This window comes from Salmo salar, chromosome 02 (assembly GCF_965601325.2).
Source record: "Salmo salar chromosome 02, fSalSal1, whole genome shotgun sequence".
NCBI classification, from domain to species: Eukaryota; Metazoa; Chordata; class Actinopteri; order Salmoniformes; family Salmonidae; genus Salmo; species Salmo salar.
The window spans coordinates 69,998,864-70,070,952 of NC_138292.1; the positions used below are offsets into that span (position 1 = coordinate 69,998,864).

General features: G+C 41.0%; 1 protein-coding gene and 1 long non-coding RNA gene across 2 annotated transcripts; one reads left to right on the forward strand and one right to left on the reverse strand.

The window, feature by feature from the left end:
- Window positions 1-20,374: 20,374 nt before the first annotated feature.
- On the reverse strand, window positions 20,375-30,037 carry LOC123733197 (uncharacterized). The gene is made up of 2 exons (XM_082966406.1): window positions 29,471-30,037; window positions 20,375-22,475 (listed from the first exon to the last, which is right to left on the reverse strand). The coding sequence occupies exons 1-2, from the start codon at window positions 29,793-29,795 to the stop codon at window positions 21,346-21,348; spliced, it is 1,455 nt and encodes a 484-aa protein (XP_082822532.1). The 5' UTR covers window positions 29,796-30,037; the 3' UTR covers window positions 20,375-21,345.
- Window positions 30,038-35,813: 5,776 nt separating this feature from the next.
- LOC106592146 (uncharacterized) lies at window positions 35,814-53,870 on the forward strand. Its single transcript, XR_014381848.1, has 2 exons — window positions 35,814-36,359; window positions 51,327-53,870. It is a non-coding gene; the product is annotated as an uncharacterized LOC106592146 (long non-coding RNA).
- Window positions 53,871-72,089: the final 18,219 nt, after the last annotated feature.

A 72,089-nucleotide genomic window follows, 5' to 3' on the forward strand; every position in this document is an offset into this window, starting at 1 on the left:
ATCTTTACTCATCATTTTTGTTCCAGGCAGATATACATCATCCATAAATACCGGTATCCTCATTAGCAGGGAGGAGTTTCTTCAATCAAATTACGTGTGCATCGCGCTCGTGCTGCAATTTTAGCAAACACAGAAAGGGGCCTATATTGGAGACCAAAAGTCGTCTGGCACACTGATTAGAGTTTCAACAACTTGAATAACTTATTTCTAGTTACTACTAATGTGAAAACAAGACAAAATATGACTTTTGTAGCAAACTTGACTGTCTTAATTGTCAAATTTAACAGACGTCAATTGTTGTACAACTTCATGGGTACGCTCTGGGCATCACCTTTTACCTGAAATAAACAGTGGATTTCTGCTGTTGTGGGACTTCAACCATCTGTCTGACTTTGTTGTTCACACAGGAGAGAGACGGGACTATCGTGGATCTTCTGGGGAGCCTCAACAACATCATGATGCTGACGAGGCAGAGAAGAGTCTCTTCAGATCAGAACACCTCAAGAAACACCAGCAGAGACCCACAGGAAAGAAATCTCACTGCTGCTCTGACTGTGGGATAAGTTGCAAATATTCATCAGAACTTAAAATACACCAGAGAATACACACAGGAGAGAAACCTTATAGCTGTGATCAATGTGGGAAGAGTTTTAATCGGCTACACACCCTGAAATCACACCAGAGAATACACACAGGAGAGAAACCATGTAGCTGTAATCAATGTGGGAAGAGTTTTACTCATCTAAATAACCTGATAGTACATCAGCGGACACACACAGGAGAGAAACCTTGTAGCTGTGATCAGTGTGGGAAGAGTTTTATTACATATAGCCAGCTGATGTTACACCAGAGAACACACACAGGAGAGAAACCTTATAGCTGTGATCAATGTGGGAAGAGGGCCAGCCAGCCTGAAATCACACCAGAGAATACACACACGAGAGAAATCTTATTGCTGTGATCAATGTGGGAAAAGTTTTATTTGGCTACAAACCCTGAAATCACACTAGAGAATACACACTGGAGAGAAATCTTATAGCTGTAATCAATGTGGGAAGAGTTTTAGTCAGCAAAACAACCTGATAGTTCACCAGAGAACACACACAGGAGAGAAATCTTATAGCTGTGATCAATGTGGGAAGAGATACTCTGATAAAATATCTCTGATTAAACATCAGAAAATACATGAAGGAGTTGTTTCATGATTCAATGTAGAAAGTTTTAACATTGTAGAAGGAGTATTTTAATGATGTCACAATATCGAATGTTTTAACATTGTAGTAGGAGTATTTTAATGAATGTCAGAATATAGAACCCTTAACGTTTGCCCCCTGTTCTATTGATTTCAGCATGATATGGATATTAACCTCAGGGGAACGATCCAAGCTCTGAACTGAAAGAGTACTATTTATGAGATTTAACAAAAAGTGACTAACAAAAAAAGAGTTGTGTTACACTTACCACGTTGGTGACCCACTTGAATCAAAATGCAACACTTCAAAATGTAGCTAGCTGTTTTCTACAAATTGTCCTCTAACCAGTGTTCACATTATTCCCAGATTCCGTGTGGTTTTTGAGCTGTTAGTTTTAACAGGACGTGCAACCTCATCTTCCTCCTCTCGGCACAATTGATTTCAACATGATATCAATGAGTGATGACAAATAAGTGTTGCGTTCCTTTGTTTAGTGACCCCTACATTTAAATGCATCACTCCAAAATGTAGCTAACTGTCTTCTGCAGGTTGTCTTCTAACCAGTGAGGTAAAAGATATCTCCCATTTCCATGTGTTTTTTTAGTTGTGTTCATTTCAACAGCATGTAGAACTGATTTCCCCCCCTAATCAATATCAGTGATTTATTGCTACTTGTCAAAACAACAGCGTTTTTGGTGCTTGTGCAGTTTATAAGGTGCTTGTTTAAAAAAAAATACAAGTAATATGATTATTGTGGCAGATATTTGTGTATATTGTACATTTTATGTTTAGGTTTTCAATATATCACAAACTGTTTCTGCATGTTGGTTATTGATTTGAACACGTTAAAACTGTGTTTTGACATTGGGGCTATCCCACCTAGCAAAATGTCATTGAAAATAATAATATGTTTCCTCTTGAAATCAGACATGTCTGTGGTAAGGACAACTTGGTTGCTGATTGTCTCATGGGTTGGCAGTCAAAAAGATTCGTGTTTTGCGTTTAGCCAGTGCGTTGCCATGGATCACAATTTATTTTGACTGCACGTTTTTCCATATTGTAGATCAGTTTTGTTTGAGATCTAGTAGCTAGTGAGTTTTAGGAAGGAGTTCTAGAGGCTAGTGAGTTTTATTATTTTTTTATTTTTTATTTAGAAATGTGTGTTTTCTTGTTTTTAATTGTTGACAGCCAGTAGACACCATGTTTATATTGTAGAAGGTGAAGCATTGTAGTTGATTATAATGTGAAGTGGAAGTTGTTTTCTGTTGGTGGTGAGCAAACTCGTCCAACAAAAATTAGGATATATTTGTTGTCTTAAGGGGGAAGGTGTTACAGGCTTTGGTTTTTCCATTTATGTTTTGAGGTTGGACTTTAGCACGTATAGCTCGTTAGCACGTAGGGCGCACTGATTGGTGTCACCTCGTTAGTCAATGTGTTACACCTGTGCTGGCTTGTCCATCTCGTTAGTGGGAAGGCGTTTCACCTGAGCTGGTCCAGGTTCTATTTAAGAGTGTCTGGCCCAGTGCTCCAGTTGTCTTGATAGATGTGGAGAGTCAACACCTTTAGTTGTGCTACCTTTTTTGGTTTGCTTCCTGTCTTTAAGTTTGGTGTGGGTTTTTCTTTTGTTTGCCTCTTCTTGGGCAGATTTAGTGGGTCTCATGGTGGTTGTCTTTTAGGTCCCAGTTGTTGTTACTAGTCAACTTTCAGTGGACACCCCCATAGTGTCTATCAGAACCCCTCCTAAAACCCCACCTGTTTAGTTGTGGTTGTTGTCAGTGACTCTTTGTTAGTTCCCTCTTTCCTGCTGGGGAACGTAACAACAAACAATGGAGTAAAACAAGCTTATATTTTGGGTTGGGTGTTGCATCCAATTGTTAGTATTTTAGTTTTTATAGCATCCAGTTCTTGTTGATTTCCTTAATGTTCATTAGTCTTTCAGTTAATATTCTGTTTGCTGTGTGTGTTTTTATTAGTTTTTTTTCTTCTGTGAAACGCACTGAAATGTGCTGTTTAATTAAAGCTTGCTTTGATTTGAACATATTGCAAAATAAATGAACCCAATGACCGACCAATCAACAGACTCTTGGTCAATCTTAGTATGAAAAACAGTATAAATTCAGTGTATCTTCCACTATGTCAGAATAGTGCATGGTATGTAAATTTAGTATCACTTTTCAACCAACAGTGCATTTGTTGAAAATGAAAAAGTTGAATTCAACAATACGTCAAAGGATTCAACTACTGAACTGAAACTAACAAATGAATCAAACAGATCAATCCCACTTTTCCAGCCTGCCAAAGGCGTGGTGGAGTGGTAAACACCACCCCCGGCTCTACCAGGGGCTTGAGGTGGTCTCCCATTGCTCTGCTTATGTCATGTTCTGTGGCCTTGCTGTTCCATTTCTTGACTGCCCCTGCAACACAGAAACACATTTAGTCATATAAACCACTCAGGGCCGGTTTCACATAAGGCTTAAGCTTACTCTGACTAAAATGCTTGTTTGAGCTGTCTTAACTCAAAGCGACTAGCACAGACTTATCTTAAAATAGTCGCAGATTTAGCCTGTTCGGGACTAAACAAAGCCGATTGCAAGAGGGAGGATTAGAGCTACTCCAGGACTAAATGGAAGCTTAAATTAATTTTTCAAAGAGGCAGGTTTAACTTCTGCTTAGTGCTGTTTGTGAGGGAGCCTGTGTCACGTCCTGACCAGTAAAGGGGTTATTTGTTATTGTAGTTTGGTCAGGACGTGGCAGGAGGTGTTTGTTTTATGTGTTTCGGGGTTTTTGGTTAATGTTCTATGTTAGTATATTTCTATGTTCGTTCTAGTCATTCTATTTCTATGTTTAGTTTATTGGGTTGACCTTCAATTGGAGGCAGCTGTTCCTCGTTGCCTCTAATTGAAGGTCTTATTTAATAGGGGTGTTTTTTCATGGGTTTTTGTGGGTAGTTGTTCCGTGTGTAGCTGTGTGCATCACAGGACTGGTTTTCGTCGTTGTGTTTGTATTAAGTGTTTATTTTGGTTTTCATCTGAATAAAGAAGATGAGCATACACATTCCCGCTGCGCCTTGGTCCCATCTTTACGACGAACGTGACAGAACTACCCACCACCAACAGACCAAGCAGCGGGCCCAGGAGGAGCAAGGATCCTGGGCCAGGGAAAGAAGGGAGTGGAGGACATCATGGACATGGGAGGAGGTAATGGCAGGGGACAAGACCCTGCCATGGAAACGGGTGGATATAGCGAGGGAGGAACGGCGACAGTATGAAGCACGAGAGGCACCCCCAATAAAACATTTTGGGGGGGCACATGGGTAGTTTGGCTGGGCCAAGGGTGAGCCCTAAGCCAATTCCCCATGCTTATTATGGGGAGCAGCAGATCATGAGAGCGCTGGTCTATGCGGAAGTGCGCACGATCTCGCCCATGCGCACGCACAGTCCGGTGCGAGCGATTCCAGCCCCTCGCAAGTGCCGTGCTAGAGTGGGCATCCAGCCAGGTAGGAGTATGCCTGCGCAGTACATCTGGCCACCAGTACGTCTCCTAGGCCCAGGCTACCCTGCGCCTGCTCTACGCACGGCAGCCATCAGGCCTCAGCACAGCCCAGTTCGCCCTGTGCCAGCACTCCGCCCGTGCAGGGCTACTGTGACTACCCAGCCAGGACGGGTGGTGCAGGCTGTGCGCTCCAGACCTCCAGTGCTTGTTCATGGCCCTGTGTATCCAGTTCCTGCTCCTCGCACTAGCCCTGAGGTGCGTGTCTCCAGTCTGGTAGCTCCAGTACCAGCCCCACGCACTAGGCCTCCAGTGCGTCAGCCCAGTCCAGTTCGTCCTGCTCCTCGCACTGGCCTTGAGGTGCGTGTTACCAGTCTGGCGCCTTCAAAGCCAGCCCCACGCACCAGGCCTGTAGTGCGCCTGTCCAGTCCAGAGCTTCCGGCGACAGTTCCCCGTCCAGAGCTTCCGGCGACAGTTCCCCGTCCAGAGCTTCCGGCGACAGTTCCCCGTCCAGTGCTTCCGGCGACAGTTCCCCGTCCAGTGCTTCCGGCGACAGTTCCCCGTCCAGTGCTTCCGGCGACAGTTCCCCGTCCAGTGCTTCCGGCGACAGTTCCCCGTCCAGTGCTTCCGGCGACAGTTCCCCGTCCAGTGCTTCCGGCGACAGTTCCCCGTCCAGTGCTTCCGGCGACAGTTCCCCGTCCAGTGCTTCCGGCGACAGTTCCCCGTCCAGTGCTTCCGGCGACGTCCTACAGTCCGGAGTTTACAGAGACAGCCCTACAGTCCGGAACCGGCGCAGCCAGAGTCGCCCTACAGTCCGTAACCGGCGCAGCCAGAATCGCCCTTCAGTCCGAGGTCTCCAGCGACGCGCCTTAGCCTTCAGCGGGGGTGGACAGGTTAGGTTGGGGACTAAGGCCGGAGCCTGAGCCACCTCCATAGTAGGAGGATTGGGGAAGGGGGGGGGGGGGGTGTAGCACAAGAACCGTCGGTGACGGTGGTCACCCTCCCTTCCCTCCCTTTAGTTTGGGATTATTTTTGTTTTGGGGTTTATTTTTTTGTTTGAGGTGCATCTGGGGTCTGCACCTTTGGGGGGGGGGTACTGTCACGTCCTGACCAGTAAAGGGGTTATTTGTTATTGTAGTTTGGTCAGGACGTGGCAGGGGGTGTTTGTTTAGTGTGTTTCGGGGTTTATTGGGCAATGTTCTATGTTAGTCTATTTCTATGTCTGTGTCTAGTTAGTCTATTTCTATGCTTAGTTTATTGGTTTGACCTTCAATTGGAAGCAGCTGTTTCTCATTGCCTCTAATTGAAGGTCCTATTTAATAGGGGTGTTTTGTCTATGGGATTTGTGGGTAGTTGTTCCATATGTAAGCTGTGTGCCTTACAGGACTGTTTTTGTTTAAGTGTTTGTTTTGGTTTTCTTCGTAAATAAAGATGAGCATACACTTTCCCGCTGCGTTTTGGTCTACTCCATACGACGAGCGTGACAGCCTGGACTTGTAATATCTAAATAAAGACCAACATGCACTACAGAGGCCAACCAGACCAGTACTTGTGGATGGGAGTAATCCATTAAATTACTTTGAGACCGCTTTCGTATGTACAAAGAAAATGCATTGGAGATAATATCTTTGCTTGAGCCTAGACTTTCCTCTCTGTCTCAAAGAGGAAGGCTTTCACCCAATTCTCTCCAAGTTCTGATCACTTTGAGGTTTTTGGCATCTGGAATCTTTCATTGTGAAACTGGTGATTTGTGTGGTGCCAGGGAAGCAACTGTGTCTAGAATAGTTCAAAGTCTGCAGGGCCATTTGTGAACTGAGGAGTCTTTACATCAAGTTTCCTGATGCTGCTGGCCAAGCCAACTATGAAGTGCAATTCTCTGAATATGGGCACTTCCCAGGAGTGATTGGCTGGTTAGATGGATGTCATGTTCCTATCAAGTGTCCATCTCCTGATGCTGAGGAGTACCGTAACCATAACAACTGCTTTTACATCTATGTTCAGGGTGGATGCACTCCTAATTTATAGTTCTCAAACATTGTTGCCCATTGGAAAGGTGCAACTCAGGATTGAAGGATTTCCCTCAACTCTTCATTGGTCTCAGTTTCATAGAGGACAACATAGTGGACAACTACTTGGTGACAGTGGATATTAGGGTGAGAAACATGGTCTACTAAGAGTTACTACATAGTAATATGGTCTACTAGTGGTTACTACATAGTAATATGGTCAGTAACTTTTTATTCACTCCAGACATAAATCCCACAACAGCTGAGCAGCAAAGATACAACAGAGCTCATATCCACACGAGAGGGATGGTCGAGCGTATGTTTGGAGTATGGAAAAATAGATTCTAGTGTTTTCACTATACACTTTGTTTCAAGACAAGAAGATGCTGCAAGGTGATCATTGCTACAGCTGTGCTGCACAACTACCTGAAGCAGCATGGCTGTCCTGATCCTCCCATGGAAGATCAGCATCAAATAGATGTACCCATGGCTGTTCTGATCCTCCCATGGAAGATCAGCATCAAGCAGATGTACCCATGGCTGTTCTGATCCTCCCATGGAAGATCAGCATCAAGCAGATGTACCCATGGCTGTTCTGATCCTCCCATGGAAGATCAGCATCAAGCAGATGTACCCATGGCTGTTCTGATCCTCCCATGAAAGATCAGCATCAAGCAGATGTACCCATGGCTGTTCTGATCCTCCCATGGAAGATCAGCATCAAGCAGATGTACCCATGGCTGTTCTGATCCTCCCATGGAAGATCAGCATCAAGCAGATGTACCCATGGCTGTTCTGATCCTCCCATGAAAGATCAGCATCAAGCAGATGTACCCATGGCTGTTCTGATCCTCCCATAGAAGATCAGCATCAAATAGATGTACCCATGGCTGTTCTAATCCTGCCATGATCAGCATCAAATAGATGTACCCATGGCTGTTCTGATCCTCCCATGATCAGCATCAAATAGATGTACCCATGGCTGTTCTGATCCTCCCATGATCAGCATCAAATAGATGTACCCATGACCGAAACAGATGTACCCGTGACTGAGGCAGATGTGGCTGAGGTAGTTGTGTGCATGGCTGTGGTAGATGTGTCCGTGGCTGAGGTAGATGTGTCCATGACTGAGGCAGGCAATGACCAACGACGACTTGCACACGGAGTTGCTTCACATTTCAGCACTTCAACTAGATGAGATGCATTTAAATATGGAATGTGTTCATTATGGCTTATTTTTGCTTTGATAATGTTTGTTCTGTACAAAATTCAAATAGTGTGCAGCAAAATGAAATGAGTGACTAAACCAAGGTTGGTTTAAAATGTAGTTTGTGGTGATTAAAATACTCTCTCTCATGAATATCCAAATGACAAAACAATTATTTTTTACATATCATATTGTTCACCATGGCTGGTAATCACAATTGTCTCATTACTGTCTATTGTTTGGATCATACTTCTCTCTTCCAACTTCATATCCAATTCAACCTGTAGAATTCTCATTTCATGTTCTTCCTTCAGATATTTCATTTTATGCTCATGAAATTCTCTGGTTAACGTTTCATGCATGGTCATCTTCTTTGTTCTCTGCTGAAAGGTGGTGGCAGCATCTTCTCTCAGGGATGTTATAGCAGATGTGGAGGGTTCACACTCACTGTGTACTGGCTCTTCCAACCTGTTCACATTACACCCTCACTGTGTACTGGCTCTTCCAACCTGTTCACATTACACCCTCACTGTGAACTGGCTCTTCCAACCTGTTTACATTACACCCTCACTGTGTACTGGCTCTTCCAACCTGTTTACATTACACACTCACTGTGTACTGGCTCTTCCAACCTGTTCACATTCCACCCTCACTGTGTACTGGCTCTTCCAACCTGTTCACATTACACCCTCACTGTCTATTGGCTCTTCCAACCTGTTCACATTACACACTCACTGTCTACTGGCTCTTCCAACCTGTTCACATTCCACCCTCACTGTGTACTGGCTCTTCCAACCTGTTCACATTCCACCCTCACTGTGTACTGGCTCTTCCAACCTGTTCACATTACACCCTCACTGTGTACTGGCTCTTCCAACCTGTTCACATTACACCCTCACTGTCTACTGGCTCTTACAACCTGTTCACATTCCTTTCCTCTGGAAAAAGAACACGGTTAGTGTTAAAGGAATTTTATATCTTGATGATAATAATCAATAATCAATTCGCCTTGACTAATGCCCAAGGTTTGTAAGACAATGGGTTAAAATAATTAGGAACTAATCAGACTAATCGATCCCTACATTGATCATTACATTGATTATTCATTAAACCTGCTGTATGACTAATAATTCATCATGGTTTATTGATTCATTTACATTTATTAGATAATTCTCTTATCAATTCCACCCTTAAATGATTCAATAATTCACCATGATATGATCAGATGCTATCTGAGAACCCTACTAATCACACGCTATATGGAAATACATCACACGCTATATGGAAATACATCACACGCTATATGGAAATACATCACACGCTATATGGAAATACATCACACGCTATATGGAAATACATCACACGCTATATGGGATCACATAATGATTATCACATACTATGAGTATTCACTAACAATCACAGGCTATATGGAAATTCATTGTGATACCGGGATTTAAACAAGTCCAATACATGAATATTCCTCCTATTCTTCCATTACTGTCCTAGGCCTATTTCCAATTATGACACTTCTGTTCAGGATTTTCAACATAATTTTCATTAAAGGAACAGTCTATCAAAACATTGAAAATTCTATCTAAACGTTGAAAATTGTTTCATCAAACATTGGCTCCTCGTTATTGAAAGAAACGGAGCCATCTTCCTGGCCTGGAGGCCCGCATTCGCCATCCCACTGATCGGAGCTCGGAATTGGTCCATATCTCACCATCTGCTGCGTCATCGATCTCTCTAGAGTCCTGGTGATTAAACCTCTCACACATGGGACGAGACAACATCCACACAACACAAACACACTCATACAGGTGAAAGCAGCCCATAATACAGTTCTTACAACACTTTTCCATTTCCCAAACATGGGATGTGTTATCAGGAATGTACGTGCAGCAATGAACCTAATCATTCTACCTACACTGCCCTCTTCTGCCAGTAACATATCGAGAGTCAGTCTATTTTACCAGGTCATGAGGGAGGTGGCGGATAATTGGTCAGAGAACCTCTTTACTGCATCCCCGTTTTCATTCATGAATCTCTGTTGATTATAAAAAAATGTCATTAATCCAATCCACATTTCTATTTATTGTCAACCACCAAAATAATGTAGTGTTAAAGCCTTCACATATTTGATTCATAGCTTTGTATTCATCTGGAACTTCCCTGAAGATGCCAATAGCATCCATCTAGACAAAGCTACTCCCATCCTGGTCAAAACTCCTCCTGTGCCTACTTTAGCCTCCTATAACTGGCCTCTGATGACTAATTCGAACTGGTTGGACCAATAACCCCAGGGCGCAAGTTTCTAACCACCCTTTGTGGTAATTTCTGTCATATGCGTCCTTTACTGGTACTAGCCCACCCTTCATCAGTTATAGGTGCTGTGAGGTTAAGAATGTTCTATTCATCTCTCAAACCTAAGTCAGTCACATTACCAATTACCTTTCAGTCATTAAAATCATCTTAGTTCTCGGTGCCATTCTTGTATCTATAACACTGGTGCTCATCAGGAATTTAGGTGAACCGAGGTGGGTTGGCTGAATACTTCAATCTGGCCAACCCCAATTCCTGTACAGTTGTCTGCTTCCCCAGGAACTTGTTTAATGTTTACCTAAAATTCGACATCTTTTTCTTCTTTGACTCCTTATTCTGTAAGTCACTCATCAGTGTATTATATAGTTTATCTTCTACTTCTTCTCAATGACAACGGTATCCTATGATTAGTACCGGAAGGTGGTGGATCTGAATGTATCAGAAAGGTTACCAAACTATGATGCAGCTCAGAGTCTCTACTCTTCCCAAAAACCGCCAACCCTCTCCTGCCCTTAGTCTCTCTGCTTGGTACCACCCCATACTCACACCTCTAGGAGCACACACAGTGATGAACGGTTGGGATAGGAAATCTTCGTTAACCTCTATGGGCTAGGTGTCCAAAAATCTCTGTCTTGTTAGCACATGATCTAAGCCAGCCGGACTTCTCGTCATGAACGAGGGGAAAAAATATATTTACGTTCGTTCAAACATGTCAAACGTTGTATAGCATAAATCATTAGGGCCTTTTTTAACCAGAACATGAATAATATTCAAGGTGGACGAATGCATACTCTTTTATAACGTATTGGAACGAGGGTAAACAACATGAACTCGCGCGCCAGGTGTCTAATGGGCCATCATCGTTCCATGGCTCTTGTTCGGTCAGATCTCCCTCCAGAAGACTCAAAACACTTTGTAAAGGCTGGTGACATCTAGTGGAAGCAATAGGAAGTGCCAAAATATTCCTCAGCCCCTGTGTTTTTCAATGGGATAGGTTTAAAGGTAATACAACACATCAGGTATCCACTTCCTGTCAGAAAATGTCTCAGGGTTTTGCCTGCCAAATGAGTTCTGTTATACTCACAGACACCATTCAAACAGTTTTAGAAAATGTAGGGTGTTTTCTATCCATATGTAATAAGTATATGCATATTCTAGTTACTGGGTAGGAGTGGTAACCAGATTAAATCGGGTATGTTTTTTTATCCAGCCGTGTCAATACTGCCCCCTAGCCCTAACAGGTTAAGGAGGTAACCCCCGGACCCTGTTGGTATCGGTTCTTCTCCTAACTCTGTGTGTGATCAGCAGTGGATATGTGTACATACCTCCTTGCAGTGGGTAACGTGGACCCAAGTGACTCTTTCAGCTTTTCTAATGACAAAGGCAGTGGTTTAACAGAACCTGGTATGGGCCTTCCCAACGGGGCTGCTTCCTGTCTTTTCTCCTCAGGGACTGGATCCACACCCAGTCTCCTGGTTGGATTGAGTGAATCACCTTCTCCTATAATTCACCTGTTGGACACAAAATCTTGGACATACGGGTTTGGTTAACAAACAGTCTTCTCATGTGCTCTGCTAGTATTTCTTCAACTTCTATGTCTACCTGTTCTGGTATCTCTAACTCTGGCATTCTATAGGCTCTACCTGATTAGCTAAACTGTCATCCATCATTTAAAGAGATGGCTCCTAGTAAACCAACATTAGGGATAATATCTTTACCTAATATTTTAGCTACCATAATCATGTCCACCAAGTAAGTTGGGAACGCTTCTACCCATTTGCTATACTTATCTATTCTTGTTAAACACCCCTTCTTCCCCTCAATTCGGAATAGTTCAATAAGTCCAATTCCAAATGTTGGAATGGATCTTCTTACAATTTTTTTTATTTTTTATTTAAGTAATTATCTTCTAGGCCATCACTCTTTCCTAACTACTCTACTATACTTCCCTCCCCTTGATACATTGCTTAGCCTATGTATCAATATTGCTGCGTATCCATACAATGTCTTTGGTAGGATAAGTAAATTATCCTTCTGTCAGACCTTCTCTTATAGAATGCCCCCTTTCATTTTCCACATGTCCAATTCTCCCTGGGGCATTCATCCTCGGCTATTCTGTAACAATTCTCTGTCAAGTGTTTTATCTTCTTTAAGATGTATCTATGCTGCTTTGTATGGTTTTAAATGTCTATGTGCTTGTCTGTGTAAATAGTAACTTTTCTCTCCTTTCTTATTTCACCGGTTCTAGTCAATGCTACTATTTCGGCCTACTGTGCAGAATAGTGTCTGGGCAATGGTTCAGTGTCTAACACCTGAAACCAACTACGCCCTTTTAGTTAAGGTAACAATTACTTTCAACAAAATTATCATATCTCCTCCTAGCGAATTTACCAAACATAAAATTAAAATCAAAACTAAAATACATGCCTATGGAGCCGATAGTCTCTCCATGAATTAATATCCTAAAGCTAAGTGAACCAAATTCTCTTCCTATCTACTCCTGCTGGCCCCCTCCTTTCTTCCTGCTACTCCCCAACCCTCAAGGTTTCAGCAGTGCAGGGGAGGATCTCTCTGTCTGCCCTTCTATCTGTCTCCAGCTTTTTTTTTTGTTCTAACAGAAAGTATCAAATATGGGTTGTTTCCAAATATTGACTAAATGTCTCATTGTCTCCTTGGTTGCACTCCTGAACTTTAGAAAAATCAACATGTCTAGATATTGCATATCTACTTAAATTTATCTCAATACCCTCAATAATCCTGGATCGCCTACAGATGTCATATATCCCTGTCCTGTTGACATGTCTACCATTATTAAACCTATTCACCACAAAATATAGTAATACTAGTATATCAATTCCACAGCCTTGTTGTGTTAAATCTCTTACACTGAATTCAACAACAGCTGACTTCCTAAGGAAAAATAAACTTATCTAGATAATGTAAAAAATACCCCTGCTACTGGTCAAAATATTTTCAAATAACATAATCAGATCAAAATGACTAATCTGATTTACTCCACCAAGAAAAATTATTTTACCCTTAATGTTCTAGGAAAATAGACTTAAGGAAGCCTACCCTTAGTCTAAGGCTTTGCCCTTTTAGTCCTATCATTGGTTCAAATTATCAATTGTGTCTAAGAGCTTTAACTCCATCATAATTATCAGTTCTACAAATTCCCTTAAAATCAATATCACCAATGACCTTAAATTCACCATCCAAATGGCTTTTCAATGTGGCTGATCAGACCACACAGGGAAGCCACTAGAGGGGTCAAAAAGTCATACCACCCTTTCAGAACCGTGTTTCTTACTACATTAAACAAATTAAGGCTTAGAACTTCATCTACATTTTGTATCCCAGGTTCCCAGAACATTCCCTATCAAAAGAATTTCATGTGTTTATTAAAACTTCAGAAAACAACATTTCCAAAATGCCGTGTGTATACCCCTTTAAGATATCATGTCCCTAGGAATTTTTTATTTATTTATTTTTTCCAAAGAGAGCTAAGCGCTTCTTTTTCCATAAAATAACCACTTGGTCAGCGTTTCATCCTACCACCCTGATTCAGAAACCCCAAAGTTGACTATAAACAAAACCTAATAATACTTATAATTCCATTGTACTCCCCCCCATCATTAGTTTTAAACTTCCTCAATGGTTTATGTGATTGAACATGCCTTTCTGTGGGTGCCTGACCTCTCTGTATTTGTCTCGACCCCCTCTCTGGCCTCTCTTACTTCCCTCAGATCCCGAGGTTCTGTTTGGTGGCACGATTTATCTCGGGACGCATTCCACTGAGGAAAGCAATTTTTAATTGCTGATAATACGGGGCATCAAATCCATCCACTACCGGGGGTTCTATTAACCCACTATTAGCGTTGGACACGTCCTTTAATCTCTCTAGGTATTGGTTTATAGTCTTATGAAATGTCCAAGGGTTTAAAAAATATATAATGTATATCGCCACAATTCTGTCGCAATTATTAATTTCCGCTCCTTATAATTCATTAGATTTAAGTAACTGCCTTTTCCTTGATTCCGTCATTCAAATACAACTCCCATTCTCTATAAATCCTTTAAGCAGGCCATTTAGACCACAAACAACGTACTTCATCGAATTCGCCTCGCTATTATTTTGAAAGAATCTGTCTTCCTATTTAAACTAAACAAGCTATCAAAACATTCGGTTTCTATCTTAAACAAACACTAACAACCGTATCGTTCCAGCCAAAACATAACAAGAATTACATTTAATTTTAGTCCCATGGGCTGGGATCCAAACACGGGTCCCCCGCATGGCAGGCAAGAATTCTACCACTGAACCACAATGCTATTGTTCATGTTTACAATTTCGGTAGTTGTGTCCTACTCGGTCACAATGTGCACAGGGTGTTTTACAGTCTCTGGCGAAATGTCCTGTTCTATCGCAATTAAAACACATCTCTCCGTCTTTGTCAGCGCGTCTCCCTGTTTTTCCCCTTCTGTCTACAGAGTCTCTTCTCCTCCCCGCTATTTCCCCTAGGGTTGCTATCAGGTACTCTGCTTTTTTCTGTTCTTTTTTAATTCTGTTGTTTTTACCATGCTGCTCATAGTGAACGGCATATCTCTTCACCTCTGTCAGAGTTGCTATTCCCCATCCTACTAGAGTCCTTTTTATGGCACGACTTATCTCTGGGCGCATTCCACTGAGGAAAGCTATTTTCAGTTGCTGGTGATATGCTGTATCGTTCCCCTGGGCTACCGGTGGCTCTATTAACCCACTGTTGGCATTGAATACCTCCTTTAATCTCTCTAGGTATTGACTTATAGTCTCATTGTCTTCTTGTTTACATTCGTGGACCTTATAGAAATCTGCAAGTCGGTGATAGTGGTCCCTCAGATTATTACACAGCTGTGTGATTTTCTCGACATACTGTCCATCTATCGCCCAGGGCAATACCACCAAATCATTATGTCCAGGTACCCACTGTCCCCGGACCGCTGCCCAGTCCTTCCCCACCAGCTGTCTTACTGCTCTCTCAATTTCCCCTGTGTCTAGCTTAAAGCTGGCTGCTAGACCTTCCAGATCTCTTCTGAACCCTTCTATACCTGTCTTAGGATGCACTACACCCTCTACGGCTCGAACCACATCTCTCTGTGTCCATGCCCTGTATACATCCAGAGTGGCCTGTGCCCCATCATCCCCAGCCCGTGGGTTTAGCAATGCTATCATAGGGTACTGGCCACTCTCTCCATCCTCTCTCAACTTCAGTAGCTCCTCTCTCTCCTTACCCTGTTCTTCCAGCAGCCTTCTCAGGGCTTTGACTGCCCTGTCCTCTTCACTATCTACATGTCTATGTTCTACCATTAACTCTAGCTTTTCTACATCTAAACGTCCATCAAATTCATACTTATTTCTCCATTTTGGGTCAAAATAAATGTTCCTTTTATCCTTGGATTGAATATATCTCTCATATATCTCTCTTAATTCCGGGACCTCCTTTGAGGATTTACCACCCATATTATTCAATTGCTTTCCTTGTTATTATGCTTATTCTCACAATCTATGGGTGTGCTTTTATTCTATATTTTTAATAGTCCCTGACTACTTCCCATATACCCCTAATAGTCCCAGACTATTTCCCATATATTTTGAATAGACCCAGACTACTTCCCATATATTTTTAGTAGTCCCAGACTACATCCCATATCTTTTGAATAGTCCCAGACTATATCGATACGGGGTAGTTTTTTTTTTAGTAATGGCCTCAACTACTACGAGTCATTACGGACCCGTCCGTTTCCGAATAGTCCCAGACTACTTCCTATATTTAAAATCCTCCCTCACCTTTATCTTGACCAATGCTTTATAGGAATTTTTAGTAAGTTTAGAATTTAACCCCAAAATAATGAATAAAGATTACTGACCTTATCTTGCAGCTGAGAATTCAATGTTCGTTGAATCTCGTCACCACCTCTGTCGCGTACCAGTTTGCCACCGGCCTGTAAAGAACCCACAGAAAAGGGCCAGGTCTTTGATTTACGGATATTTCATCCGCCCGTGCACGGTTTCAGTGTCTCCTTGGAACGACAGCGGCAGTTTTTGAGATCCCGGTCGAAAGGACCAATTGTTAAAGGAATTTTATATCTTGATGATAATAATCAATTCGCCTTGACTAATGCCCAAGGTTTGTAAGACAATGGGTTAAAATAATTAGGCAAGGACTCAGCTTTCTGCAAAAGGTTTCCGTAGCTTTATTCATGAGAACGTTCTGAGGTCAGGATAACAAAACAGTCATTATATAGTTCTTGCTTACTTACGCACATGCATTTACACACAAACTGTTGGTGACCTGCATCCCCCATAAACTTCTCACACTGTTTATCACTATCCAGAGCTCAGCCTGTTCTTTTCCCTCAAGGTTAGGAACTCTTTGAAGCTTTTACTCCCTTGACCATCTGCCCCTCTATCTCTCTATACTAATTGCATACACACATTTCTTTCCCTCTCCAGTGCTTCCTGGACTTTCCGGAACTAATCAGACTAATCGATCCCTACATTGATCATTACATTGATTATTCATTAAACCTGCTGTATGACTAATAATTCATCATGGTTTATTGATTCATTTACATTTATTAGATAATTCTCTTATCAGTTAGAAGCACAAATAAACTCATATGGTCCTTAGAATGAAGAAGAATAAAGATTGACACAGACAGTGGAATATAGTTACCAAAGGAAGTAACCAATTTACTGTCTTTGGTATATGTACCATTTGTGCTCAGTTCTTCATCTGAACTGGCCAAATGGTCATCGTCTGGTATACCATCCAGAGGTTGGTCATCTTCTGGTATACCATCCAGAGGTTGGTCATCTTCTGGTATACCATCCAGAGGTTGGTCATCTTCTGGTATACCATCCAGAGGTTGGTCTTCATCCGGTATACCATCCAGAGGTTGGTCATCATCCCGGTATACCATCCAGAGGTTGCTGCTGCTCTATTATTCCAGACAGGAAGTCACTCAATTCATCAGTCTTGTTTTGGTGGTCCACCACCAGTAGTAAATTGCTCTCTTCTGATCTCTGCTTTCTCTCTTTTTAAAGCCGTTTTAAGGTTCTTCCACAGAGTCTATAAAAGGCAGATATAATTTAATAATAGAAGTGATGTCACAAAAATATGAATATGAGAAATATGAAATACTGATAATAATGCAGATATCTCACCTGAAGTTGTTTCTTCTTGTAATCCTGATAATAATGCAGATATCTCACCTCTAGTTGTTGTACTCTTCTTGTGGTTACATTTCCATTGAATTCACTGCAAATTGCAGCCCAACCCTCTTGTTCTACTGCTCAGTAGCAGCGGTGTGGTTTTTATCTTTAACAACTGGATGGTTTGACAACATTTGTTTTGGAGCGTTTTTTCATACACAGTAAAGTTTTTTGGAACAAATTATTTTTGCCTCTGCCGTTGTTTCGTCTCAAGATTCACACCAGTATTGGTGTTTTCTATTCTAGGTTTTAATGAGCACCACTAGACCAACAGCATGTGTTCATGCTGAACCTAATCAGGGTTAACCCAGGTGTTCATACTGAACCTAATCAGGATTAACCCAGGTGTTCATACTGAACCTAATCAGGCTTAACCCAGGTGTTCTCATTTAGGCTTACTTACCTGACTCCAGGACTAACTTTGCCAAATTTAAAACACGTTCACTAAAGCTACTTAAATGTCCTAGTTTAACTAGTTCTGGCTTAATCTAAGCCCTGCACCGTCTGAATCAAACCCAATGTCCAGTGGGATTGATCTGTTTGATCCAATTGTTTGTTTCAGTTTTCAGTTGTTGAATCCTTTGACGTATTGTTGATTTCAAAACTTTTCAGTTTCAACAAATGCATTGCGTTGGTTGAAAAGTGATACTAAACTTACATACCATGCACTATTTTGACATAGTATGAAAAACAGTATATTTTCCACTAAGATATGTGTTCATTGGTTTTGCAAGAGGGCGGCAGGTAGCCTAGTGGTTAGAGCTGACAAGGTAAAAATCTGTTGTTCTGCCCCTGAACAAGGCAGTTAACCCACTGTTCCCTGGTAGGAAATCATTGTAAATAAGAATTTGTTCTTAATTGACTAGCCTAGTTAAATAAAAATTAAGTATGTTTTGTTTTGCAATATGTTCAAATCAAGCTTTATTTATACAGCACATTTCAGACATGGATGATACGCAATGGCTTCACAGGAAAAAACAAACATAAGAGGATAAAAAACACAAGATTAACAACTGAAAGACTAATGAGCATCCTAAGGAAAATCCATTGATTAAAATATTCACAATTGGATGCAATATCCAACCCTAATGAGATGGACAAGCCAGCACAGGTAACACATTGACTAACGAGGTGACACCAATCGGTGTGCCCTACGTGCTAAAGTCCAACCGCAAAACATAAATGGAAAAACCAAAGCCTGTAACACCTTCCCCTTTAAGACAAGAAATATATCCTATATTTTTGTTGGACACGTTTGCTCACCACCAACAGAAAACAACTTCCACGCTTCACCTTCTACAATATAAACATGGTGTCTACTGGCTGTCAACAATTAAAAACAAGAAAAAAACACGTATTTCTAAATAATAATATACAATTGTATAATTTCTATAGAATCCTAAAACTCACTAGCTTCTAGAACTCTCGTCTTTCTAAAACTCACTAGCTTCTAGAACTCGTCCCCTTGGAACGAGCCCAAATAAAACTCATCTCCAATACGGAAAAATGTGCAGTCAAAATAAATTGTGATCCATGGCAACGCACTGGCTAAACGCAAAACACAAATCTTTTTGACTGCCCCACCCTTCAGCAACCTTACCACGGACATGTCTGATTTCAAGAGGAAACTCCTGCAATATCCGTAGTAACTTTCCACCTCACTTCGGAGCTTCTCTCTCTTTTCAGGGTTCACTCGATAGGCATGTTGTTGGCCCAGTCCCCAATGTCATTCTCTAGTACATTTGGGTTGGCACATCTGAGAATGAACCCTGATATTCTAAAAGCAGGGCAACAATGTCAATATAATTGTACCCCAAAATTGTCAGTTGGTTGCATAAATAATCATGATTACTAAATATTACATGAAATGTAAATAGAAAATATCAACAGCAAATGTACACCCCTTTGTTCATATGTATTGGCAATAATTCACTTTAAAGGATATGCCCTTTTTTCAATTTTCACCTAAAATGACAGACCCAAATCTAACTGCCTTAAGCTCAGGCCCTGAAGCAATGATATGCATATTCGTGGTACTATTTGAAAGGAAACACGTTGAACTTTGTGGAATTGTGAAAGGAATGTAGGAGAATATAACAGAATAGATCTGGTAAAAGATAATATGAAGAAAAAACCAACCATTCTATTGTATTTTTTTGTACCATCATCTTTGAAATGCAAGAGAAAGGCCATAATGTATTATTCCAGCCCAGGTACAATTTAGATTTTGTCCACTAGATGGCAGCAGTGTATGTGCAAAGTTTTAGACTGATCCAATGAACCATTGCATTTCTGTTAAAATGTTGTTAAAATGCCCAAATGTGCCTAATATGTTTAGTAAGAATTTTTCATGTTCAAAATTATGCACTCTCCTCAAACAATAGCATGGTATTCTTTCACTGTAATAGCTACTGTAAATTGGACAATGCAGTTAGATTAACAAGAATTTAAGCTTTCTGCCAATATCAGACATGTCTATGTCCTGGGAAATGTTCTTGTTACTTACAACCTCATGCTAATCGCATTAGCCTATGTTAGCTAAACCATCCCGTGGTATGGTGAGGCATGGAATAATAAAAAATGTATCTTTTGTCAGGTTGGATGTTTGAAATATGAGGTAATTTGAGTCGTGCTTCTTCAGTAGGCAGGTAGCCTAGTGGTTAGAGCGTTGGGCCAGTATCCGAAAGGTTGCTGGATCGAATCGCGGAGCTGACAAGGTAAAAATCTGTCGTTCTGAGCAAGGCAGTTAACTCGCCGTGGACGTTGATTAAAGCAACCCCCTGCACCTCTCTGATTCAGAGGGGTTGGGTTAAATGTGGAAGACACATTCAGTTGTACAACTGACTTCCCTGAAAACAATTAGCGTTTGAATTTTGTCAAGAAATACTGGAGTGACATAAAATTGATTATTGGCCAATTTATTATTCTGCGTCCATGCTGCAAGTACATTGAAATTAAGTTGTTTTCAAGTCACTGACAAAACGACATCTTTTCAACTAAAACCGAACGTATATTGGACGTCTTGTCAACAACATTTTGCTATTTTGGTGGGATAGCCCCAATCTCCAAACACAGTTTTAACATGTACATTTCAATAACCAATATGCAGAAACAGTTTGTGATATATAGAAAACCTAAATATAAAATGTACTATCTACTACACAAACATCTGCCACAATAGTAATCATATTACAAGCACCTTATAAACTGCACAAGCACCAGAAACGCTGTTGTTTTGACAAGTAGCAATAAATCACTGATATCGATTAGGGGGGAAATCACGTTGTACGTGCTGTTGAAACTAACACAAAAAAAAAAACACATGGAAATGGGAGATATCTTTGGTTAGAAGACAACCTGCAGAACACAGTCAGCTACATTTTGGAGTGACGCATTTAAATTTAGGGGTCGCTAAACAAAGGAACACAACACTTACTTGTCATCACTCATTGATATCATGTTGAAATCAATTGTGCGAGAGGAGGGAGACGTGATTGCATGTCCTGTTAAAACTAACAGCTCAAAAACCACACGGAATCTGGGAATGTGTACATCACTAGTTAGAGGACAACTTGTAGAAACAGCTAGCTACATTTTGAAGTGTTACATTTTGATTCAAGTGAGTCACCAACGTGGTAAGTGTAACACAACTCTTTTTTTGTTAGTCACTTTTTGCTGAATCACATAAATAGTACTCTTTCAATTCAGAGCCTGGATTTTCCCCGGGGCTAATATCCATATCATGTTGAAATCAATAGAACAGGGGGCAAACGTTTAGGGATCTACATTGTGAAATTATTACAATACTCCTTCTACAATGTTTAAACATTCTACATTGTGACATCATTTCATTGATGTCATGAAACAACTACTTCATGTATGTATTTTATGATGTTTGATTAGAGATCTTTTATCAGAGTATCTCTTGTCACATTGATCACAGCTATGAGGTTTCTCTCCTGTGTGTGTTCTCTGGTGTACAATAAGACGGCTAGATGTAACAAAACTCTTCCCACATTGATCACAGCTATGAGGTTTCTCTCCTGTGTGTGTTCTCTGGTGTACAATAAGACAGCTAGATTTAGTAAAACTCTTCCCACATTGATCACAGCTATAAGGTTTCTCTCCTGTGTGTGTTCTCTGGTGTGATGCCAGGTTGCTTGACTGAGTAAAACTCTTCCCACATTGATTACAGCTATAAAATTTCTCTCCTGTGTGTTTTCTCTGGTGTGATAACAGGCTGCCTAAGTGAGTAAAACTCTTCCCACATTGAGTACAGCTATAAGATTTCTTTCCTGTGTGTGTTCTCTGGTGTACAATCCGATGGCTAGATGTAGTGAAACTCTTCCCACATTGATCACAGCTATAAGGTTTCTCTCCTCTGTGTGTTCTCTGGTGTGATACCAGTGTGCTTGACTGAGTAAAACTCTTCCCACATTGATTACAGCTATATGATTTCTCTCCAGTGTGTTTTCTCTGGTGTGATAACAGGTTGCTTGACTGAGTAAAACTCTTCCCACATTGAGTACAGCTATACGGTTTCTCTCCTGTATGTGTTCTCTGATGTATAGTCAGATAGCTAGATATAGTAAAACTCTTCCCACATTGATCACAGCTATAAGGTTTCTCTCCAGTGTGAATTCTCATGTGTAGTTTTAGTGATTTTAATCTTAAGTAACTCTTCCCACAATCAAAACAGTGGTGAGATTTCTCTCCAGTGTGAATTCTCAGGTGTACTTTTAGTGAATTTGATCTTGAGAAACGTTTCCCGCAGTCAGAGCAGCAGTATGATTTCTCTCCTGTGTGTACTTGCTGGTGTATTTCAAGTTCTGATGAAGATTTGAAACCTTTCCCACAGTCAGAGCAGCAAATAGATTTCTTCCCAGTGGGTCTCTGCTGGTGTTTCTTGAGGTGTTCTGATGTGGAGAGACTCTGCTCTGCCTCGTCAGCATCATGATGTTGTTGAGGCTCCCCAGAGGATCCACGATAGTCACATCTCTCTCCTGTGTGAACAAGAAGTCAGACAGATGGTTAAAGGCCCACGACAGCAGAAATCCACTGTAAAAGGTGATGCCAACAGCGTAGCCATGATGTTGTACAAACATTTGAGGTCTGTAATGAATGTTAAAATTATGACAAATTGTCTTAAGACAGTCAAGTCAGAAACTATAGTGTTATTTTGTCTTGTTTTCACATTAGCAGAAACATCGATGATTGTAGGCTAGAAATAAGTTATTAAAGTTGTTGGAATCCTAAGCAGTGTGCCAGTCAACTTTTGGTCTCCAATTTGGCCCCTTTCTGTGTTTGCTAAAATTGCCGCACGAGGGCGATGCACATGCAATTTGGTTGCAAAAACTCCTCCATGCTAATGCGGAAACTGCTAGTGATACCAATACCATAGACCTACTGTAGGACCCATAACTTCACCTAACAACAACATAGACCAAGGACTATAAATCATTTAATATTTCAGGTGAAACATGGAAACTAAAATATCTTTGTCATGACATTTCATAACCTGATCACCAGATAATTTTGTCAATAATCCCACTAGGCTACTCTTTAATGTGTTTTCATTCTAAATGTCCTGAATAAAGGAAAATAGCTCTGTGTGTTGTACAATAGCCTATCCATCAAGGAACAGTTCTCTACACATTATGAGGTAAGTATCTCTGTGTGCAAACTGACTAACGAGACGGTACTGTAAATCAAGCAGATAATAACACATTATAAACATCAATTTGTTAGGGATGTTGGATCCAACGTGGAGCACGGCATAACTGTCTTTACCAGAGTAATGAATGAAGAAGCACTTTGGTTGTTGTTGTATGTCGTGATGTTTGTTATGTGACTGTCATTCAGAAAATGATTTCCTGGATCAGCTGATGATAGTTGAACATGTGACTAACTAAATTGCTACAGTATTAAGAATGATGTGTAATTATTGAAGAACCGCATAAATTACAGTATCCATTTGGGTGTTGTCAATAAAGTTAAGGTGACTCGGTTTGAACCATTGGATTTAGCAAACTCTGAAATGCTTTAGGATTTCTGTGCCCATGAAAACTGTTTTCCCATTACGTAGTTAGAGTGCATTTCAGAGATCTGAATACAAAAAACTGTCCCACAACAAGACCCAGTATTTAAGTTGAAGTTCATCATATGACAAGCTTAACGTTATGACAATAACTACTGTTCCCTGAAGGAGGGAAACTAGGTACAACATACTATTAAATCCACACGTTATGACTATAACTACTGTTCCCTGAAGGAGGGAAACTAGGTACAACATACTATTAAATCCGCGCCTCGCTGGAGGCCCCGCCTTCCACAGGTGATGAGCGTGAGGCTTGGATTTATTCCTTCAATTTAATACTGCTCTTCACTGACCCAGGATAGGGGCGGGGACAAACAGGTGTTGTACCTTGTTTCCTTCCTTCAGGGAACAGTAATTATAGTCATAAAGTTACACTCCCTTTCAGTCGGTCAACTTCGGTACAACATACTATGGAGAAATACAATCATTCCCCATGCCGACCCAAACGGATACTAAATGAAACGGCCCATGGCAGACCACCCAGGCCTGACCCCGCAAGATGCGTTAGTTCTGTCAATTTATTTATTGTCTTTTGTTTGAAACACTCTTGTTAATGTTGAGTAAGGACGCACACCTGATTACGCATATAGAAGTAGGACTAGTCTACCTGTCCTGCGCGCAAATGTAGGCCTATAAATGTGCCCATTTGGGGATGTCTGATAGTATTTCTGATTGTCTTAACGCACCACCACTAATGAGTTGTGGAGCTTCTCAAATACATTTTTTCTTCACCTTAAACAGCAAGTAAACAAAGTCTAATCAAACTCAATTGCGAATAACAATAGTTCCTCAAAGTATTTTAGAAAAAGATTCCCAGCTCTCACTCTTTCGATAACGACTCAGCGGAAAAACGTAACACTCTGATCTAGTGGAAATGTCATAAGATACCTGATTACTTATTCTTTGCAAAAATAGCCGACCGCTGTGTCTGTCCCAAACTCACTGGCACGGGAAACTGAGGGCCGAGAATATTTTATACAATGTTGCAAGCTTGCTATCACAAGTTTTGGGCCGACCCAGTTGATACAATGTTTCAAGTTCGTTGTAGACAGGCCATGTGCAGCCAATGTGATTTATAGGATATTTTCTACCTGCGGGCAGCAATGTTTTTATTTGTTTGCTTTATGGAGGCTATTTTTACATAGTTGGCAATGGCAATAAAAGTTACTTTTAGATTTGTATTATTTTCATTTAGATTTAGATAGAATGTATATTAATCACAGACAATGATCTTGAGATACTATTATAAATTAAATGAAACTGTTCCAGTAAAATGTGAATATGAAAACCATAACTAGCACCAGATCAGTAGAAACGGTCAGATAAATTGGCAACAAATGGAAAAGGTTGCTGACTGCTGGTGTAGCCTATTACCAGAAACTATAGGAGCATAACGACTGCTGGTGTAGTCTATTACCAGAAACTATAGGAGCATAATGACTGCTAGTGTAGCCTATTACCAGAAACTATAGGAGCATAACGACTGCTGGTGTAGCCTATTACCAGAAACTATAGGAGCATAATGACTGCTGGTGTAGACTATTACAAGAAACTATAGGAGCATAACGTCAGAATTTACAAAGGCCTGCAGCAGCGGGAGGAGTAAGCTAAGGAATAGTTTTTTTCTGATGGTTAAGCTATCTTATTTCAGAGGGGTGTCATGAATAGCCCATAATGACAAAGTGAAAACTGGTAAAAAAACAGAAATACCTTATTTACATAAGTATTCAGACCATTTGCTATGAGACTCGAAATTGCTTTCAGGTGCATCTTGTTTCCATTAATCATGCTTGAGATGTATCTACAACTTGTTTGGAGTCCACCTGTGGTAAAATCAATTGATTGGATATGATTTGGAAGGCACGCACCTGTCTATATATGGTCCCACAGTTGACAGTGCATGTCAGAGCAAAAACCAAGCCATGAGGTCGAAGGAACTGTCCGTAGAGCTCCAAGACAAGATTGTGTTGACGCAAAGATCTGGAGAAGGGTACCAAAAAAATGTCTGTAGCATTGAAGGTCCCCAAGAACACAGTGGCCTCCATCATTCTTAAATGGAATACTCTTCCTAGAGCTGGTCACCTGGCCAAACTTAGCGATTGGGGGAGAAGGGCCTTGGTCAGGGAGGTGACCAAAAACCAGAGCTCCAGAGTTCCTCTGTGGAGATGGGAGAACCTTCCAGAAGGACAACCATCTCTGCAGTACTCCACCAATCAGACATTTATGGTAGAGTGGCCAGATGGAAACCACTCCTCAGTAAAAGGCACATGACAGCCTACTTGGAGTTTGACAAAAGGCACCTTAAGGACTCTAAGACCATGAGAAACAAGATTCTCTGGCTTGATGAAACCAAGATTTAACTCTGGCCTGAATGCCAAGAGTCACGTCTGGAGGAAACCTGGCACCATCCCTACGGTGAAGCATGGTGGTGCAGTATCATGCTGTGGGGATGTTTTTCAGCAGCAGGGACTGGGAGACTAGTCGGGATCGAGGGAAATATTAACGGAGCAAAGTGCAGAGAGATCCTTGATGAAAGACCAGCTCCAGAGCGCTCAGGACCTCAGACTGGGGCAAAGGTTCACCGTCCAACAGGACAATGACCTCAAGCACACAGCCAAGACAACACAGGAGTGGCTTCGGGACAAGTCTCTGAATGTCCTTGAGTGGCCCAGCCAGAGCCCGGACTTGAGTCCGATCTAACGTCTGTGGAGAGACTTGAAAATAGCTGTGCAGTAATGTTCCCCATCCAACCTGACAGAGCTTGAGAGGATCTGCAGAGAAGGATGGGAGAAACTCCCCAAATGCAAGTGTGCCAAATAAATTAGCTAAATGAAAGGGGGAAAAAAGAATTTAATCCAATTTAGAATAAGGCTATAACGTAACAAAATGTGGAAAAAGTCAAGGGGTCTGAATACTTTCCTGAATGCACTGTATACAGCAACAGCTCCCCCATAAGCATTCCTGTCTTTTCTGTAGATGTTATATCCCTGTATTGCTACAGCTGTATCAAAGTAATTATCTCAGTGAGTTTCAGAGATGAACAGTACAGTGCATTCAAAATTCAATGGGCAAGCAAGTAAACAAAAACATTTTCAAATAAAATCTATTCCAGAAAATGTCAACGCGTATATAACGCCCGTCCAAGAGACTGTTGACCAATCGCGTTCACATTGTCAAGAAAATCCCTTTTTAAAGTCAGGGAATGAGTCGAGAAACATGCCTATTTTCCTTGAAAGTACGTAATGTCACGATTGCAAAGCTATACGATATTACAGAGAACAAGTTCATTATCTCACATCTCTGAAAATATTTGTAATGTTTTGTTTCTTGTTCACAGAGGGTAATTCATGCCAATGTTCTTTTCTTTAATATGTTAATACGAATCTAAAGGAGTTTCCAATATCCTAATTTCTTAATGTATTTCTGGTGATAGCAAGCGATAGTGATACACAAGCTAGGTCTATTTGAAACATTGCCATCCCATGGCAGCATTTACCAGCCACCAGGTTCAGAAGCTTTCAAACCACATACATTTTTTTTTTAAACTAATTCTATTTTTGCCCAAAGTTAAGATATAAATTATTCAAACTGAACATAATTCATGCTGGTTATTATTTTAGGCAATTTTAGTTTTGGAGTCAAAGATAGTTTTGGAATAGTTTTCATTTTTCAAACAGGTTTGTTATTTTATTTCAGTTTACTAAGTAGTTTTCCCCTAATTACTTTTTCTATAATAAGCATGGAGGTTTCCCCTATCATCCAGGCATAGGTACTGGCGACAAAGCGCCTCGTAGCCTAGCTGGGAATGGGACAGACGGAACCCTTCTGTGGTAACAGACAGGGGTGATTTGTAATCAAATCTAATTCCCAGGAATGGGGTTCATACAAACCACAGAGACTGTGTGTGGGATAATAACATGGCGGTGTCCAACCCTGCTTGTTCCCTCGACTCCGCTACCAACCACCAATCTCCAACAGGGCCCTTAACCTGTATCACTAGACACATCATAGTGAGCTACAGGTAGGAATCAGCAATGAATCCCAATAATGAGACACCTCTGGGGAGGGGTGTCAGCAACATAAAAAAAATATATATATATATATATATATATATATATATATATATATATAGTGTTTTATGACAAACCGTTTTTACAAATCCGTCAAGACACCAACTTAGACTTTACCGTGAAATGCTTACTTACAAGCCCTTAACCAACAGTGCAGTTCAAGAAGAAGAAAACGTTAACCAAGTAGACTAAAATAAAAAGTAATAATAAAAAGTAACACAATGAGAATAACAATAACGAGGCTATATACAGGGGGCACCGGTACCGAGTCAATGTGCGGGGGTACAGGCTAGTTGAGGTAATTGGACCATGTAGGAGGGGGCGTAGTGACTATGCATAGGTAACAAACAACCAGCGAGTAGCAGAAGTGCACAAAAGGGAGGGGGGTGGGGGGGGTCAATGTAAATTGTCTGGTGGCGATTTTATGAATTGTTCAGCAGTGTTATGGCTTGGGGGTAGAAGCTGTTGAGGAGGCTTTTGGTCCTAGACTTGGCTCTCCGGTACCGCTTGCCGTGCGGTAGCAGAGAAAACAGTTTAAAACTTGGGTGACTGGAGTCTCTGACAATTTTGGGCTTTCCTCTGACACCGCCTATTATATAGGTCCAGGATGGCAGGAAGCTTGGCCACAGTGATGTACTAGACCGTTCGCACTACCCTCTGTAGCGCCTTACGTTCAGATGCCAAGCAGTTGCCATACCAGGCAGTGATGCAACCGGTCAGGATGCTCTCGATGGGGCAGCTGTATTACCTTTTGAGGATCTGGGGACCCATGCCAAATCCTTTCAGTCTCCTGAGGGGGAAAAGGTTTTGTTGTGCCCTCTTCAGATGGTCTTGGTATATACCCACGTGGGTGATTGAAAGATGAACTGAGGTCCACACTCCAGTGCAGTTGATGGTGGTAATGCACCTTAAAGTTGGTTGCCAACCGCCATATAAAGTCCAAAGAAGAAAAAGAAGCCTGAAGGAAGGAGAAATGATGAGAAACGAATTTGGTTTACTGTTTGGGGCGTCGCGACTGGTTACCTATTTTGATGTGATGTGAAAATATTATTTTAAATTATGTTGATGTGATATGAAAGTATTGTGTGAAATTATTTTGATGTGGTTTGAAAGTATTGTGTGAAATTATGCTGATGTGATAGGAAAGTAGAGCGATTTATGTTTCTAGAAATGTATCGCAATTGAGAATCAATTCTCATTTAGATGGAATATTTCACTATTTTAGCTGCCAGAGCCAGTCTACCTCTGAAAATAACATACAGTCCTTGGACCTTGAAGAGTAACGGGGGCAGCAATCAGCAGTAGAAACAATAACAAAGCATTCTCCCTGCCCGTTTCGGTAAAAAGCTGAGGGATGGGGCTGGAGAAATGCAACCATCCATGATATCAACATTATAGTTTTAACCATGTTTTGAGGATATACAGTGTTTGTTTATATTTACTGACAAACATTGGAGTACAACAAAAAGCTTATATTTTGGGTTCTGATGGGGTACGACAGATGAACTAAGCTCATGAGGCATTTATAAGTGAATTCTTAAAGAAACAATGAGTACATATCATTAATGAATGAGTCCCAAAATGGATGTAACAACTGCTGATTGCCCCTTTAAGAGTACATCTTGGGCTAAGCTAATAGGAGATATTGAGGACTACAGTATTTCAGGCATTGTCATTGGATGCATTTGATCAATTCTTAACGTTTTGTTGATGGTCCACTCCTGATGTTCTACACGTTACAGTGTAGCTTCAGCCATTCCTACAGAACAACATTAAAGTGTAGAATCCCTTTACTGCGTATTGGTTCAACGACTGCAGAGACGGTACTTACTGGTGTTAAACAGATCTCCAACCTCCTCCTCCAATGTGACAGTAATCTCCCCCTCCTCCTCTTTCACTCCGAAAACTGCATCCTCCTCTTTCACTGCCTCCTCTTCTTTTACTGTAACACCCTCCTCCTCTTTCACTCTGAACGCGTCTTCCTCTTCTTTCACTGAAACAGCTTTCTCTTCTTCTTTCACGGTAACAGCCTCACCCTCTACTTGTTTTTGTATTGTAACATCCTTCTCTTCTTCCTCCTCTTTCACGAGAGCTTCTTTCTCCGTCCAGCAGACCTCCTCTTCTTTAGCAAGAGGAGAGTAGCTTAGTGAACTCATGGTCTGGGATGTACGCTAGATAGCATTAGCGACTAGCCTAGTTCTAAGCTAATTTAGCAAACCAGCTAGCTGACAAACAACGTAAATATATAATTAATTGGGCCAACAAATACATACGACAGACGTGTGTTTAATACACAGCGACTAATATACACCAAAACAGTGTAAATAGCGTGAATGTTGTTGCTATGTTTGCTAGAAAGCTACCGAGGTGTCTTACTAGCTGTTGTTGTTGAAGGAGGGTCCCGTCCACTAGGTTATACGTCACACTGGCAGCATCGCCTGAACCTAAAATACACACATCGCCATCTGCTGACTGGAGTGGCCAACGCAGTTGAGGAACCAAAGTTGTATTATTCATTTATTTCATAAAAGGTTAATATTATATTAAGTCGTTCAAAGAGAAGCATGTGTTGATTGATTCGTGTTTTATGAGTGAGCATTTAAAACAAACGTTACACCTACAACACATTTTAATTGAACCATACTTCTGACATGGTTAATTTTGACCCCAGAGGAATATCTTTTATCATAGCCAAAATGTGGTTTATTCAATTCTTCCAATTTTTCATGACTTTGTCAATCAACTTGTTTTTAATAAATGTAAACAATGGTTTAGTGTTTCTGTATCAATATGAACTTTTAACAAATTCAAATCCTTTGGAGTCATTTTGACTCCTGCCAAAAGCACGTTTGATAAATAAGATGTTTATTTCAAATCAAAATCAAAATCACATTTTATTGGTCACATACACGTGTTAAGCAGATGTTATTGTGGGTATAGCGAAATGCTTGTGGTTCTAGCTCAGACAGTGCAGTAATATCTAACAAGTAATATCTAACAATTTCACAACATATATCCAATACACACAAATCTAAGTATTTGAATCTAGGTTTCTCTGTAGACATGATCCATCCCACCAGAGGGTGGAGGGGCACCTGTATCAGTGGTTTTGATCAGATAGACACCTGCAGATTCACAGTATCGTGCCTCCCATGTACTCTCCTAAGATTGGACTTTTCTATACCACGTATCACATGACTGTGTACAAAACTGCCAATGGTAGAAAACTCTGCCAGCGGTAGAAAACTCTCCCAGCAGTTGAAAACTCTGCCAGCAATATACAGTGCATTCGTAAAGTATTCAGACCCCTTCACCTTTTCCACATTATGTTACGTTACAGCCTTATTCTAAAATTGAATAATTTTTTGCCCTAATCAATCTCCACCCAATACCCCATAATGACATCACAATACCCCACAATGACATCACAATACCCCACACTGACAAACCCAAAACAGGTTTTTTGTAATGTTACATTTACATTTATATTTAAGTCATTTAGCAGACGCTCTTATCCAGAGCGACTTACAAATTGGTGCATTCACCTTATGATATCCAGTGGAACAACCACTTTACAATAGTGCATCTAAATCTTTTAAGGGGGGGGGGGGGGGGGGGGGTTAGAAGGATTACTTTATCCTATCCTAGGTATTCCTTAAAGAGGTGGGGTTTCAGGTGTCTCCGGAAGGTGGTAGAGCAGCGAACAGTTTTGACTGGGCTGAGCGGGAACTGTGCTTCCTCAGAGGTAGGGGGGCCAGCAGGCCAGAGGTGGATGAACGCAGTGCCCTTGTTTGGGTGTAGGGCCTGATCAGAGCCTGAAGGTACGGATGTGCCGTTCCCTTCACAGCTCCGTAGGCAATCACCATGGTCTTGTAGCGGATGCGAGCTTCAACTGGAAGCCAGTGGAGAGAGCGGAGGAGCGGGGTTTACAAATGTATTTACTTAAATATTCAGAACCTTTGCTATGAGTCTCGAAATTGAGCTCAGATGCATCCTGATTCCATTAATCATCCTTGAGATGTTTCTACAACTTGATTGGAGTCCACCTGTGGTAAATTCAATTGATTGGACATGATTTGGAAAGGCACACACTTCTCTTTTTAAGGTCCCACAGTTCACAGTGCATGTCAGAGCTAAAACCAAGCCATGAGGTCAACGCGATTGTCCATAGAGCTCTGAGGCAGGATTGTGTCGAGGCACAGATCTGGGGAAGGTTTCCAAAAAATGTCTGCAGCATTGAAGGTCCCCAAGAACACATCATTCTGAAATGGAAAAAGTTTGGAACTACCAAGACTCTTCCAAGAGCTGGCCACCCAGCCAAACAGCAATTGGGGGAAAAGGGCCTTGGTCAGGGAGGTGACCAAGAACCCGATGGTCACTCTGACAGAGCTCCAGAGTTCCTCTGTGGAGATGGGAGAACCTTCCAGAAGGACCATCATCTCTGCAGCACTCCACCAATCAGGTCTTTATGGTAGAGAGGCCAGATGGAAGCAACTCCTCAGTAAAAGGCACATGACAGCCTGCTTAGAGTTTTCCAAAAGGTATCTAAAGGACTCTCAGACCATGAGAAACAAGATTCTCTGGTCTGATTAAACCAAGATTTAACTCTTTGGTCTGAATGCCAAGTGTCGCGTCTGGAGGAAAATTGGCACCATCCCTATGGTGAAGCATGGTGGTGACTGCATCATGCTGTGGGGATGTTTTTCAGCAGCAGCGCAATTTGTCCACTGATATTGGTGTAACTTCTCACCCCTTTTGGCTGTATGAAAGTTAATTTCCCCTCAGGCACACACATTTGTTCTTTGATATAATGAAGGTCATTTGTGTAGAATGTACTTTTCCCCACCTCTTTATTTTTTTCAAGAGAAAAACTGCTGATGAACAACCACATTTCGAAATGACACCTTGTCTATTCTTCTATTCTAACTCCCAACAGTAAGTTTAGACCCCGACTGATTAAAAAAATATATATTATTATTTATTACAAAAAACACAAGGAAGTGGTAACATTAAAGTATTAGAACATGAAGGACAAACAATACAGCATCAAGACACTATCAAACATGTATCAGTCTTTCCGCAACAGAGCCATCCTTATGTGTGAGGGTGCGTGTGCATGATAGTGATATAAAATATATGTCGTAGTTTCCTTTTTCATGATCACAATCTTGTGAAACCCAAACCCTCCAAGATCCCCCCCACAGTTCCCCAATAGCTGTCCTCCAACCATTTGAGACCCCTCCCACAGCCCCCCGCCCCCGGAAGAAAAAAAATACAATTAATTCCATTCCCCACCCCCCAAGAACCCCCCAGTGCACCAACAACCAAGAAAATGAACTGAAGAGAAAAAAGGAAAAGACAGAAGAAAACAGCAAAAAACTCAAACAAAATAATAAATTTAAAACAAAGGACATCAAGGACAACTGAAATCATAACAGCAATGCCTACTTTATATGTTTGTGTGCATGTCTGGCACTATAACATGTATGTGTGTGTTCTTGTATGTGTTTATTTGAATGAGAGTGTGTGTATATGCATATGTTCCAACACCTGCATGGCATCAGCCTCAGGCAAACCGGCATTAGTTGTAAAAACACTACTACTTAGTGTCATCCAAATGTACTTTTTATTATGTTTTATTTAGACTTTTTTTAAACTTTTACTTTTATCTTCATGATCTCCTATCATGAATCGGATCGCAGAGTGAAGGAAATGCAGCCAACAAGTGCTCAGCATATGTGGGAACTCCTTCAAGACTGTTGGAAAAGCATTCCAGGTGAAGCTGGTTGAGGGAATGCAAAGAGTGTGAAAAGCTGTCATCAAGGCAAAGGGTGGCTACTTTGAAGGATTTCAAATATAAAATATATTTTGATTTGTTTACCACTTTTTTGGTTACTACATGATTCCATATGAGTTATTTCATAGTTGTGTTGTTTTCACTATTATTCTACAATGTAGACAATAGTTAAAATAAAGAAAAAACATAGAATTTGTAGGTGTGCCCAAACAATTGACCGGTATTGTGTATGCATTGTGGAGGAGAATTGATCCTAGATCTGTACAAAGGCATAACATCTACAGCAGGAACAACTGTCTGTTAAAAAGGCCCAGCTGGATTGAATTGAGCTATTTAAAATGACATATTTGAATGTCAAATGATTTGTTCTGTTTGTCAATACAAGACAGGGTCTGTGGAGGCTTGGCCTATTAGTGGTGGACTTGGGGGAGAATTTGAGTTGGAATAGTGATCGATTTTTGGAGGGACCCTTGTCACTACAGCCAATCAGTGAGCAGCGTCCCTTCCGCCACATCGTAGGCAGTTCTGTTACTCACAACACTTCTTACAATTAGGAAATAATATCTCATGTTTTACTCGTACCTCAGCCAGCATTGTGAATGGTGTCTGAGGCAGTGACATACTAGACCAGGGCAGTAAATCTAATACTTAGGTGTTTTTAGTCATGCATGAAAGGTCTGGGGTGGTTCAGTGGTTATAAGTTACTGACCTTGGAATACATTTCTGGCCATGCTGGCAGGGTCTGAATCAAACCCAATGTCCACCTGGTACACTGGCAGGGTCTGAATCAAACCCAATGTCCACCTGGCACACTGGCAGGGTCTGAATCAAACCCAATGATAACCTGGCATACTGACGGGGTCTGAATTAAACCCAATGATAACCTGGCATACTGACAGGGTCTGAATCAAACCCAATGATAACCTGGCATACTGACAGGGTCTGAATTAAACCCAATGATAACCTGGCATACTGACGGGGTCTGAATTAAACCCAATGATAACCTAGCACACTGACAGTGTCTGAATTAAACCCAATGATAACCTGGCATACTATTGGTCAAGAGGATGATGATTATTGTTGTTCTACTGCCTGATTGTTATGCAAAACACTGTTTACAAAAGCTTTGTTAAAGAACAAGGCCCACACACTGTTTACAAAAGCTTTGTTAAATCAGCACAACAGTTTTCAGCTGTGCTAACATAATTGCAAATGGGTTTTCTAATGATCAATTAGCCTTTTATAATGATAAACTTGGATTAGCTAACACAACGTGCCATTGGAACACAGGAGTGATGATTGCTGATAATGGGTCTCTATACGCCTATGTAGATATTCCATAAGAAATCAGCCGTTTCCAGCTACAATAGTCATTTACAACATTAACAATGTCTACACTCTCTTTCTGATCAATTTGATGTTACTTTAATGGACAAAAAATGTGATTGTCTTTCAAAAACAAGGACATTTCTAAATGACCCCAAACTTTTGTTACACCATGTAGGAGCAGTATAGACATTTTACATTTACATTTAAGTCATTTAGCAGACGCTCTTATCCAGAGCGACTTACAAATAGGTGCATTCACCTTATGATATCCAGTGGAACAACCACTTTACAATAGTACATCTATATCTTTTTATTTTTTTTGGGGGGGGGGGGGGTTAGAAGGATTACTTTATCCTATCCTAGGTATTCCTTAAAGAGGTGGGGTTTCAGGTGTCTCCGGAAGGTGGTGATTGACTCCACTGTCCTGGCGTCGTGAGGGAGCTAATTCCACCATAGACCTAGTCTGTTCATTATATACATCTATGAGGTATTGTTACACCTTGTAGGAGCAGTATAGACCTAGTCTGTTCATTATATACATCTACATGATGTATTGTTACACCATGCAGGAGCCTGTATAGACCTAGTCTGTTCCTTATGTACATCTATATGTGGTATTGTTACACCTTGTAGGAGCAGTATAGACCTAGTCTGTTCATTATATACATCTACATGATGTATTGTTATACCATGCAGGAGCCTGTATAGACCTAGTCTGTTCCTTATGTACATCTATATGAGGTATTGTTACACATTGTAGGAGATAGACCTACAGTAGCTAGCTGCCAATTTAGATGTAGTATGACTTAATGAAACTACCTTAAATATGCTGTGGTAAACATTTTTTATTCGCACTAATCAATCAACACATTCCTGTCTTTGTATGTCTCAATATAATGGTATTATTTCATTAAATTCATTAAAAATAATCTTTGTCTGAAAATAAAATATTTTCCTCAACTGCGTTTCCCACTCCAGTCAGCAGACGGCGATGTCCGTCTTTCAGGCGATGCTGCTAGCGTGACGTATAATCTAGTGGACGGTTGTTCAAAAACAGCTAGTCAACCACCTCGGTAGCTTGCTAGCCAACATAGCCGAAAGATTCAAGCTATTTATACGCTTTCGGTGTATATTAGCTGCTGTGTTTTAGACACACTTCTGTCGTATCTTCTTGTTAACCTATTTAATTGAATATCACGTTATTTTGTATTAGTCAGCTATAGTAGCTGGCTGGTTAAGTTAGCGCTAGCCTAGTCGCGAATGATGGCTAGCTAGCTAACATCCCCGAACATAAGCTCCATAAACTACTCTCCTCCTGTTAAAGAGGAGGAGGTCGGCTGGACGGGGAAAGAAGCTCTGGGGCTGAACATTGTCGTGAAAGAGGAGAAGGAAGAGGAGGATGTCACAGTTAAAAAGAAGTAGAGAGTGAGGCTGTTACAGTGAAAGAAGAAGAGAAAGACGTTACAGTGGAAGAAGAGGAAGACGCGTTCAGAGTGAAAGAGGAGGATGTAGTTTTTGGAGTGAAGAAGGAAGGGGAGATTACTGTCACATTGAAAGATGAAGAGGTGGAGATAGGAGATCTGATTAAACACCAGTAAGTGCCGCCTTAAATTTGTTTTTAACTTTGGATATCCGGAGTTGGCTCGTCAATACCTCTTCAATGGAGGGCCCTAGGATGATGACTGATATGTCTAGAATCAGACGACGTAGAGAGCAAGCTACCCCTTGTTTTCTCCGTTCCGTTTTCAAAAAGTCAGTTAACATAGACCCTTCTCAAATATATATCTGGGGGGCACGGCATGTTGTGATTTTCGTGTAGTGATGTTTTACTACACACCGTGCCTCCCAATAGTGCCATGCGAGAGTTGGGTTGGTTACACCAAATATTATGGATATACTGACAAGATGTCTCTCCGCCCTAACAAGGGGAGTCGTTGTCCACAAAGTGTCACTGCTGGTTCTCTAGCTCCCGCCTACCCTTTCTTTGGATTGGTGGATACTTCTTATTATTGTAATCTATTTTTTTATATATTCTATGAGGGTTGTTGACATCAACCGCCTGTATTCAATGGAGAGAAATGCAAAGCTACTACTCATGGCATGAATATGCATCGCCATCTCGAGACAACTCCTATAGTGTTTTTATTAGAACACACCGTTCTATACAGTCCACCTGGTAGAGGTTCATATCTGACAGAGATGAACACACTGTTCTATACAGTCCACCTGGTAGAGGTTCATATCTGACAGAGATGAACACACTGTTCTATACAGTCCACCTGGTAGAGGTTCATATCTGACAGAGATGAACACACCGTTCTATACAGTCCACCTGATAGAGGTTCATATCTGACAGAGATGAAAATCTCTGTTAGAAACTTAGAAAGAGGGGGAGTCTAAAGCTGCAACAACTAAGATTGTACCTTTTGGCTTCTGGACAACGAAATAAAGTTGATATGAAAACCAATAGAACAAGAGAGAAATGCCATAGTGGTGGGTCTAATAGAACAGGAGAGAAATGACAGAGTGGTGGGTCTAATAGAACAGGAGAGAAATGACATAGTGGTGGGTCCAATAGAACAGGAGAGAAATGACATAGTGGTGGGTCTAATAGAACAGGAGAGAAATGACATAGTGGTGGGTCCAATAGAACAGGAGAGAAATGACATAGTGGTGGGTCCAATAGAACAGGAGAGAAATGACATAGTGGTGGGTCTAATAGAACAGGAGAGAAATGACATAGTGGTGGGTCCAATAGAACAGGAGAGAAATGACATAGTGGCGGGTCTAATAGAACAGGAGAGAAATGACATAGTGGTGGGTCCAACAGGTAAATAATTTGAAATACATTTGCCCAAATGATATAATTACTCCTGTCTATACAGAAATAAATAAAATACTTCACCAGAAAGCATGACGTTGCCACAGAGGAATCGCTGATCATTAGCTTCTTTAAAAAAATAGCTGTGTATGGTTTCAAATCACAAGCTTGTAGGCTTATGCCTAGTTGGGCAGCGCGTGTGGTAATAGGCTTCGCTGATTATTGAGTTGTGGCTGTCAGTGAAAAGCATCTCAAATAGGTGTGAAGATAATGTCTCTTGAGTATAATTGAAAATGTTGAGACAAGGAGAAGGGGAGGGTTGTGTGGTGAAGATATAGATGAGTCGCTCTTCAGAATGTCCTCCGCTGGCTTCTACCAATTCTTGCTCCTTCGTTGTTTCATTGTGTGAATTGATTGCCCTTAGATTGAGTTTATTATATCAATTCCCCATTACAAATGTCACCAGTAGTAAATGTACTGTTACTTCCTGTCATTTGGTTACATTCATTTCTGTTAATGCATGTATTAATTACAGTCATTTACCGTTGTCATTCTCGGAGTGGAAACGTTGTCTGTTCAAAACCTGCTACACTTGTGAGAAACCAGTTTTGGTTTATTTCAGAACCATCATTTACAAGATTTGTCCATTTTTTTCAATGTCTTTTTGTTTGGAGTGCTCCATGTGAGCAATGAGCATGTCTGGTTTCTCTGTCCTGATCATGTTGAGGTAGCGCCCACCTGAGCATAGAACTACTAGGCCTGCTGCGCGGAAATGTAGGAAAGTGTTTTTTTTAAAACATCCATTGTGACGTTCCCTGGCAAGAAAGCCAAAAATGTCTCTCAACCAGAAGAGTACACTCAACCAGTAATACATATGAACTACTAGATCATGTCTGCATTATTAATAGTCTATCACTACTTAACTGAAATACTTACCACTCTTGGCTTTGGGCAAAGGACCAAGACAGTCCACCACAACCCTGCTGAAAGGTTTGTCAAAAGCAGGAATAGGCTGCAAAGGTGCAACCGGTACAGCTTGGTTCGGTTTACCTGTCCGCTGGCAAACGCCACAGGATTTAAAGTGAGCTACAACATCCTGTTTCAGACGTCTTGTTGACCCCAAGATGGCCTGCCGTACTACCATCGTGAGCCAACCTCAGTATTTCTTGTCGAAGCGTAGCTGGAACAACAATTTGATATAAACGGCCTTCTCTGTGGCTCAGTTGGTAGAGCATGGTGTTTGCAACGCCAGCATGATGTGTGCAACACCAGGGTTGTGGGTTCGATTCCCACGGGGGGCCAGTACAAAAATAAAATACAAAAAAAATGTATGAAATTAAATGAAATGTATGCATTCACTACTGTAAGTCGCTCTGGATAAGAGCGTCTGCTAAATGACTAAAATGTAAATGTATAATGATATAAACTGGGCCAATCGTCTTGCCCAGAAGTGCCGGGACAACACCATTTCCTCATTAGAGCGCCATTTCCTCATTAGAACGCCATTTCCTCATTAGAACGCCATTTCCTCATTAATACGCCATTTCCTCATTAGAACGCCATTTCCTCATTAATACGCCATTTCCTCATTAATACGCCATTTCCTCGTTAGAACGCCATTTCCTCGTTAGAGCGCCATTTCCTCTTTAGAACGCCATTTCCTCGTTAGAACACAATTTCTGTCAAAATTACCAACACCACAAACCCCTTCATCAAACTCCTCTTCTGGATGCATCTCAGCAAAAAGAGGGGAGAGGGAAACATCTTTACTCTGTTCAGCAATCTGCTGCTTCCTAGACATCCAAGTGTCAACTGTAGGGATCCTCTCTTTATTCAGAGGTTCTATGAACTCTCACCTTTGGGGTTTTCAAAGGAGAGGTCAACTCAGGAGGTTTACTGAAATCAGGATCACCCATAAATGTCTGACAGATTGACCATGGTGGGATCGCTGACATCCTCAACACTAGACTTGCTCCCGGCGAATTTCTTAGACAGAGCACGTGTAACGGCACATGCTGGGAACACTTTAGGGTACTTTTCTGATAACCCATCAGGTTCCTCAATTCTGGGTTCCTTACAAACCACAGGATTTGGCACAACCTTCCCTCCAGCCAAATAATTTCCCAATATGAATGGGACCCCCTTCACCAGTAGGCTAGGCCTCACTCCAACGACAACGGAATGAGAAATGTTTTAAGGTTATACCAAGGATAATTTTGCTATTTAATTTTGAATTGTAAGACCAATGGAAGTATCAACAAAAAATATTTAAATTATTTCATGTCAAAAAACGTATTAGGCCATACTGCTATTACCCATAGTAACACATTGGATAACATTCACAACATGGAACAACAGTAACCATAGTAACACATTGGATAACATTCACAACATGGAACAACAGTAACCATAGTAACACATTGGATAACATTCACAACATGGAACAGTAACCAGAGTAACACATTGGATAACATTCACACCACGGAACAACAGTAACCATAGTAACATTGTTTTCCCCAAAAAATCTAAAGGAAGTTTGTTCTGAGGTGTCTGTCCTCATTCTGAGATATATATATATATATAGGTGTGTGTGTGTGTGTGTGTGTGTGTGTGTGTGTGTGTGTGTTTTTTCGGATGTCTTTAATCCCTTATTTATTTCAAAGTCTTAACACATATTGTTATGTTACAGCCTTATTATACAATAAATAAAAATCCTCATCAATCTACACACAATACCCCATAAGGAAAAAACAAAAATAGGTTTTTAGAAAAAATGCAACAATTATTATTGTTTTATTTATTATTATTATGTACATAAGTATTCAGACCCTTTACTATGAGACTTGAAATTGAGCTCAGGTGCATACTGTTTCCATTGATCATCGTTGAGATGTTTCTATAACTTGATTGGAGTCCACCTGTGGTAAATTCAATTGATTGGACATGATTTGGAAAGGCAGACACCTGTCTGGCTACCACAGCATTCTGAAGCAATACGCCATCCCATCTGGTTTGCGCTTAGTGGGACTATAATTTGTTTTTCAGCAGGACAATGACCCAACACACCTCCAGGCTGTGTAAGGGCTATTTGACCAAAAAGGAGAGTGATGGAGTGCCGCATCAGATGACCTGGCCTCCACAATCACCCGACCTCAACCCAATTGAGATGGTTTGGGATGAGTTAGACCGCAGTGAAGGAAAAGCAGCCAACAAGTGCTCAGCATATATGGGAACTCCTTCAAGACTGTTAGAAAAGCATTCCAGGTGAAGCTGGTTGAGAGAATGCCAAGAGTGTGCAAAGCTGTCAAAGGCAAAGGGTGGCTACTTTGAAGAATCTAAAATCTATACTTTGATTTGTTTACCGCTTTTTTGGTTACATGATTCCATATGTGTTTTCATAGTTTTCATGTCTTCACTATTATTCTACAATGTAGATAATAGTAAAAATAAAGAAAACCCCTGGAATGAGTAGGTGTGTCCCAACTTTTGACTCGTACTGTATATCTCATGAATGTTTTTACATTCAGTTACAAAAAGTAACTTTCTTATCACTTCTTCCATAGGCAAACATGTTAGGAAAGATTTTTTTAAATCAAAAGCGATGCTGTCAATAATGTATTGAATTCAAATGGATTTACCCAGCCTACAAAGCACTACAGCCACTCTGTGATGACCAGTTCTGCTCTTTTATTGAGGGATCTAGTCTAGATTAAACCTCATAGGAAGACAGTTTTATCATGTGGAGGTTTCATTCAGGTCTCTGTTTAACGAGATACTCTCTCACTCTGACAGCGGGAAGACTCCTTCAGGGGAACCTGACCCAGAGACGCCCAAACCAGTGAGACATCACCACTGCTCCCACTATGAAAATAGTTTTCACTGGTTAGGTAACCTGAAACTGCATGAGAGGACACACACTGGAGAAAAGCCTTTCCAATGCTCCAAGTGTGGAAAGAGTTTTGCTGTGTTAGCTAACCTGAAGAGGCACGAGAGAATACACACTGGAGAAAAGCCTTATCACTGTTCCCAATGTGGAATGAGTTTTAATCAGAATGGAGACCTAAAAAATCATAAGAGGATACACACAGGAGAAAAGCCTTTCCAATGTTCCCAGTGTGAAAATAGTTTTACCATGTTAACTAACCTGAAAAGGCATGAGAGAATACATACAGGAGAAAAGCCTTTCCAATGTTCCCAGTGTGGAAAGAGTTTTACTAAGATAGGGCAATTAAAAGAACATGAGAGAATACACACAGGAGAAAAGCCATTCCAATGTTCCCATTGTGGAAAGAGTTTTACCCGGATAGGAAACCTAAAAAAGCATGCGAGACTACACATCGGAGAAAAGCCTTACCAATGTTCCCAGTGTGGAAAGAGTTTTGCCGTGTTAGCTAACCTGAAAAGGCATGAGAATACACACAGGAGAAAAGCCTTATCACTGTTCCCACTGTGGAATGCGTTTTATTCAGTTATGGGACCTACAAGCTCATGAGAGGATACACACAGGAGAAAAGCCTTTCCAATGTTCCCAGTGTGAAAAGAGTTTTACCATGTTAACTAACCTGAAAAGGCATGAGAGAATACACACAGGAGAAAAGCATTTTCTGCTCCCAGTGTAAATATAGATTTTCATGAATGGCGGACCTAAAAGCTCATGAGAGGATACAGAGGAGAAAAGCCTTTCCAATGCTCCCAGTCTGGAAAGGGTTTTACCTGGTTAGGGAGCCTGAAGGAGCATAAGAGGACACACAAGATAAAAGTCCTACCACTGTTCTCTCTCTGTGTGGAAGGACATTCAGAGAACCTGAAACCAAATGAGAGAATAGAAAGGCTGTATTCTGACTTATATTTTCGACTGAGAATGTGTTTTTGTTTATGCCACATGAAATCATATTGTGTATGATTACACCTGTCTATATAAGGTCCCACAGTTGACAATGTACGTCAGAGCAAACACCAAGCAAACACCAAGCAATGAGGTCGAACAAATTGTCCTTACAGCTCCGAGACAGGATTGTGTCGAGGCACAGATCTGGGGAATGGTACCAAAAAATGTCTGCAGCATTGGTCCCCAAGAACACAGTGGCCTCCATCATTCTTTAATGGAAGAAGTTTGGAAGACTCTTCCTAGAGCTGGCCACCCGGCCAAACTGCGCAATCAGGGGAGAAGGGCCTTTGTCAGGGAGGTGACCAAGAACCCGATGGTCACACTGACAGAGCTCTAGAGTTCCTCTGTGAGGATGGGAGAACCTTCCAGAAGGACAACCATCTCTGCAGCACTCCACCAATCAGGCCTTTGGCCACTCTACCATAGACGGAAGCCACTCCTCAGTAAAAGGCACATGACAGCAAGCTTGGAGGTTGCCAAAAGGCATCTAAAGGACTCTCAGACCATGAGAAACAAGATTCTCTGGTCTGATGAAACCAAGAATGAACTCTTTGGCCTGAATGCCTTTTGGCAACCTCCAAGCTGGCTGTCATGTGCCTTTTACTGAGGAGTGGCTTCTGTCTGGCCACTCTACCATAAAGACCTGAATGGTGGAGTGCTGCAGAGATGGTTGTCCTTCTGGAAGGTTCTCCCATCTCCACAGAGGAACTCTGTAGCTCTGTCAGAGTGACCATCGGTTTCTTGGTCCCTTCCCTGACAAAGGCCCTTCTCCACCGATTGCTCAGTTCTGATGGGCGGCCAGCTCTTGGAAGAGTCTTGGTGGTTTCAAACTTCTTCCATTTAAGAATGATGGAGGCCACTGTGTTCTTGGGGACCTTCAATGCTGCAGAAATGTTTGGTACCTTTCCCCAGATCTGTGCCTCAACACAATCCTGACTCAGAACTCAACGGATAATTCCTTGCTTGGTTTTTGCTCTGACATCCACTGTTACCTGTGGGACCTTATATAGACAGGTGTGTGCCTTTCCAAATCATGTCCATCCAATTGAATTTACCACAGGTGGACTCCAATCAAGTTGTAGAAACATCTCAAGGATGATCAATGGAATCAGGATGCATCTGAGCTTAATTTGGAGTCTCATAGTAAAGGGTCTGAATACTTAAGTTAATAAATGTGCCAAAATGTCTAAAAACCTGTTTTTGGTTTGTCATTATGGGGTATTGTGATGTCATTATGGGGTATTGTGTATAGATTTGATGAGGGGAAAAAATCTTCAATTTTAGAATAAGGCTGTAATGTAACAAAATGTGGAAAAAGTGAAGGGGTCTGAATACATTACGAATGCACTGTATACCGCTGGCAGAGTTTTCTACCCCTGGCAGTTTTGTACACAGTAATGTGATACGTGGTATAGAAAAGTCCAATCTTAGGAGAGTACATGGGAGGCACTATACTGTGTGTCTGCAGGTGTCTATCTGATCAAAACCACTGATACAGGTGCCCCTCCACCCTCTGGTGGAATGGATCATGTCTACAGAGAAACCTAGATTCAAATACTCAGATTTGTGTGTATTGGGTATATGTTGTGAAATTGTTAGATATTACTTGTTAGATATTACTGCACTGTCGGAGATAGATCCACAAGCATTTCACTACACCCGCAATAACACCTGCTAAACATGTGTATTTGACCAATAAAATGTGATTTGATTTTGATTTGAAATAAATGTCCTATTTATCAAAGGTGCTTTTGGCTGGGGTCAAAATGACTCCAAAGGATTTGAATTTGTTAAAAGTCCATTTTGATACAGAAACACTAAACCATGATTTAGATTTATTAACAACAAGTTGATTGACAAAGTCATGAAAAATGTAATAAACCCCATTTTGGCTATGATAAAAGATATGCCTCTGGGGTCAAAATGATCCATGTCAGAAGTATGGTTCAATGCAAATGTGTAGTAGGTGTAAAGTTTGTTTTAAATGCTCACTCATTAAACACGAATCAATCAACACATGCTTCTCTTTGAACGACTTAATATAATATTCAACTTTTATGAAATAAATGAAAAATAAACTTTTTGTTCCTCAACTGCGTTGCCCACTCCAGTCAGCAGATGGCGATGTGTGTATTTTAGGTTCAGGCGATGCTGCCAGTGTGACGTATAACCTAGTGGACGAGACGCTCCTTCAACAACAACAGCTAGTCAGACACCTCGGTAGCTTTCTAGCAAACATAGCTATAACATTCACGCTCTTTACACTGTTTTGGTGTATATTAGTCGATGTGTTTTAAACACACGTCTGTCGTATGTATTTGTTGGCCCATTTAATTATATATTTACGTTGTTTGTCAGTTAGCTGGTTTGCTAAATTAGCTTAGAACAAAGCTAGTCACTAATGTTAGCTAGCGAACATCACCGAACATGAGTTCACTAAGCTACTCTCCTCCTGATAAAGAAGAGGAGGTCTGCTGGACGGAGAAAGAAGCTCTCGTGAAAGAGGAGGAGGAAGATGAGGATGTTACAATACAAAAACAAGTAGAGGGTGAGGCTGTTACCGTGAAAGAAGAAGTGAAAGACGTTTCAGTGAAAGAAGAGGAAGACGCGTTCAGAGTGAAAGAGGAGGAGGATGTTACAGTAAAAGAAGAGGAGGAAGAGAAAGAGGAGGATGCAGTTTTTGGAGTGAAAGAGGAGGAAGGGGAGATGACTGTCACATTGAAGGAAGAGGAGGAGGTTGGAGATCTGTTAAACACCAGTAAGTACCGTCTCTGCAGTCGTTGAACCAATATGCAGTAAAGGGGTTCTACACTTTAATGTTGTTCTGTAGGAATGGTTGAAGCTACACTGTAACGTGTAGAACATCAAGAGTGGACCATCAACAACAAGTTAAGAATTGATCAAATGCATCCAATGACAATGCCTGAAATACTGTAGTCTTCAATATCTCCTATTAGCTTAGCCCAAGATGTTCTCTTAAAGGGCAATCAGCAGTTGTTACATCCATTTTGGGACTCATACATTAATGATATGTACTCATTGTTTCTTGAAGAATTCACTTAAATGCCTCATGAGCTTAGTTCAACTGTCATACCCCATCAGAACCTAAAATAAGCTTGTTTTACTCCAATGTTTGTCAGTAAATATAAACAAACACTGTATATCCTCAAAACATGGTTAAAACTATAATGTTGATATCATGGATGGTTACATTTCTCCAGCCCTATCCCTAATAAACAAATTAGACACATTTGGGCAGTCTTGATAGACAATTTTGAACAGAAATCCAATGGCTCATTGGATCAGAAAAAACTTAGCACATATACTGCTGCCCTCTAGTGGACAAAATCTAAGTTGCACCTGGGCTGGAATAATGCATTATGGCCTTTCTCTTGCATTTCAAAGATGATGGTACAAAAAAATACAAAAGAACGGTTTTTTTTTTTTCTTTGTGTTATCTTTTACCAGGTCTGTGTTAAATTCTCCTACATTCCTTTCACATTTCCACAAACTTCAAACTGTTTACTTTCAAATGGTACCAAGAATATGCATGCCCTTGCTTCAGGGCCTGAGCAACTGGCAGTTAGATTTGGGAATATAATTTTCCGAATTGGAAAAAAAAGGGGCGGATCCTGATATGATCCTTTCATATCATATCAAAAATAATTTCACACAATACTTTCATATCACATCAAAATAGTTTCAAATACTATCACATCAAAATAATTTCATATACTTTCACATAATTCTTGCATATCACATCAAAATCGGTAACCAGTAGCAACGCCCCAAACGGTCCTAGATGGCAGTAGTGCCTTGCGGTCGAACCAAATTAGTTTCTCATCATCTCTCCTCCTTCCTTCAGGCTTCCTTTTCTTCTTTGGACTTTATATGGCAGTTGGCAACCAACTTTTTAAGGTGCATTACCACCATCAACTGCACTGGAGTGTGGACCTCAGTTCATCTTTCAATCACCCACGTGGGTATATGCTCCTAAAAACCAATGAGGAGATGGGAGAGGTGGGACTTGCAGTGCGTCGAGTGTCACAAATAGAAGCAAGTTCTATTTTAGCACCTGGCTACGCAGAAGCTCGTTGACGCGCGCAAGCAGTGTGGGTGCAATGATTGATTAACATGTATGTGTACATTTATTTATTTTGCAATGCTCGTGCACGTGACGCGAGCACTGTGGTCAGCATGTTAGTGGTAGAGCGTGCTCACCCCCTGGCATGTACGAGACTAGGGTACATCTGGCACTGTTTCCCTGCTAGTCCACCCTCAAGTTCTCTTGACAATCGTGTAGCATTATTTAGGAGGCTTAGTGTTTCTGATAGTGACTTCCTCTCCTGGGTGCCCGTACCTCGGCTAAGTCTGAGTTGCGGGTCTTTGGTCGGATCAAACGTCTTGTCTGCCTGAGTGTGATGTGTACGATGTCTGCCCACTCTCAACCTAGCCTTGGGGATGGGCGGTATACCGTATTTGACTATTTACCAGTATTGATGCACGGACCGGTTTGGGTTTTTACTTTACCTTCTATAAGGGTATTTCAATGTTTGGTTTGTTAAATGTGATGTACCCCAAAAACAAAAAATGTTCAGGAATCTGGGAGGGGGGGAACCTCTTCATTCAGTATTCTGGAGATCTAGAAATCTATTTGCCACCTTCACAATGTCAAGCTTCTTTTGATTTCTTTATTCGTTTGACTAGTACAATTTATCTCTTGCTCTATAAACACAACAAAGTCCACCTTCACTATTAGTGTGTTGGGATCCTTCTCTTGCATGGCTTCAATGCAGACTGTGGGACATCCACTACCTCTCTACTCACTCCTTCAGCTATTTTCACTGCCTCCACATAGGACACCTGCTGGATGGGCCTGATCCTAGCTACTGTGACATCCTTCATCCGTACAGGGCACTCCAGGAACTTGGGAACGTGATTCCCATCACAATTACAACAACATGCTTCATCTGACTCTTCAACTACGACATATTTATTCCTTAGACAAACACTTGCCACGTGTCCAAACTTTTACAATTGTAACACCGCAGCGGCTTCTGTACATAGGGTCTCACCGCATATCTCACATACCCAGGTTATACATAAGATGGGAGAACCAGTTCACCAAACGACAGTAAAACCTTCCGTCTATCATTCAATTTAATCGACGTGCGTCTACCTGGAATGTTATCCCTAAACCACTCAGCCTCTCTGTCCAACGCCACACCAGTGATGACACTTTTAACCGGTGCCCTACTCTGAAAGTCATAGCCTTCCACATCGTACGTCCACATCTTGTTGAGTCACAGAGCTTTCTCCTTTTGCGCTGTTGACACACAAAATCAGCATCATACCGCTCCTGGTCACTCAAACCAATTCCACTTTACCCAATTCATCCTTCACCATCTTTGAGACTGCTAACGGGTCACCCAAAAACATCCTTGCTGATGATTCCCACTCCAATCATAAACTGCTGTTCATTACCAACTTTAGCCCTTTTCACTCCACTGTTCTTTACCATCGTCCACTCATTCTCAACAACTGTACAGAGTCAATGTTCTTCACCATCGTCCAGTCAGTCTCAACAACTGTACTCGGGCCAAGAGAATCCCACAATGCTTCCTCCATTGCTCCTCCAGTCATCCCCGGACTCCCTCGCTCTTTGCTGTGAAAGATGTGAGTTTCTTGATGTAGCATCTATATTGTTCTCATTCCAGCACATCTGTTGCTTCACCAACTTTTTCTCCCTTTCGTCTGCACTACTTGCCACCATTTCCCTTCGTGATTTCCCTCTCTTGGATGTCTCCATCACCCTCCTAACCTGTCAATAATTCCTCCCTGGTTTATTAGTTGGTTGTCATGAAAAAAACAATGTATTCAAGGTGCTGCACATTCTATTCCAGCTCTAGAATTAGAATAGTCATTATGTTTCCATGATTTCAACAGTTCACCATTTAACTAAGCCTATAATGTGAACACCAAGGATGTGGATACCAAGGAACTTGAAGCTCTCAACCTGCTCCACTACAGCCCCGTCGATGAGAATGGGGGCGTGCTCTGTCCTCTTTTTCCTGTAGTCCACAATCATCTCCTTAGCCTTGATCACATTGAGGGAGTGGTTGTTGTCCTGGCACCACACGGCCAGGTCTCTGACCTCTTACCTATAGGCTCTTTCATCGTTGATCAGGCCTACCACTGTTGTGTCATCGGCAAACTTAATGATGGTGTTGGAGTCGTGCCTGGCCGTGCAGTCATGAGTGAACAGGGAGTACAGGAGGGGACTGAGCACGCATCCCTGAGAGGCCCTTGTGTTGAGGATCAGCGTGGCGTTTGTGTTGTTACCTACCCTTACCAACTGTGGGCGGCCCGTCAGGATCCAGTTGCAGAGGGAGGTGTTTAGTCCCAGGGTCCTTAGCTTATTGATGAGCTTTGAGGGCACTATGGTTTCGAATGCTGAGCTGTAGTCAATGAATAGCATTCTCGCATAGGTGTTCCTTTTGTCCAGGTGGGAAAGGGCAGTGTGGAGTGCAGTAGAGATTGCATCATCTGTGGATCTGTTCGGGCGGTATGTAAATTGGAGTGGGTCTAAGGTTTCTGGGATAATGGTGTTAATGAGTGCCATGACCAGCCTTTCAAAGCACTTCATGGCTACAGATGTGAGTGTTAGGGGTTGGTAGCCATTAAGACAGGTTACCTTAGTGTTCTTGGGAACAGGGACTATGGTGGTCTGCTTAAAACATGTTGGTATTACATTCTCGGACAGGGAGAGGTTGAAAATGTCAGTGAAGACACTTGCCAGTTGGTCAGCGCATGCTCGCAGTCCACATCCTGGTAATCCACCTGGCCCTGCGGCCTTGTGAATGTTGACCTGTTTAAAGGTCTTACTCACATCGGCTGCGTAGAGCGTGATTACATAGTCTTCCGGAACAGCAGGTGCTCTCATGCATGTTTTAGTGTTATTTGCTGTAGTTTAGCTCGTCTGGTAGGCTTGTGTCACTGGGCAGCTCTCGGCTGTGCTTCCCTTTGTAGTCTGTAATAGTTTGCAAGCCCTGCCACATCCAATGAGCGTCAGAGCCGGTGTAGTACGATTGGATCTTAGTCCTGTATTGACGCTTTGCCTGTTTGATGGTTCGTCGGAGGGCATAGCGGGATTTCTTATAAGCTTCCGGGTTAGAGACCCGCTCCTTGAAAGCGGCAGCTCTAGCCTTTAGCTCAGTGCAGATGTTGCCTGTTGCCTGTAATCCATGGTTTGGGGTATGTACGTACAGTCACTGTGGGGACGACGTCATCGATGTACTTATTGATAAAGCCAGTGACTGATGTGGTGTATTCCACAATGTCATCGTAAGAATCCCGGAACATGTTCCAGTCTGTGATAGCAAAACAGTCCTGTAGCTTAGCATCTGCTTCATCTGACCACTTTTTTTATAGACCGAGTCACTGGTGCATCCTGCTTTAATTTTAGCTTGTAAGCAGGAATCAGGAAGACAGAATTATGGTCAGATTTGCCAAATGGAGGGTGGGGGAGAGCTTTGGAAATCTTAGAAATTTGGTAAGACGGATTTAAGTTTCCCTGCATTATTTTTTATTTATTTAGTTCACCTTTATTTAACCAGGTAGGCTAGTTGAGAAAAAGTTCTCATTTGCAACTGCGACCTGGCCAAGATAAAGCAAAGCAAAGTCCCTGGCTACTAGGAGTGCCGCCTCTGGGTGAGCATTTTCCTGTTTGTTTATGGCAGAATACAGCTCATTCAATACGGTCTTCGTGCCAGCCTCAGTCTGTGGTCGTATGTAAACGGCAACGAAAAATACAGATAAACTTGGGAGGTAGATTGTGTGGTCTACAGCTTATCATGAGATACTCCTTAGACTTCCTTAGATATCGTGCACCAGCTATTATTTACAAAAATACATAGTCCGCCGTTCCTTGATGGGTAGGCTATTGTACAACACCCAGAGCTATTTTCTTTTATTCAGGACATTGAGAATGACAACACATTACAGAGTAGCCTAGTGGGATTATTCACAAAAGTATCTGGTATCTTTACATTTTTCACCTGAAATATTAAATGATTTATAGTCCTAGGTCTATGTTGTTGTTTGGTGAAGTTAGGGGTCCTACAGTAGATCTATGTTATTGTTAGGTGAAGTTATGGGTCCTGCAGTAGGTCTATGTTATTGTTAGGGGAAGTTATGGACCAATTTGCAAATAGTGTACAAACACTCATTGTCAGGCTGATGGAAAAGCTAGCATTTTACTGGTTGAAGTGTTTTTTTAAGTATAAAGCGGTTGATTTGCAATGATGACACAAACATTTTATTAAGCAGGACATTCCAACAAGCCTTACAATTATAATCCAAAGTAGTGTGAAATGCACTCATAAGCAACCTGGAAATGGAGGTTACTCCCCTGAGTTTTCCCCCATTCACATTCAGAATACATTGTGAAAAACTAAAATCTTTGCTCACCATGTTTGCTCCAGGCAGATACACTACATCCATAACTAGTGGTTTCCTCATTAGCAGGGAGGAGTTTCTCCAACCAAATTGTGTGGGCATCGCCCTCGTGCCGCAATTTTAGCAAACACAGAAAGGGTCCTGTATTGGAGACCAAAAGTCATCTGGCACACTGCTTAGGATTTCAACAACTTTAATAACTTATTTCTAGCCTACAATCACCGATTTACTACTAATGTGAAAGCAAGACAAAATATGACTATTCTTGCTCATTTTAACATTCATTACAGACGTCAATTGTTGTACAACATCATGGCTACGCTGTTGGCATCACCTTTACAGTGGATTTCCGCTGTTGTAGGCCTTTAACCATTTGTCTTACTTTGTTCACACAGGAGAGAGACGTGACTATCGTGGATCCTCTGGGGAGCCTCAACAACATCATGATGCTGAAGACACAGAGAAGTCTCTCTCCAGATCAGAACACCTCAAGAAAAACCTGCAGAGATCCACAGGGAAGAGAACTCTCTGCTGCTCTGACTATGGGAAGAGATTCACCTCCTCAACAGGCATTAAAATTCATCAGAGAATCAACACAGGAGAGAAACCTTATAGCTGTGATCAATGTGGGAAGAGTTTTGTTCGATCTGGCCATATGACATTACACCAAAGAATACACACAGGAGATAAATCTTATAGCTGTGATCAATGTGGGAAGAGTTTTGCTGCATCTAGCAGTCTGACTCTACACCAGAGAACACACACAGGAGAGAAACGTTTTAGCTGTGGTCAATGTGGGAAGAGTTTTACCTCATCTAGCAATCTGACTCTACACCAGAGAACACACACAGGAGAGAAATCTTATAGCTGTGATCAATGTGGGAAGAGTTTTGGTCAATCTGGACATCTGACTGTACACCAGAGAACACACACATGAGAGAAGTATTTTAGCTGTAAGCAATGTGGGAAGAGTTTTGCTGCATCTTGCAGTCTGACTCTACACCAGAGAACACACACAGGAGATAAATCTTATAGCTGTGATCAATGTGGGAAGAGTTTTGGTCAATCTGGGCATCTGACTGTACACCAGAGAACACACACAGGAGAGAAAGTAGTAGCAGTATTTTAATGATGTCACAATGTAGAAGCCTAAACGTTTGCCCCCTTATCAATTGATTTCAGCATGATATGGATATTAGCCTCAGGGGGAAAGTCCAGGCTCTGAAATGGAAGAGTACTATTTCTGTGATTTAACAAAAAGTGACTAACAAAAAAATAGTTGTGTTACACTTACCATGTTGGTGACCCACTGGAATCAAGATGCAACACTTCAAAATGTAGCTAGCTGTTTTCTACAAATTGACCTCTAACCAGGGATGTACACATTTCTCCCAGATTCCATGTGGTTTCTGAGCTGTTAGTTTTAACAGGACATGCAACCTCATCTCCCTTCTCTCGCACAAATTATTTTAGCCTGATATCGAAGAGTAATGAAAAATATTTTTGCGTTCCTTTGTTTAGCGACCTCTAAATGTAAATGCATCATTCCAAATGTAGCTAATTGTCTTCTGCAGGTTGTTCTCTAATCAGTCGAGGTAAAAGACATCTCCCATTTCCATGTGTTTTTTTAGTTGTGCTTGTTTCAACAGCACGTACAACCTGATTTCCACCCTAATCGATATCAGTGATTTATTGCTACTTGTCAAAACAACAGTGTTTTTGGTGCTTGTGTCCATGATGAGGACAACTTGGTTTCTGATTGTCTCAAGGTTGGGCAGTCAAAAAGTTTTGTGTTTTGCGTTTAGCCAGTGAGTTGCCATGGATCTTATTTTGACTGCACGTTTTTCCGTTTTGGAGATGAGTTTTGTTTGGGCTCGTTCCAAGTGGACGAGAGTTCTAGAAGCTAGTGGGGATAAAAAATTGTTTTTAATTGTTGACAGCCAGTAGACACCATGTTTATATTGGTGAAGCATTGTAGTTGATTATAATGTGAAATAAAAGTTGTTTTCTGTTGGTGGTAAGCATTCTCTTAAGGTGTTAGTCTTTGGTTTTTCCATTTATATTTTGAGGTTTGGATTTTAGCACGTATGGCGCACTGATTGGTGTCACCTTGTTTGTCAGTATGTGTTACACCTGTCCATCTCGTTAGTGGGAAAGTGTTTCACCTGAGCTGGTCCAGGTTCTATTTAAGAGTGTCTGGCCCAGTGCTCCAGTTGTCTTGACAGATGTGGAGAGTCAACAACTTTAGTTGCACTACCTTTTTTGGTTTGCATCCTGTTTTTCAGTTTGGTGTGGGTTTTTCTTTTGTTTCTGATTTAGTGGGTCTCATGGTGGGTGTCTTTTAGGTCCCAGTTGTTGTTACTAGTCAACATTCAGTGGACACCGAGAGCAAAACTGCAAGATTATGTTATAATACTTTTATTGCATCAAATGGTTGTTTCATGCAACAGAATAGAGGGTTCTTATAACTATTGTGTCTGTGTGTTCTACTGAGGATGGGCCTCTGGGAGATAACACTGACAGGAGATTTACAATGTTTTTTGGGCGATAAAACCTAAAGAGACCGCATTCCAGAACATGAGTTAATGTTTCTGTTCTATATGGTATCAGGGAGAGATAACCCCCAGGGCCAAACCCTGGTCTCTACACAAAGAGTACTGTTTTTACAGCAGATACTGTCTGCTGAGAATTATAAGTATCTTTCATACAAATCTTAACCTTGTGACCCGTTCTATACATCTGTTGTTCATCATGTAGGTTGAAAGGGGTGTATCTTGGCTGTAAAAGACCTTTGTACTTTTGTCTCTCGGCTCTCAACGAATCGGTGATTCGTCGACCAGCCATCATTATCGTAGAGCACTCAATTGATTCACTTTATATGTGTGCGTTGTATTGACCTGCTCCCTTTATAAGTGAATAAATATTTATTTTAAGAATAACTCTGACTTGTGTGATAAGTTTGTCTCCTCATTTGATATTAAAGAAATTAACAACCACATTTGGCGATGGGAATGTGAATCTTCACTTGGTGACCGCTCCTGACGACCTGGGTAAATCGTGCACGAGGGATCCCTCAATCTTGGGAGACCACACTTCGGGAACGGCGCAGATGGACCCACCTTTGATCTGAGTGGATACCACATCTCGAACGTAGTTTAAAAAAAAGAATGAGGTGAGCGAAACACACAAAGTGTAGTTTTTAGAAAAGCCTCATAGGCTGAGTGTGTTTTCCTGTGTGAGGGGGGGACCTTGGAGGTGTAAACAAGGCCGAGGCAGTAGGCTCTGAGTGTGTATTTCTGTGTGAGGGGGGCACCCTGGAGGTGTAAACAGGGCCCAGTCAGGAGGCTCTGAGGCTGTCAGCTATCTGTGTGAACTGGATGAAAGCTAGTAAGTCGCTCTGGATAAGAGCGTCTGCTAAATGACGTAAATGTAAATGTAGAATCTGTGTTCAGTAGTTAAGACAATTTATGATATAGTATAAGATAGTACGGTGCACCTGTAATTGTTTTAAACCTGGACCCCATTTTAGAAGTATTGAAAAATGTAAATGTATGTGTTGCATTATCCTAAGAACAAACCATGAGATAGAAATGTGGAAATATTCCTGCAGGTTAAAATATTGTTGAAAAACAACTAATTGATTAGGTATGTTTGGGAATAGCATTGTGTGACTGTGATATGAGAGTTGTGTGACAGTCATAATCTGATGTTTGGATAGTAACATAGAGATCTATAGTTCCTCACAGAGATCTATAGTTCCTCATATAGAAAAATGCTTAATCAGACGATTGACATTTGGATAATAAGTTTTATTATAACATTATCTTGGGGTTCCGTTCCTTCACTGCCAGTCATAGAATATCACAGGGTGGTATTGAGAGCGGGATGATAGTTTAGGAAGCAGTGGAAGGTCTATAGTTCCTGGGAGGCTTGATTTTTGCCGTGGTCTCTGGGAGGTTAGAGAACCGTTGACGATCCGGTCGTTGTCTGGGAACCAAACGTATATCTTTTTTGGTTCGCTGGAAGTATGTTTGGAGAGCTGCTTTGTAGCTGTGGAGAGTCCTTGAAAAAGCAAATGGAATGTTTGCCGTGACTACCTAAACATTTCTTACGTTTTATATGGATTCTGTGAATATATGAAAATATGATCAATTCTGTGTGTGTATAATCGATTACTAGAGATTTGATGAAGTAATACTGGGAATATCATTTAAACAACCCGTATGAGGACAAACGTAGGTTTTGAGTTTGTATCTTTAATGGATAATTTGATAAAGATGAGGTTTAAGCATTATTAAACTGTCTACAAAGTCTGGCCAATTGTCTCAGAAACTGGTGGGAGTGTGTCCACTTTAGGTTAACTTACCCTAACGATGTAACTATAAAACGCTTTTTAGATTTTCTCCATCCGGGTACTACATTTGAAATAAAACTGCCCTTAAGGCCTGAAAATTCGGATGGGGGGGGGGGTCTTCCCAGTATGAGAGGAGCTGGGGCTAGCTAGCTAACGGTACTGTACTGTAGCTCATACAACGACAACGGTCAAACCCGGCTTTCTAATATTTACGTTAATTTGCTATAGTAACGTTATGGAAGCTATTCACAGAAAACCATAATTGTCTTCGTTATTCATTATTAGTATGTTATATTATTCTATAAATTATTTCGATACATATTCAGAGCCAAACATCAACCCAACTTAACCTTTTTAACTGTAGTCGCATCCAAACATGTCACCAGCGTTTTCTGTTGTAATTGCGAAGTTCCCTGAAGAAGTCCAGCAACAACGGAGGCTCGATAAACCCACCTTCTAACAAGTTCTTTGAAGAACCTTATGGGGCTGTTTTTCATTGACCAAGAACCCTACGGTTCTTAGGGGTTCTGAGAACAACTCCAGTTGAACCCTTCATTTTTAGAGTGTAGTCGGCTCTATTTACTCTCAGATTCAAAAATGCTATTTGATGATTAGCATCAACGATCAAGTCAGCTGCTGCTGCTCCAATACAGTATGAGGTGAGACGGTGAACTGATGTTGAACTGGGCAGTCAGCTGCTGCTGCTCCAATACAGTATGAGGTAAGACGGTGAAGTGATGTTGAATCATAATGATTAAGTTAATTAAAATGAATTAGTGAAACTGTTAAAAAATAGTATATGGCATATTAAATATTTGACTCTGTTGTTATCATATAGAAACATCATGGAATATTATACATCATATTAGCATCAACATACATTATTGTTTCATTAAATTTCACATAAGGATATATCATATTTTCAAGTTCAGAAGTCAGAACCCATCACCTGCTATGTAAAAGAGACAGAAGAATGCACAATGGTCAATGCAATCTGGGATCCTTGTGACATCCCTACCCTAAACCCTACCTTAACCATTTTAAATGTCAACTTCAATGGGCTAGGGACGTCTCAAAGATGTATCTCTACCTGAAAATACATGATCTAAGTGATTGATAGTTGGTATTCAGCAGTCATAAAGCCTAATTTACTTTAATGAACTACTAAAATAGTGATTTTGTCACAGCATAGACAGCAGCTCTACACTTTATTGACTGACTGATCCATTCATCCTTCCATCCCTCCTCAGCCTTCCTCTCCTCTGAAGACCCAGTGAGGGTGGAGCTCAGTCAGAGAGCTGTTGAAGGACTGGTGAGGAAGAACACTTCTACAGCCAGAGAGGTGAGAGGTCACACATGTTTTAGATGGTAAATATTTATGTACCCTTAGCGTTTCATCACGTCAGCAAAAAAGTATATGTTTATTTACATTAGTGCAAATTGTCCACTGATATTGGTGTAATTTCTCACCCCTTTTGGCTGTATGAATGTGAATTTCCCCTCAGGCACACACATTTGTTCTTTGATATTATGAAGGTCATTTGTGAAGAATGTACTTTTCCTCACATCTCTTCACAATGTTATGCATATTCAGTGGCCTGACTGCGTCCAGACTATGTCAAAGGCCCATCCTGGTAGATCTGAACCTAATGCAGCTTGGAGTGATCAGATGACAAAAGTCACATTTAGGTGCCAGGTGTAAGTGAGGCCGTAGATGCTTCTTTGCCATTACTTTGAGTGTTTTATATAATATGACTAAATGCGTTTCTTTCTTTGTTACAGGGGCAGTCAAGAAATGGAACGGCAAGGCCACAGAACATGACATAAGCAGAGCAGTGGGAGACCACCTCAAGCCCCTGGTAGAGCCGGGGGTGGTGTTTACCACTCCACCACGCCTTCAGCAGGCTTGAAAAGTGGGATTGATCCGTTTGTTTGTTTCAGTACTTGAATCCTTAGACGTATAGTTTATTTCAACATTTTTCATTTTCAACAAATGAACTGTGTTGGTTGAAAAGTGATACTAAACTTACATACCATACACTGAATTTATATTCTTTTTCATACCAAGATATGTGTTGCTTTTGCACATATTTGTTCATTGATTTAGCAAGAGTCTGTTGATTGGTCAGTCATCGGGTTAATTTGTTTCGCAATATGTTCAAAACAAGCTTTATTTATACAGCACATTTCAGACATGGATGCAATGGCTTCACAGGAAAAAAACAGAAATAAACAATTTATACCACACAAACATAAGTGGATAAAAAAGAGAAAGACTAATGAGCATCCTATGGAAATGCCATCGATTAAAACAGTAAGAATTGGATGCAATATCCAACCCAAAATATCAGCTTGTTTTACTACATTGTTGTTACGTTCCCCAGCAGGAAAACCAGAAATGGTCCTTAAATAGAAGAGGGAACTAACAACCACAACTAAACAGGTGGGGGTTTAGGAGGGGTACTGAAAGACACTATGGGGGTGTCCATTGAAAGTTGACTAGTAACAACTGGGACCTAAAAGACACCCACCATGAGACCCACTAAATCTGCCCAAGAAGAGGCAAACAAAAGAAAAACCCACACCAAACTTAAAGACAGGAAGCAAACCAAAACGGTGGAGCAACTAAAGGTGTTGACTCTACACATCTATCAAGACAACTGGAGCACTGGGCCAGACACTCTTAAATAGAACCTGGACCAGCTCAGGTGAAACACCTTCCCACTAATGAGATGGACAAGCCAGCACAGGTGTAACACATACTGACTAACGAGGTGACATCAATCAGTGCTAACGTGCTAACGTGCTATACGTGCCAACGTGCTATACGTGCTAACGAGCTATACGTGCTATACGAGCTATATGTGCTAAAGTCCAACCTCAAAACATAAATGGAAAAACCAAAGCCTGTACCAACTTCCCCCTTAAGACAACAAATATATCCTAGATTTTTGTTGGACAAGTTTGCTCACCGCCAACAGAAAACAACATCTATTTCACATTATAATCAACTACAATGCTTCACCTCCTACAATATAAACATGGTGTCTACTGGCTGTCAACAATTAAAAACAGGAAAAAACACATTTCTAAATATATATATTTTTCTACAATCTTAATTTTTGAAAAACTCACTAGCTTCTAGAACTCTCGTCTTCCTAAAACTCACTAGCTTCTAGAACTCTCATCCCACTTGGAACGAGCCCCAACAAAACTAATCTCCAATACAGAAAAACGTGCAGTCAAAATAAATTGTGATCCATGGTAATGCACTGGCTAAACGCAAAACACAAATCTTTTTGACTGCCCACATCTGAGAAAATCAGCAACGAAGTTGTCCTTACCACAGACATGTCTGATTTCAAGAGGAAACTCCTGCAATATCCGTAGTAACTTTCCACCTCACTGCAGAGCTTCTCTCTCTTTTCCAGGTTCACTTGATAGGCATGTTGTTGGATTGGGGCACAGTCCCCAATGTCATGCTCTAGTACATTTGGGTTGGCACATCTGAGAATGAACCCTGATATTCTAAAAGCAGGGCAACAATGTCAATATAATTGTACCCAAAAATTGTCAGTTGGTTGCATTAATAATTATTACTAAATATTACATGAATTGTCAATCTGAAATATCAAAACCAAATGTACATTAATATGTATTGGCAATAATTCACTTAATGGTGAAGCATGGAATAATAATACAGGCTGGATGTCTTTTGTCAAGCTGAATGTTTGAAATATGAGTCATGCTTATTCAGTAGTGGAATGAAGACAATTAGCACTTGAATGTTGTCAAGAAATACTGGAATGATGTAAGATTGTTAATAAAATGTATTATTATTGTTACAGAGCAATTTAATATATAACGTCTATGTGTACAGACTGCAAGTATTTTGAAATTAAGTTGTTTTCAAGTCACTGAAACAACCACTCACATTGTGAAATTATTAAAATACTCCTTCTACAATGTTAAAACATTCTACATTGTGACATTATTTCATTGATATCATGAAACAACTCCTTCATGTATGTATTTTCTGATGTTTGATCAGAGATCTTTTATCAGAGTATCTCTTGTCACATTGAAAACAGCTATGAGATTTCTCTCCCGTATGTGGTCTCTGGTGTGATTCCAGGCTGTAAAGCCAAGTAAAACTCTTTCCACATTGAGCACAACTAAACGATTTCTCTCCTGTGTGTGTTCTCTGGTGTACCTTCAAATTTTGAGATGAAACAAAACTCTTCCCACATTGATCACAGCCATAAGATGTCTCTCCTGTGTGTGTTTGCTGGTGTCTATTCAGGCTGCTTGACTGAGTAAAACTCTTCCCACATTGATTACAGCTATAGGATTTCTCTCCTGTGTGTATTCTCTGGTGTACAGTCCTATTGCTAGATGTAACAAAACTCTTCACACATTGATTACAGCTAAAAGGTTTCTGTCCTGTGTGTGTTCTCTGGTGTACAGTCAGTTGGCTAGCTGTAACAAAACTTTTCCCACAATGATCATAGCTATATGGTTTCTCTCCAGTGTGTATTCTCTGGTGTGATTTCAGGCAGCTTGACAGAGTAAAACCCTTCCCACATTGATCACAGCCATAAGGTTTCTCTCCAGTGTGTATTTTCTGGTGTGATTTGAGGTTGCTTGGCCGAGAAAAACTCTTCCCACATTGATCACAGCCATAAGGTTTCTCTCCAGCGTGTATTCTCTGGTGTGATTTCAGGTTTTGTAGCAGAGTAAAACTCCTCCCACATTGATCACAGCCAAAAGGTTTCTCTCCTGTGTGAATTCTTTGATGTATTTTAAGGTCTGATGAAGAGCCGAATCTCTTCCCACAGTCAGAGCAGCTGTGAGATTTCTCTCCAGTATGAATTCTCAGGTGTACTTTTAGTGAATTTGTTCTTGAGAAACATTTCCCAGTCTGAGCAGCAGTAAGATTTCTCTCCTGTGTGAATTCTCAGGTGTATTTTAAGTTCTGATGAAGATTTGCAACGTTTCCCACAGTCAGAGCAGCAATGAGATTTATCACCTGAGTGAATTCTCTGATGCACTTTTAGTGAATCTGATCTTGAGTAACTCTTCCCACAGTCAGAGCAGTGGTGAGATTTCTTTCCAGTGGGTCTCTGCTGGTGTTTCTTGAGGTGTTCTGATGTGGAGAGACTCTTCTCTGCCTTGTCAGCATCATGATGTTGTTGAGGCTCCCCAGAGGATCCATGATATTCACATCTCTCTCCTGTGTGAACGACAAAGTCAGACAGACGGTTAAAGGCACACAACAGCAGAAATCCAATATTTATTTGAGGTAAAAGGTGATGCCCAGAGCATACCCATGAAGTTGTACAACAATTGACGCCTGTTAAATTATATGACAATTGTCTTGTTTTCTCATTTTCACAGTAGTAACATCGATGATTGTAGGCTAGAAATAAGTTATTCAAGTTGTTGAAACGTTAAGCACTGTGCCAGACGACTTTTGGTCTCCAATATAAGCCCCTACCTGTGTTTGCTAAAATTGCAGCACGAGAGCAAAGCACATACAATTTGGTTGCAGAAACTCCTTCCTGCTAATGAGGAAACCGCCAGTTATGGATGTAGTATATCTGCCTGGAACAAAAATGGTGAGTAAAGATTTGAGTTTTTCACAATGTATTCTGACTATTACAGCGCACTATCAGCACAAGATCAGGAGTGCTACTCAAGGAAACTCACATTAAGCTCTGTGTCTATTCACTAATTCACCACCATGGGGGAAAACTCAGGGGAGTTCTCATAGGCTGACAGCAAATATAGCCTCCATTTCCAGGTTAGAGTGCATTTCACACTACTTTGGATTATAACTGTAAGGCTCGTTTGAATGTCCTGATTAATATAATGTTTCTGTTATTGTCGAAAATGTACTACTTTATATTTAAAAACGACTTCAACCAGTAAAATGCTCTTTGGCTAGTTTTCCATCAGCCTGACAAAGAGGGTTTGTACACTAAGTGTTAAACAAATTAACCCATAACTTCACCTAACAATAACATAGACCTACTGTAGGACCCATAACTTCACCTAACAACAACATAGACCTAGGACTATAAATCATTTAATATTTCAGGCGAAACATGGAAACTAAAATGTCTGTCATGACATTTCATAACCAGATCATTTGGTGAATAATCCCACTCGGCTACTCTATAATGTGTTGTCATTCTAAATGTCCCGAATAAAGGAAAATAGCTCTGAGCTAAGTATCTCCGTGTCCAAACAGACTAACGAGACCCTACTGTAAATAAAGCAGACAATAACACATTTTAAACATCAATTTGTAAGGGATGTTGGCTCCAACGTGGAGCACGGCATAACTGTCTTTACCAGAGTAATGAATGAAGAAGCACTTTGGTTGTTGTTGCATGTTGATAGTTGAACATGTGACTAACTAAACAGCTACAGTATTAAGAATTATGTGTAATTATTGAAGAACCACGTTAATGACAGTATCAATTTGGGTGTTGTGAATCAACTTAAGGTGACTCTCAGTTACAACCATTGGATTTAGCAAACTCTGAAATGATTTAGGACTTCTGTGCCCATGAAAACTGTTTTCCCAGCGTAACATAAGGAGACACTAAATGTTACGTAGTTAGAGTGCATTTCAGAGATCTGAATACAAAAAACTGTCCCACAGCAAGACCCAGTATTTAAGTTGAAGTTCATCATATGACAAGCTTAACGTTATGACAACAACTACTGTTCCCTGAAGGAGGGAAACTAGGTACAACATACTATTAAATCCACATGTTATGACTATAACTACTGTTCCCTGAAGGAGGGAAATGAGGTACAACATACTATTAAATCCACATGTTATGACTATAACTACTGTTCCCTGAAGGAGGGAAACTAGGTACAACATACTATTAAATCCACACGTTATGACTATAACTACTGTTCCCTGAACGAGGGAAACTAGGTACAACATACTATTAAATCCGCGCCTCGATGGAAGCCTCGCCTTCCACAGTTGATGAGCGTGAGGGTCGGATTTAATCCTTCAATGTAATACTGCTCTTCACCGACCCAGGAAGGGGTGGGGCCAAACAGGTGTTGTACCTTGTTTCCTTCCTTCAGGGAACAGTAATTATAGTGATAAAGTTACACTCCCTTTCAGTCGGTCAACTTCGGTACAACATACTATGGGGAAATAGAATCATTCCCCATGCCGACCCAAACGGATACTAAATTAAACGGCCCATGGCAGACCACCCAGACCTGACCCCGCAAGATGCGTCAGTTTTGTCAATTTATTCATTGTCTTTTGTATGAAACACTCCTGTCAATGCGCTGAGTAAGGACGGGCACCTGATTACGCATATAGAAGTAGGACTAGTCTACCTGTCCTGCGTGCAAATGTAGGCCTATAAATGTACCTATTTGGGGATGTCTGATAGTATTTCTGATTGTCTTAACACACCACCACTAATGAGCTGAGGAGCTTCTCAAAGCAAATTTCTCTTCACCTCAAACAGCAAGTAAACAAAGTCTTATTAAAATCAATTGCAAATGAGAATAGTTCTTTAAAGTAGTTGTAAAATATGTCCAGCTCTCACTCTTTCGATAACCACTCGGCATGAAAGGTAAAAATGTAATGCTCTGACCCAGTGGAAATGTCATAAAATACCTGATTACTTCTAATCCCTTGAACAAATAGCCGACAGCTGTATCTGTCCCAAACTCACTGGAGCGGGAAACTGAGGGCCCAGAATATTTCATACAATGTTGCAAGCTTGCTATCACGAGCTTCGGCCCGACCCAGTTGATTGTTGATAGAATGTTAAGTTTGTTGTAGACAGGCCATGTGCAGCCAATGTGATTTATAGGATATTTATTTTTATCGGGATATTTTCTACCTGCAGGCTGCAATGTTTTTATATCTTGGCTTTATGCAGGCTATTGTTACACAGTTGGCAATGGCAATAAAAGTTACTTTTAGATTTGCATAATTTAATGTACATTTAGATAGAATGTAGATTAATCACAGACAATGATTTTGAGATAATATTATAAATTAAATTAAACTGTTCCAGTAAAATGAACATATGAAAATCATAACTGGCACTCAGATCAGTAGAAAAGGGAAGATACATTTGCACTCCAAATGTAGGTTGCCGACTGCTTGTGTAGCCTATTACCAGCAACGTCAAACTATATGATGGCCAGCAGGAGGAGGTGGTTCAGGAAGATTTTGTTTCTTCCTCTGGTTAGGCTATATTGATGTAATGGCATGAAAATAAATGCTGAAAATGATACAATGACTTATTAACAGCTCTAACAATTTGACCCCACAGGAAATCTTCACTGGCAATTATAGAATATACTATATAGCCTAGAAACCTGGTTAAACTATCATTTTGACCACATGGATGGCCAGTCCTTGTATTCATAGTGTAGTGAATTCAGGGGGTCGCCCAGAGCTGGACTCAAACCTGGGTCCAGTGACTGTCAAGCCAACACCTTATAACTGTTACGCCAAGATGTCTTTACTTCTTGATGAGGTCGCTAGGTGTTGGGTTACGGTTGCTACAATAGTGTTTTCTATGAATTTGAGAGTGGTTACATTTCTCCAGCCCCCATCCCTCAACTGTTTACCAAACCAAGTCTCTGGGCAGCCATTTTGTTGCTGTTTAAATCCTACGTTGTCCCTTTAAAAAAGCCACACAACAATCAATCAACCAATCTGCAGTTGAAACAATAACAAAGCTGTAATTCCACCACTGTTTTGGTAATAAGATGATGGATGGGGCTGGAGAAATGTAACTGGTCTCAAACGCATAGACAGACCTATGATGGAAGGACTGACCATCAATGATATCAACATTATAGTTTTAACCATGTTGAGGCAAAACAGTGTTGATTTACATTGTTTCTAGACATTGGAGTAAAAAAAGCTTATTTGGGGTTCTGATGGGGTACAACAGTTGAACTAAGCTTATGAGGCATGTGTTATATTCCTCAAGAATCAATGGCTATAAATAAATAATTTAAAAGTCCAAATATGGATGTAGCAATTGAAGATTTCCCCTTTAACACCACACATCAGTTCAACAACTGCAGAGTTTGTGCCTCTGTATTTAAGACAGTACTGACTAGTGTTAACCAGGGTCCATTCATCCTTAGAATCATTGGATGCCTTAACATGCCTTTTGGAAACCGGGCCCAGATATTCAGTTTCCTCCTCTTCTTCCTCCTCCTTTTTCACTCCAAAAACTGCATCCTCTATCTCTTCCTCCTCCTCTTTCACTCTGAACGCGTCTTCCTCTTCTTTCACTGAAACATCTTTCACTTCTTCTTTCACTGTAACAGCCTCACCCTCTACTTGTTTTTGTATTGTAACATCCTCCTCCTCTTCCTCCTCTTTCACGAGAGCTTCTTTCTCCGTCCAGCAGACCTCCTCTTCTTTATCAGGAGGAGAGTAGCTTAGTAAACTCATGGTCGGGGATGTTAGCTAGCTAGCATTAGCGACTAGCCTAGTTCTAAGCTAACTTAGCAAACCAGCTAGCTGACAAACAACGTAAATATATAATTGAATGGGCCAACAAGTGCATACAACAGAAGTGTGTTTAATACACAGAGACTAATATACACCAAAACAGTGTAAATAGTGTGAATGTTGCAGCTATGTTTGCTAGAAAGCTACCCACAACATATTTGCATTGAACCATACTTCTGACATGGATCATTTTGACCCCAGAGGCATATCTTTTATCATAGCCAAAATGTGGTTTATTCAATTCTTCCAATTTTTCATGACTTTGTCAATCAACTTGTTCTTAATAAATCTATGGTTTAGTGTTTCTGTATCAATATGGACTTTTAACAAATTCAAATCCTTTGGAGTCATTTTGACTCCAGCCAAAAGCACCTTTGATAAATAGGACATTTATTTCAAGTCAAAATCACATTTTATTGGTCACATACACGTGTTTAGCAGATGTTATTGCGGGTATAGCGAAATGCTTGTCCTTCTAGTTCCCACAGTGCAGTAAAATCTAACAAGAAATATCTAACAATTTCACAACATATACCCAATACACACACATCTAAATATTTGAATCCAGGTTTCTCTGTAGACATGGAGGGTGGAGGGGCTCCTGTATCAGTGGTTTTGACCAGTGTCATGACGTTGGCCTCTTTGAGTACAGGGAGGACAGTTGACCCCCTCCCCCCTTGCACCATCCCCCAACCTACCTCCCCCCACCCAGGCCTTGTGTGAAGGGGTTGTAAAATTCCAGAGGAGAATCTTACAACCACATGGCCCAGTTGAGACACAGAGGGGTCCCATAGAGAGACACAGGATATTCTTCCAACTCACAGAATTGGGGAACCGAATGACATTTATGTTCTGGAGAAGGTATGAAAGATTGGTGAAGAATCCAGCTACGAACTGGTCCGCTTGGTACAATTTTGTGATACTCAGAAGAGACAATATAGCCATATTACCATAAAACTGTTTATATAATAGCCTCAGCGATGGGACTTGCATCCAAATGGTTGTATAGAATGTATTAATAAGGATAAAGCTATTTTGTAATACATTGAGATGCTGTGTACTGATGTTAATGTGATAGAATGTATTTATGTTCAAAGATTAAATCAGTCATCGGCACGCCCCCAGGGACACAGACAGGACCAGGCGTCATGTGACAAGCCTGTTCTATGTTCACTATAAAACCCCACCCTGATTTACTTTCTTCAGACCAGGCCTCCACTCCATTGCGAGTTGGCCAATAGGTTTGACCATCCAATTCCTATACTGAAAGTGAACTATACCACGTGGTTAACTTTTAGACTATTGATACCGACAGAATAAGAACAAGTCTTTGATATTAATTAATAGTCTGCAGCTAGAAATTATATCATTGAACGCGAAGACCAACGAAACATCCATTCTATAACGACATTAATGAATGTCGCTTTGAAAGATCCATTCTAACCGAGAGAGAGAGAGAGAGAACTCTCCAACAGAACGACTCTTCAACAAGGATCCCAACGACACACGGATTAGCATATCAATTGTTAATATTAATGAACTCTGTGTGTCTCCTCAGCTGACCGTTTATGACCCTTTGTTCAACAGGTCGCCATGCCTCTACCAATTCTTTGTGACGATAATTACTGTTTGTATGCTTTCTGTGAATTACTTAGTTTAGTAAATAAATGATTTTAAGACAATTGATGTATGGATGACTCTTAGTAAAGGCTGGGTTCGTGCAGATACAACAATTTACGACGTTTGGAATGAGACTGGACGCGAGGTAAAATACACCATTTAAACCAGAAGATAATCGGCCTATACTATAATAGAATATAATATATAATGTTATAATATAGGAAAGTTATATTAGGAAAATTATAACTTTGTAATCTGAATATTTTCCTTGGTGCCCCGATCTCCTAGTTAATTACAATTAAACGATTAATCAGTTTAATCGCGTGATAATAATTGCAGGGAGTTAATTTATAAACATGTCTTCAGTTTAATGGTGACCCAAAGACACGACACCAGATAGACACCTGCAGACACACAGTATAGTGCCTCCCATGTACTCGCCTAAGATTGGACTTTTCTGTACCGCGTATCACGTGACTGTGTACAAAACTGCCAATGGTAGAAAACTCTGCCAGTGGTAGAAAATTCTGCCAGAGGTAGAAAACTCTGCCAGTGGTATACAGTGCATTCGTTAAGTATTCAGACCCCTTCACTTTTTCCACATTTTGTTACGTTACAGTCTTATTCTAAAATGTAATAAGTTTTCCCACTCATCAATCTACACACAATACCCCCTAATGACAAACCAAAAATAGTTTTTTTGACATTTTTGCAAATTTATTTACTTAAGTATTCAGACCCTTTGCAATGAGACTCGAAATTGAGCTCAGATGCATCCGGATTCCATTGATCATCCTTGAGACGTTTCTACAACTTGATTGGAGTCCACCTGTGGTAAATTCAATTGATTGGACATGATTTGGAAAGGCACACACCTGTCTATATAAGGTCCCACAGTTTACAGTGCATGTCAGAGCAAAAATCAAGCCATGAGGTCAAAGGAATTATCCATAGAGCTCTGAGACAGGATAGTGTCGAGGCACAGATCTGGGGAAAGGTAGCTGGAAGCTCCGGACCGTTGAACATCGCTGGAAGCTCCGGACCGTTGACCGTCGCTGGAAGCTCCGGACCGTTGACCGTCGCTGGAAGCTCTGGACTGTGAACCGTCGCTGGATGTTCCGGGCCGTAGACCGTCACTGGAGTCTCTGGACCGTGGACCGTCACTGGAGGCTCTGGACTGTGAACCGTCGCTGGAGGTTCCGGGCTGTACACACTCACTGGTGGACGAGTGCGGGGAGCCGGCACAGGACGTACCGGCTGGGGAGGCACCCTGGAGGCCTGGTGTGTGGAGCCGGCACAGGTGGCACCGGACTGAGGAGGCGCACTGGAGGCCTGGTGCGTGGAGCCGGCACAGGTGGCAACGGACTGATGACACGCTCTTCAGGGCGAGTGAGGGGAGCCGGCACAGGACGTACCGGGCTGGGAAGGCGCACTGGAGGCCTGATGCGTGGAGCTGGCACAGGTTTCACCGGACTGATGACACGCTCTTCAGGGCGAATACCGTTCAGAATACACCTAACCAACATCTCTCTCCGATCTCCCTCCTCCAACAACTCCATCGACTCACCAACTGTCTCTGGCTCTCTCCTCGGCTCGACCGACAGCCCCTTGTGCCCCCCCCAAAATAATCTTGGGGTTTCTGTGGCCGCGGACCCCGGTGTCGTCGCTGTCCTCCTATACTCCTTGGCGACTCCCGCCAAGGAAGGGTCTCGCATCCACCCATTATTTCCTCCCATGTCCAGCACTCCTCTACCTCCATGGTACGCGGCTTGGTCCTGTAGTGGTGGGATATTCTGTTACGTTCGTCGCATACATAATGAGCGGACCAAGGCGCAGCGTGAGTAGAGTTCCACATATTTATTAAAGTGAACCTTCAAAAAACAAAAAATAATAAAAAACGTGAAGTCTGTAGCGCACATAGCACTAAACAAAACCAAAACAGGTATAAATGATGGGTTATGAATTAACAGGTATAAATTATGGGTTATGGATTAACAGGTATAAATTATGGGTTATGAATTAACACATCCCCTGCAAGCCCAGGCATTTCAATACATTCAGGATTTCTTACGGTCCATGTGCAATGTATATGGTTATCTCTCTCCCTCTCCATCTCTTCTTTAGCAAGCAGCCATGTTGTTGTCATTCCACTAGGGACCTGTTTTCAGCATTTTAAGTCTCCAGTCAATAACCGGTGCACTGGAATTATCCCTCAACACATGTACTGCACTGGAATTATCCCTCTACACCCTTTACACATGTACTGCACTGGAATTATCCCCTTACACATGTACTGCACTGGAATTATCACATTGGCTGGCAGACACTTGCTGTTTTGTGTAATTGGTTACATTTCAGTCAAGTGTGCATAAGGGAGAGGTGGTGTCTGATGTCTGCAGGTCAATGCAGCTGAGAAATATGATCCTTGTAATTATTCTATGTGAATATTAGCAGTGGTAATGATTGTGAAATATTTTGTTCATTTCATGAGAACAACATGATAATGAATGATTTCTGAACAACCATTTTTTATTGAATGTCTATTAAGAATATCTTATCAACTTCATTTCACTTGGTGATGTTTCATTACAGAGAACATAACATCTATGACATTACAGTGGCAAGAAAAAGTATGTGAACCCTTTGGAATGACCTGGAATTCTGCATAAATTGGTCATCACATTTGATCTGATCTTCATCTAAGTGCTTAAAATAAGTGCTTAAAATAATAACACACAAATTATTGTATTTTTCTTGTCTATATTGAATACATTTTAACATTCACAGTGTAGGTTGGAAAAAGTATATGAACCCCCAGGCTAATGACTTCTCAAAAAGCTAATTGAGTACAATCAATGAGACAAGATTAGAGCTGCCTTGCCCTATAAAAAACACTCACAAAATTTGAGTTTGCTATTCACAAGAAGCAAAGTTCAGCACTGTTGCTACTCTCCCTAGGAGTGGCTATCCTGCGAAGATGACAGCAAGAGCACAGCGCAAAAGCTCAATGAGGTTAAGAAGAATCCTAGAGTGTCAGCTAAAGACTTACAGAAATCTCTGGAACATGCTAACATCTTTGTTGACGAGTCTACAATACGTAAAACACTAAACAAGAATGGTGTTCATGGGAGGACATCACGGAAGAAGCCACTGCTGTCCAAAAAAAACATTGCTGCACATCTGAAGTTTGCAAAAGTGCACCTGGATGTTCCACAGTGCTACTGGTAAAATATACTGTGGACAGATTAAACTACAGTTGAGTTGTTTGGAAGGAACACAGAAAAAAAGGCACAGCACACCAACATCAAAACCTCATCCCAACTGTAAGGTATGGTGGAGGGAGCATCGTGGTTTGGGGCTGCTTTGCTGCCTCAGGGCCTGGACAGCTTGCTATCATCTACGGAAAAATGAATTCCCAAGTTTATCAAGACATTTTGCAGGAGAATGTTAGGCTATCTGTCCGCCAATTGAAGCTCAACAGAATTTAGGTGATGCAACAGGACAACGACCCAAAACACAGAAGTAAATACGCCTTCTGGAGAGTCCTGACCTCAACCCGATTTGAGATGCTGTGGCATGACCTAAAGAGAGCAGTTCACACCAGACATCCCAAGAATATTGCTCAACTGAAACAGTTTTGTAAATAGGAATGGTCCAAAATTCCTCCTGACCATTGTGCAGGTTTGATCCGCAACTCAAGAAAATGTGTGGTTGTGGTTATTGCTGCCAAAATGGGTCAACCAGTTATTAAATCCAAGGGTTCACATACTTTTTCTTGCCACTGTAAGTAGCTGAATATGCTTATGGACTAACAGTCTAACAGTTTGAAGGACACAACTCCTGTTATTTTGGTTAAACAGTGAGAGACCAGTTGAGATTCATATTGGGGCTAAATGGCTAATGTAATGATGCATTAAGCCATGTATATAATAATATATACATGTATATATATACAGTTGAAGTCAGAAGTTTACAAACACCTTAGCCAAACACATTTTAAACTCAGTTGTTCATAATTCCTAACATTTAATCCTAGTAAAAATTCCCTGTTTTAGGTCAGTTAGGATCACCACTTTATTTTAAGAATGTGAAATGTCAGAATAATAGTTGAGAGAATGATTTATTTCAGCTTTTATTTCTATCATCAAATTCCCAGTGGGTCAGAAGTTTACATGCACTCAATTAGTATTTGGTAGCATTACATTTAAATTGTTTAACTTGGGTAAAACGTTTCGGGTAGCCTTCCACAAGCTTCCCACAGTCAGTTGGGTGAATTTTGGCCCATTTCTCCCGACAGAGCTGGTGTAACTGAGTCAGGTTTGTAGGCCTCCTTGCTCGCACACGCTTTTTCATTTCTGCCCACAAATTTTCTATAGGATTGAGGTCAGGGCTTTGTGATGGCCACTCCAATACCTTGACTTTGTTGTCCTTAAGCCATTTTGCCACAACTTTGAAAGTATGCTTGGGGTCATTGTCCATTTGGAAGACCCATTTGCGACCAAGCTTTAACTTCCTGACTGATGTCTTGAGATGTTGCTTCAATATATGTACATAGTTTTCCATCCTCATGATGCCATCTATTTTGTGAAGTGCACCAGTCCCTCCTGCAGCAAAGCACTCCCACAACATGATGCTGCCACCCCCGTGCTAAACGATTGGGATGGTGTTCTTCGGGCTTGCAAGCCTCCCCCTTTCTCCTCCAAACATAACAATGGTCTTTATGGCCAAACAGTTCTATATTTGTTTCATCAGACCAGAGGACATTTCTCCAAAAAGTACGATCTTTGTCCCCATGTGCAGTTGCAAACCGTAGTCTGGCTTTTTTATGGCGGTTTTGGAGCAGTGGCTTCTTCCTTGCTGAGCAGCCTTTCAGGTTATGTCGATATAGGACTCGTTTTACTGTGGACATAGATACTGTTGTACCCGTTTCCTCCAGCATCTTCACAAGGTCCTTTGCTGTTGTTCTGGGATTGATTTGCACTTTTCGCACCAAAGTACATTTATCTCTAGGAGACAGAACGCGTCTCCTTCCTGAGCGGTATGACGGCTGCGTGGTCCCATGGTGTTTATACTTGCGTACTATTGTTTGTACAGATGAACGTGGTACCTTCAGGCATTTGGAAATTGCTCCCAAGGATGAACCAGACTTGTGGAGGTCGACAATCTTTTTTCTGAGGTCTTGGTTGATTTCGTTTGATTTTCCCATGATGTCAAGCAAATAGGCACTGAGTTTGAAGGTAGGCCTTGAAATACATCCACAGGTACATCTCCAATTGACTCAGATCATGTCAATTAGCCTATCAGAAGCTTCTAAAGCCATGACATCATTTTCTGGAATTTTCCAAGCTGTTTAAAGGCACAGTCAACTTAGTGTATGTAAACTTCTGACCCACTGGAATTGTGATACAGTGAATTATAAGTGAAATAATCTGTCTGTAAACTATTTTTTGAAAAATTACTTGTGTCATGCACAAAGTAGATGTCCTAACCGACGTGTTAACAAGAAATTTGTGGAGTGGTTGAAAAACAAGTTTTAATGACTCCAACCTAAGTGTATGTAAACTTATGACTTCAACTGTATATACATTACCAGTCAAAAGTTTTATAACACCTACTCATTCAAGGGTTTTTCCTTATTTTTACTATTTTCTA

What these genes read in the sequence shown, in the direction of transcription:
- LOC123733197 (XM_082966406.1), bottom strand. Translation starts at nt 29,795, where the DNA reads ATGAGTTCACTAAGCTACTCTCCTCTTGCTAAAGAAGAGGAGGTCTGC. An exon ending in TGGAGATCTGTTTAACACCA is followed by an intron (nt 22,476 to 29,470) that starts GTAAGTACCGTC and finishes TTGTTCACACAG; the next exon opens with GAGAGAGATGTGACTATCGT.